At 57.4% G+C, this 69,528-nt stretch overlaps 1 protein-coding gene across 1 annotated transcript; it reads right to left on the minus strand.

Annotated features, from left to right (window-relative positions):
• Nucleotides 1-18,922: 18,922 nt before the first annotated feature.
• Nucleotides 18,923-48,728, minus strand: CYTH4 (cytohesin 4). The gene is made up of 13 exons (XM_058568415.1): nucleotides 48,596-48,728; nucleotides 39,871-39,953; nucleotides 37,770-37,834; nucleotides 36,405-36,471; nucleotides 34,777-34,895; nucleotides 33,473-33,553; nucleotides 32,014-32,126; nucleotides 30,406-30,554; nucleotides 24,737-24,848; nucleotides 23,289-23,365; nucleotides 22,873-22,944; nucleotides 22,207-22,361; nucleotides 18,923-20,917 (listed from the first exon to the last, which is right to left on the minus strand). The coding sequence occupies exons 1-13, from the start codon at nucleotides 48,612-48,614 to the stop codon at nucleotides 20,845-20,847; spliced, it is 1,185 nt and encodes a 394-aa protein (XP_058424398.1). The 5' UTR covers nucleotides 48,615-48,728; the 3' UTR covers nucleotides 18,923-20,844.
• Between the last annotated feature and the right edge of the window lie 20,800 nt (nucleotides 48,729-69,528).

The following is a 69,528-nucleotide window of genomic DNA, read 5'->3' on the forward strand; positions in this document are numbered from 1 at the left end:
GTGTGCAGCTATGGTCCTCGCAATGCTGTGACAGATGTGTGTGTGCGCTGGGGGTGTACGTCTTGGAAGGGGGTGTACAGGGGCTCAGTGGTCCACTGGGGGCCGCACCAGCTGTGTGTACTATCCCCTCTCACCCTGTCATCACCCATCAGAGGTTAAATGGGGACCGTGCAAGCTCCCAGAGGGGAGATCCCCGTATTGGGCAGGGAATCTCCTGCTAAGTGGCATCCTGGCGAGAGGCGCAGTCTCTTTCCCGTTCCACTGTGCCCTGCTCCACTCTCGCTATCCTCGATACCCTGGGAGGAGACAGGCTGGGCAGGGGCGGCAGGGTGCTTCAGCACAGGGTGGGGCTGTGGGGAGGGGGAGGGGAGGGGAGGGAGAGAAGGGGAGGGAGAGGAGAAGGTGGGGGAGAAATGGGGGACAGAAGCCGAGAGCAGGCTGGGAGAGCTGGCCAGGGCAAGTGACAGTCCGAGCGGCCGGTTGCCTGAAACTTCCCTGTCTGTCTGCTTCACACGGGTTGTCCCCCTTCATCCTCACAACACCTCCTGGTACTAGTATTATTTCTAAAGTTGGGTTTTGTAAATATTTGTGTTTTGCTTAATCTATTCGTTGGAATTGCTAATGCATTTATATATTTCAATGTTTAAAGATAAGTCTCCTCGTCCCTTCCCCCAGGGACCAGACTCCCCTCTCTGGAGGCAGCCAGCTTCACCTGGGACTTCGCTTCCTTTCTAGGGTGTCTGCGCAGAGACAAGCAAACAGATGCAGAGGGAAGCAAATATATACACACACATTGCCCCCTTTTTAACCCATTAAAGGTTGGCATTCCATCACCCGGTCTTCTGATTTTTTTCCCCGCTTAAATCTGTTTTATACCGGAAGCCACTACTAAGGCTCAGAGAGGTTAATACACTCGTCTAGGGTCGCACAGCAGGGATGGAGAGGCGGGCAGCGACGGCGGTAGACCAGTGGGGCTGGATGGGGGCGGAGGGAGAGGCTCAGTTTCGGGAAAGAGAGGCGGGAGGAGGAGAGGAGCTCTCCGGGAGGCGGGAGGCGGGAGGCGAGCGGAGGTTCGAGGCGGGGGAAGGGGGACAGCAGAGCGCAGAGGCGCGAGCCGGGGCGGGAGGGGGAAGCGGTGGAGACGCCGGGCGGGCGAGGAGGCTCCGTCTCCTGCCGCCTCCGCTCTGGCGGGTGCTGGCGGTGCGGCGGCACCTTCCTGGATGTCCTCCTCCGCCCCCTTCCAAATTCCCCTCTAGGGGCCGGTCAGGTCCTTGCCCTCCCCCCGCCCCCCCCCCTTCCAGCCTCTCAATCAGGTCTGGAAACCGGGCGGGGAGCCGCTTGGTTCTAGTCCTGCTCCTGCCATCTGACCTCAGACGAACCACCTGTAAAATGGGTCTGTGTGTGTCTGGGGGGCGCAGTAAGGGGACGACGGGAAGGAGACGAGGCGACTAAGGGTTTTTCGCCCTCGGAGGTTCTGGGGCTACTCTCTGTGTTGACACTCCCCCACCCCTATTTGATGTGGTGAACCCCTCCCCGCCCTCGATGTACTAGCGCTCTTTCCCCCGACTCCCCTGGCCTGGAGGAGGGGCGGTCCCCGAGCGTGGGGGCCCCTACTGACCCCCGTCCCTCGCCCCAGCTGGTCGCTGAGGCTGCAGGTCGGTGCCGGGGGCGCTCAGGCGGGGCATGGGCAGCCTCCGTGGGGCTGAGCTAGAAGCAGGCCCCCAAGGCGCCGGCTAGCGAGCTCTGGCCCCGAGTGCCCACCCGCCCGCCGGGATGCTGAGCACTGCCCGGTCCTAGAGCGCTGCGTCCACTGACCGACCGTGGGTTCAAATCCCGGCGAGCCGTTCCTCCCTGGTATCTCCTGCGAGACCCCTCTCTGAGCCTCACTTTGCTCCTCCGTAAGGGGAGCGGGGGAGAAAATAAGAGAACCTCTCTTAGGATGGCTGAGAGGATAGAAAAGAGTAATCCATGCCGACTGCTCAGCTCAGTGCCTGGACTTCGTAAATGCTCAATAAAGTTCTGCCAGGATGATGGGGATGGGGATGGTGATGATGATGGTGATGATGGTGATGGTGATGGTGGTGATGGTGGTGATGATGGTGATGATGATGGTGGTGATGGTGATGGTGGTGATGGTGATGATGGTGATGATAGTGGTGATGGCAATGATGGTGATGATGGCGATGATGATGATTATGATGGTGATGGTGGTGATGGTGGTGATGGTGGTGATGATGGTGATGTTGGTGACGGTGATGATGATGGTGATGATGGTTATGATGGTGACGACGGTGATGACGGTGGTGACGATGGTGATGGTGATGATGATGGTGATGATGGTTATGATGGTGACGACGGTGATGACGGTGGTGACGATGGTGATGGTGATGATGATGATCATGATGGTGACGATGATGATTCCAGCTGGCCTGGCTGGCGCATTCTGCAGCCAGAATGGACCTTGGAGAGACCTCATGCAAATCTTCAGTCCCTTTTTACATTCAAGGATGGAGGAGTAACTGGATCAAGGTCTACAATCAACATTGGGGAGGGAATATGGTTCCCAAGTGGAAATTTGGGGGTTCTTGGCTCTGATCGGCTCAGCAAGCCTTCCTCTCCCCAACAAAGGATGCCACACCTCAGCCCCTCTTCACTCTTTTTGTCTTTACCTGTTCTTTGAAGAGTCTAAACTGGAAGTGCTGTTAGGTCATCTGGCCTAACCCTCTGGCTTGCTGTGTGACCCTGAGCTGGACAGTCACCCTCTCTGGGCCCACATTCACACCTGTCAACTGAGGGGGCTCGGCAAGCCTGGCAGTTCCCAAACTCCAGCCACATATTAGAGTCATTTGTAGAGCTTTTTAAGAAATGTCAGCTCCTGGACCCCTTTCAGGCCCGGTGAACCAGCACCTCCAGGATCTGAGCTGGGGAATCTGCAGACGCTGTGTCCTGGCCCCAGACCTGTGCCTCGAGGCACAGACCAAAGGGCCTTCCAGCTCCTGACTCTGAGCCCCTCCCCAGCCTCCTCTGGGGACAGATCCAGAGAGGGGAGGTCATCTGCCCCCTCCAGTCTCCTCTCTCTCTGGGCCCCCTGCCCAGCCTTCTACCATTCTCTTGGGCTGAGATAAGCATCTAAAGACCAGACTGACCTGGGGGGACTGAGGGGAGCGGGCAGCTGCAACCCTGCCTGTGGCTGACTGTCCTTGTGCCCTTGTTCTCAGCTTCTCACCCCAGCGCTGGGGGCCCTGCCTCACTTTTCTGAGCCCACGGTCATAGGAGTCTCTTGGGTGCTCCTTGAACACTTCAAATGCCCACAGGGTCCCCTCCCCCGGGGTACGTGGGAAAGACAGAGGTGGCGGTGGGGTTCGTGTGTGTTGGGGAGACAGGCATGCAGGAAGTGGGCTCAGCCATCTCTGGCCTTGGGCGGCTTGTGTTCTGGTCCTGGCTCCTCTTGGGAGGGATGGTTTGGGAGAGGAACTGATTGAAAGGTATTTTTCGTTTCGGGAAATTAAAGTCCTCAATTTGAGAGCATGGCGGCTATTAGTGTTTAATCATGGGCGGGCAGAGCCTGGGGAACGTTCCTAGTGCTTGGGCGGGTGGGCTGATTATCAGTCCTCCTTCCTCCTGGGTGGTGGGTGAGGCTCATCCCTCCCCTTCCCCAAGACAGATTAAAGGTGTAATTTGATGAATCAATTTGTTTTCTGGAGGAGGGAAGAAGGAAGCAGAAATATGATAATAGCTAGACTCCAGTCGCTCCATCATGTCCTCCAGGAGCCATTAGGAGGGGGCGGGGAGAAGAGGCAGATCTGGGAGAGGAGGCCCGGCGTCTTCCTTCAGGTATTGCACGGATGCAGTGGCCCTCGAAGTCTCGCAGACCTGAGTTCGAATCCTGGTTCTGACATTTATCAGCTGCGTGACCTTGAGAACTCCACTTAACCTCTCTGTGCCTCCATTTCCTCGTCTCTAAGAGGGGACAGCTCTGCAGGCGGGCTGGACTAACATTTGTAAATGTACCTCATGCAGTGTCTGTGCACAGTGCTCAGTGAAGGTGCTCAGTGAAGGTGACAGGAGAGAGAACACTGGGTTTGGAGTCTGGCTGGCAGGGGGAGAAGGAAGCTGGAGTCAGGCTGGGTGGGGCTGAGACTGTTGACCCCTGCTGAGCTGGGCTTGGGGTGCTGGGCCAGATGGCTCTCTGTGCAGCATCCTTTGGGTGCCAGCAGACAGGCCACGGGAATGGGGGACTTCTAGGAAGAGGGCAAAAGTTCCAACCTTGGGCAGCAGGAGCAGCTGTGTGGTGCCAGGGCCCCAGCCTGAGAAGCGAAAATAACCTCTTCCTTCCTCCCAGAAGCCTCCCCGTCACCTAAACCGGGTCAGGTCCCCCCAGCACATCTCAACATGCCCTTGACTGCCCTTCTGTAGCCCCATGGGCGCCGATGGGGCTGTATGTGGTGGGGGGTGCCTTGTGTGCCAGCAGGTCCTCCGTCAGTGCTGAGCACTGTGCAGGGCTGGGCAGCAGTGGCACAGGGCGACAGGATCTGGCAGCAGCTGGCCTGGCCAGGAGAGGCCGGGCTGCAGCAGAGCAGGCTTAGATGTCGATCAGACAGACCTGCCTTCAAATCTTGCCTCTTCCTTGCTGTGTCTGGGGGCAAGTTGCTGCCTTTCTCTAAATCTCATCTCTAATTTACATTTTCCTGGGCTGGTTATTAATAATAGGAGCATTTTCTTCCTGCCTCTTCCTAGCGAGGGTGCCCTAGAGTAGCCTGAGCTCAGCTCCAAGGGATGGTTTTGGGCACTGAGAGGGGACAACAGGGATGGAGAGAGAGGTCTCTCTCCACTTACTGAGTACGAGCCACAGGCCAGGCCCTGTGCTAAGGTCTCCATGCCCTTCGTTTGACTCCATCACTCCTTATAAGACAGAGATAATTATTCCCATTTTCCAAACAGAGAAACTGAGGCTCAGAGAGGTTACCTGACTTGCTCAGGCTCACCAGCGAGGAGCCACTTGTCGAACTTGGGGCTCTCTGACTCTGAGTCTGGGCTCTGTCCAATCTGGCTGGCACTGCGGGGAGATGGGGAGCCAGGGCTGGAGGGCTGCAGGCTGTAGCAGGGGGTGGGTGGGCAGGCAGGTGGATGGGTAGCCTGTTGATCTTGGCTAATGGTCCCTGGTGGGCCTGGCACTAATGGGCACTGGAAGTGTCAGGCGCAGACGTGGTGGGAAGGTGGGCGCTGGCTGTAGTGGGGCCAAGAGCGCCTCTGCCCCCCCGTTCCTGCTCCCACTCCTCTGGCCAGAAAGGAGGGCGTGGGAGGTGAGGGCTCAGGGAGGGGGTATGTACCCAGCTTCTGCTGGCTCTCCAGCTGGGCCTCAGCTTTTCCTTCTGCCTAATGGGCTAATGATCGCGGCCTCTCAGGTGTGTCCTGAGCACTGAGGGCAGTAATATAAGGGGATAACCTTGTGAAAATCAGGAGGCCAGCTGGAGTGGTTGCTCCCCTCCTCCAAGAAGGTGCTCTCTCTTTGGGGATCCCAGGGTCTTGAGGATGCAGGCAGGTGCCCCCAGATTATGCCAGGGCTCCCCATGTCTCCCCCAGAGCAGTCCTAGGCAAGGAACCTGCACAGCCTGGCCTGAGTGGGTGGGTGTCTAGCAAGCTGGCTCAGCCAGGAAGTGCCTGCCTCCAATTGGAGGGCTGGTTTCCATGGCAACCGATTGATTGCCCGAGCTGCAGAGACTCAAGGGGAATGAGCAATGGGCCTTTCTCCCAAGCTGGGCAGCTCAGACTTGGGCCCGGAGGCCAAGGCAGGGGAGACACCTACACCTCCTCTCAGGGCCGAGGGGCCCACTGGGAACAGGACGGCACCTCAGCTGAGCCCAGGAGCCACTGTGGGGCACCTGCTCTGTGTGCAGCCTGAGCTGCTGATGGGATGGGAGGAGGGGAGGACTTAGCATTTATGAAGTGCCTACTATATGAAAATGAAGCTACTGGGACTCGAACCTGGCCCAGCAGAGTCCCAAGCTCACGATCTTAACCACTAGGCTATGAAGCTTTCCCGTGAAGTTTGTGAGGACCAAGCACATTTGTTGGGGCCCAGCACGCACCCCTGGACCGCCAGAATGTAACGCCGGTAGCCTCAAGCCCTGAGGGTGAGGGAGGGACGGTCATTGCTGAGGGAGGTCGGGGCTGGGTGTCTGAGGGCCCGAAGAGTCGGGGACACGGACTGGGGATGAGACGAGGCCGGGAGGATGACGTGCTTGGCATGAGGAAGTGAAAGCATCCCTGATGGGGGTGTTGGCTTAAGTGAAGGCAGGGAGGTGGGGTGAGCAGGGCGTGTGGCAGGAGTCAGACCCTACCCTGTGCCGTGGGCCTGAATAAGCTGCGAGGATGGCGCTGGTCTCTCTGGTTTGTTAGCCCCAGAAGTCTGTGTGTGCCCCCTGTTTCCCCCCTTCCCACTCCCTGCCTCCTGCCTCCTCTCTGGGTCTGGCGCTGGCTGGCTCCGGCGACTCCTCCTCCCCTTCCCTGGGGCCTGGGTGAGTCCTGGGCCCTCCCTGGCCGCACTGGTCCACCTGCCAAAGGAGGCCGTTGGCACAGGTGGGGCGGCCCGAGGACTCAAGCGTCGGTGGCCTCTCCTCTCCTCTCCCGGCTCACACTCCCCTCTTGAATTCCTTCCTTCTCTCTGACTCCTCAAACTGTGTTCTTCTCTCCCCTGGCCTGGGACGACCCCTACCTTTCTCACAGTCTCTTTTCCTGCCCCCCCTCTTAGGGGGAGATTTTCCCCCGCCCCAGCCCAGCCCCCACCCTGTTTTGCCAGCCCGTGCCCCCTGCTCTGCCCTCTCCTATCCAGCCCCTGCGCCATCTTCATCCAAACTCCTCCCCCGGCCACTGCCCCCTCCCACCCCACCTCAGCCCTGCCTGCCCCTGCCCAGCCCTGCCTTCGTCCTGAGCCCTGCCCCAGCCTCAGGTTCCCGGATGGGCTGCCTTAGTTCCAGGCCTCATTGTCATTCTGTCCACGGCAGCATCAGCATCAGTGGCGGGGTGCAGGCACTGTCAGGGGTGAGGGAGAGAGTGAGAAAGAGAGGTGGGGCTGCAGTGTGGGGGGAGCGCTAGGTCTGCTCCCTGAGCCGCCTCTTTGGGCAGGAAGGCTCCCGCCAGGGCTGGAAATAGCTGCCCTTTATTACGCACATACTGTGTGCCTGAAACTTTAGACAGCGGCATCTCTAACCTCCCAGAGCCCTACGTGGCAGGGGTTATTCTCCATTTTACTCCAAGAGGTGAAGCGATGTGCTCATAGTCAACATTGACAGGATACACCCTGGACCCAGATCCTCCTAGTCAGAGCCCCTGTTCACTGTCTTTTGCTGTGGGATTGGGGGAATGTGGAAGTAGTCGGTCCCCTGGGGTCAGGTGCCCCTGGGTCCCTGAAGCCCTTTGAGGTCTCCACGGATGGTCAGGGCTCTCATAGGCACAAATGGAGGTGAGTGAGGAGGACAGACAGGGAGGGGGAACTGCATGAGCAGATGCTTGGAGGCTGGGACTCTTCAGGGAAGACGGGGTATGCGGTTTGAGACAAGGCTGGGAGGGGGATCAGAGCCACTTCACATAGGGCTTGAAGACTTGAGGGCTGGGTGGCTGGCCTCGATAGAGGAGAGCTGGGGAGCCACTGAAAGTTGTTGAGCAAGGGAGGGACAAGATCCCGTCTGTTTTAATTCCTTCCTTCCTTGATTAATTCATTTATCAGAAATGTACTGAGTGCCTTCTCTGGGCCGTGCCTTTGCTGGAACAGAAATACTGTCACAGTCCTGGCCCCCAAGGGGCTCACGGGCTCACCACGAGAATCTCATGCATCTTCATAATGAAGAGGTCCCGCTGGTGCCAGAATAGCTTTGTATACCTGGGTCGTGGAGGTGGGGAAGAGATCTGGAAAGATTTCGTAGAATTGGGGCCTGAACTGAGTCTTGAGGGAATCGAGTAGAGGATGCCAGGCCCCCGGACTGGAGATAAGGCAGAAGATTGCAGGCAGAGGGAACAGCATGAGCAACCATGTGGACTCAGAGAGGTGCCTGCGGATTGGGTATTTGGTTAGATTGAAGCGGGAGGTAGCTCAGGGCCTTGTCTGCTGCACTGGGGCTGAACGGAGAGGCGGGTGAGGAGCCAGTGGGGGAGGCGAGATGTAGGCAGGTCACCCTGTCTGTACGGTGGAAGATGAAATGGAGAGAGCTCGAGGGGGCAGGGAGACCTGGCAGGAGATGATGAAGGTCAGAGCAGAGGGAACGGAGCAAAGGGAAAGACTGCAATGTGTCCACCCATCCACTTATCTAGAAAATATTTACTGTGTGCCAGGACTGTGCTGGGCGCTGGAGGGGGGACTACCCAGGCTTGGTCACTTACTGGGTGGGGGGCTGGGGGCTCCATTGGTGAGCATGGAATGAGAACAGGCAGGATTAGGGGGTGGGTGATGGATGCTTTGAGTTCGAGTTGCATTCATCTAGGTGGCTGTGACTGGGGCTGGGGGAGGCAGCAAGTGGCAGGGGCTGGGAAAAAATAAAGGTATTTCGATGGGGGAGCAGGAGGGAGCCAACTGTGAAAGATGCTTATTTCATTTAATCCTCATTTAATATTTATTCCAGATGAGGAAACTGAGCCTCAGAGACTTCATCACTTGTCCCATTAATGCAGGAGTGTGAAACTTTTTCTGGAAAGGGCTTGGTAGTAAATATTTTCAGCTTTGCAGGCCATACCTCTGGGTCAAAACTACTCAACCCTGCCACGGTAGCAGAAGAGCAGCCATAGACCACCCAAAATCAGTGGGTGTAGCTGTGTTTTAAGGAAACTATATGTTTGGACATTGAAATGTGAATTTCATGTACTTTTCACATGTCAGGAAATATTATTCTTCTTTTGATGTTAAAACATGTAAAAACCATGCTTAGCCCCCAGCTGCACAAAAACAGTTGGTGGACAGGATTTGGCTCAGGGCTGTTAGTCGACCCGGGGTTGGGAGGTGATAGAGCTGGGGTTCAAACTCGGTTCTCCAGGCCCATGGACTTCCAGACTGGACCAGCCCCAAGTGCTGTGCACACCGGGGCCTCCCTCCTGCAGCCAGGCTCAGCCTGGCTCCTGGTCTGTCCCCCGTGGTCCCCTCATCTCCGGCTGCACACGCGCACCCTGCTCCCAGGCTACCCATCTTGGGGAGGAGAAGCAGGGGTGGCCATGGGCTCTGGATCCGCCAACCCCGAAGGGGGTCCCTGCCCAGCCACTCGCTAGCTGGGGAGACCTGAAACCTCTCCGGGCCTCAGTTTCCCCATCTGTAGAGTGGGGCTTAGCAGAGAACCCACTTTAGGGGTCGCTGTGAGGCCGCAGTGAGAATGTGCCTGGAAACACGCCTTCTCCCTGGGCTGCCTCAGTTTCCCTTCTCCGCTCCTCGCGCCTGAGCCTGGTCTTCCCTTGCGCCGTGGCCTCTCCCCGCCTCCCCGCTCCGCCGCCCCCGGTAATGGCGAAAACGACTGCCTGGATGTCTCCTAGCTGTCTCCGCGCCGACGGCTTCTCTAAAGTTTTTAAAAATGAGGTTCCCTCCGGGGCGGCGGGGGTGGTCGGGAGAGGGGCGCCCGCCGCGGGAGCTTCCTGGGGGGCTGCGGCCGCTCCCTGCCTTTTCGGGAGAGCTGCGGCTGATTGTTATGGAAATCAGGCCCCGGCTGCGAGAGCGGGGCGGTGCGCACGGCGCGTCTGCCGCCGGGGGAGGTAGGGCTGGGTGTCGCACCCCCTCGGCGCTCCCGGCACAAGCGTGGCCTGTTCGAGCCCGGGAGGCGCCGTTCCCGCGCAGGGCTGATGGGCTGAGCTGCAGCTGGAGGTCGGGGGTCACGCTCGCAAGCCTGGACGCACCAGAGCTTTGCGGCGCTGAGGTTCATTTCCGCCGAGACCTGGGGAGTTGAGGCCCGCGGTGCTGGATATTTTGAGTCCAAACAGGAAAAGGCTGTGGGGCTCACGCCCGCGCCCTGGGAACAGCATGGGGCGTAACGACAAGTCCCCGTTTATTCAGCGCGTACTTTGCACCCAGCACTGTGCTAAACGCGCTGTGGCTGTTGATCTATTTAAAATTTTCCGTTGATGTGGATATTATCACTCCCATTTTATAGATGAGAAAATAGAGACTCAGAGAGGCAAAGCTCACAGGGCAAACACTTGAGAGATCAGAACGGAGACCAGCCTGTGACCAGCTCTTACACCCTTGGTCATCCTGTCCCCAGCTGGAGGGTGGACCACTTGACCTTCTGGTGGCCCCATCCAGCCCTGAAGTGCCCCCTATCTCTCTAGGGCAGAGCGGGGGGTGGGGGTGGTGGTGAGGGGTAGTCAGTAGTGCTGAGAGGCCAGTTCCTACAGTGCTTTGTGGCAGAGCAGGGGGCTTGAGGAGATCCAGGAGAGCCCCACCTCCCCTGCCCAACTGTCAGGGTGCAGGAAATCCCATCATTCAAAATCCAATTCCTTTATATTGTTACATTCTGGGGAAAGGAGACAATCTCAGCTTAAAAGTGATAGAGGAAATAAAAATGGGAAAGTCAGATGGATTTGGTGACTCTGTAAGCCAGAAAAATGACTCCAGTAGGAAGGCAAGTGGCAACCTTGGCAAGCCACGACTCATCTACTGGACAGACGGTTGTGCGGTCACTGCGAGTGAGATTGTGAAGAATGTATAACATGGTACAGTGAGGTAAACCACGTGTTCTGCTTTGCCCAGGACGTTCTCAGTTTTAGCTCTGGCAGTCCCGCAATCCACGAAACCCGTTGGTCCTGAAAAATTTTTGGAGCAAACAAGACAGGCCATGGGGTCTGTGATCTTTGCTCTGTAACGAGCAGAGAACCGGCAGGTAAACGGGCAAAGGGCAGGGGCAGACAATTCGCACTACAAAGGAAACACACATGCTCAACAACCACATGGAAAACAGCTCATTCCCGCTCAGAGACATAAAAGGCATGAAACTTTAATAAATCCACTTCTGTTCAAATTAACAAATATTTTAGAACACGAAGTTATTTAATCTACCGCTGAATAACTAAAACTGTCTTTAACCAAACTCTTGTGACACGCCTTGCAGAGCTCTACAAATGTTGGCTGTGCTAATGCTCACAATGGCTCCAATTCACAGATGTGGAAACTGAGGCTGAGAGGTTAATTAGGTAATTGACCCATGGTTACACAGCTGGTGAGCAGCTGAACAGAATCACCTGTCAGATTACAAAGCAGGGGCGTTTAACCAGCAGGCCAGTGGTTCTCAGAGTATGGTCCCAGGCCAGGAGCATCAACATTACCTGGGAACTTGTTAGAAATGCAAACGATTGGGCCTCACCTGAGACCTACTGAATCAGGAACGGGGGATCGGGCCCGACCATCTGTGTTTTCACAGTTCCTCCAGATGATTCTGAGAATTACCGCTCTGGGCTCTGGTGAGTGTTCAGAAGTGGGCACTTGCTGATGCTGTAGAGGGCAAGTTGGGTTGGCCCAAGCCTTTTTTTTTTTTTTTTTTGTGAGGAAGATCAGCCCTGAGCTAACATCCATGCTAATCCTCCTCTTTTTGCTGAGGAAGACCGGCTCTGAGCTAACATCTGTTGCCAATCCTCCTCCTTCTTTTTCTTTTTTTTCTCCCCCCAAAGCCCCAGTAGATAGTTGTATGTCATAGTTGCACAGCCTTCTAGTTGCTGTATGTGGGACGCAGCCTCAGCATGGCCGGAGAAGCGGTGCGTCGGTGTGCGCCCGGGATCCGAACCCGGGCCGCCAGTAGCGGAGCGCGCGCACTTAACCGCTAAGCCATGGGGCTGGCCCGGCCCAAGCCTTTTGACATATGAATGGATAGCAGGTATTCAGAGCCTGAAAAACGGCCAGTAATTGCACTTCTGAGAAGCCACATGGGCAAGGTTTTATTCATGAAGATATTTTAGACGATGTATTTATAAAGGTGTAAAACCGGAAACAATCTAAGTCTCCAACCACAGGGGATTAGGGAGAAAAACCACGACTCGCCTACTAGACGGATGGTTGTGCGGTTATTGAGAGTGAGATTGTGAAGAATATATAACATGGTACAGTGAGGTAAACCATGTGTTCTGATTTGCCCAGGATGTTCTCAGTTTTAGCTCTGACAGTCCTGCATTCAAGAAAACCCATTGGTCCTGACAAGGGGGATTGGTCACCCGAGACATAATCAGCATTAGTGTTGTAGTCTGAGTATTTCTGGTCTCCCTTCTTGATGGGCAGGCGGTAGGATGGTACTTCCATGCCCCCTTGAGTTTAGGTGGCCACATGACTTGCTTTGGCCAATGACATGTGAGTGGAAGTGACACGTCATACCCAGACGTGCTCCTGGCAGCCTGTGTCAGGATGGCACCTCCTCAGCCTGGGTCCTGCTAAGCAAACAGTGTGAGCAGGGCATAAACTCTTGTGCGTGAAGCCACTGAGATCTTGGGGTTAGTTGTTACCACAGCATAACCCAGCCTGTCCTGACTGGTGCACACGGGAAACGGAAATATCAATTCCACGGTGTTCAAGAAGACACATGTTACACACTTGTGTATACGGTAGCATTGCAGAGATGTTACACATAAAGCATACAGGCGTGCTAGAAAGAATATGAAATGTTTATAATATCAGGGAGAGGAATTCTTGATCTAAGTTTTATCTTCCTGATCATTACGTTTTCCAATTATCTACCATGAGCATGTTTTATTATTTTTTTAATAGGGGACATTTTATTCAAACAATAATTTCCTTGGGTCAAAGCTGGATCCTCTCTGGGCTCTTATTTATTAAATGAAAATCCCTGGGAGGAGGGAGGAAGAGAAGAGAGTTAAGCTTTAGCTTCAAAGGATCAAATGGACTAGAAAGGTCACGGAGTTAATCCTCCACTTCTGCTGGAAACTCCTTGCTGCTTCCTGGGTCCTCCTGGCCTCAGCAGCTCCATGGAGACAAGTTGATCAGATGCCACTTCCTGGCCGTGTGGCTCTGGGCAAGTCACCATCTTGTTGAGCCTCCACATCCTCATCTGTTAATGGGAGTAATCCTATCTACCTTGTGGGCTACTGGGAGGATCAGGTACTCTCAGTAGATGTTGGTGTCCTCTGCCTCTGTCTTCCTCATGGAGCCTCTGTGTTGGGTGACCTAGGACATGTCCCTTAACCTCTCTGAGCCTCAGTTTCCTCATGAAGGGGAAGGATGATTTTACAGGCCAGCCATTCCTTCATCAGGCTGGAGGACCCCGTGTAGAAGCAGAGAGAGGGAGAGGAGGAGGGGCTTGTGGGCCTTGCAGTCCAGCAGCAGAACCCAAACTGACCCCCTCCCTTGAGCCTGGCAGCCCTGACCATGAAGCCGGCTCTCCCAAAGCTAAAACTGTAAACACTTAAGATGGGGACAAGAGCCAGTGCTGAGTCTCCTTTGGAGCTTCTGGGCTAGCACACCTGTTTTCTGAAACCTCTGGAATCTTGAAGGAGCCCTGGGGGCTGGGGTGGTCAGGGAGGACTTCCTGCAGGAGGAGGGCTTCAGCTGTCCTGGAAGGATGCGATGGGCAGCCCCTGGCACCTGTGGTGGTTCTATCCAGGGCCCTTGCTCTCAGCAAGGAAGACCCCATCAAAAATATAATAACGGCATCTAACATCCACGGAGGGCATATGGCAGTCCAGAGTCACTGCATTCATGATCAGTCCACACAACACCCCTTTGGGGCAGGACTTGGGGAGACTCATAAAGGGAAAGTGTTCATTGGAATTGGGTGGTGGTGGAGGCCCGGAACCCAGTCTGCTCTGGGTAAAAGAGCTGCCCTTTGCTTCTCTAGGATTAAGCAACCATGGGTCTCATCCTTTTCCACCCACAGGGCCACCTAGGATGTCCCCACTTCCTTGCTGGACTCTTGCAAATATGTCCAGTCTCTAGCATGACCATATATCTTGGGGTGCCTGGGGCCGTCCTGGTCTCCTCCTATTGTCCCGGCATCCCCTCTAATCCAGCACTCTCAGAAGAGTCCCATTTTGGACGATGATTCTGTAGCCACCCTGTATCTATATGGGTCTCAAGTCAGGTGGCCTTAGTTCCATGCTGGCTCCGGCACTTCTAGCTGGGCCATGTGCCGCGTGAGCCTCAGAGCCCTTGTCTGTAAAGTGGGGATAATCGTGCCCCCTCTGGAGAGTGCTGGGAGGCTGGAAGGCAGCCTGTTGGCAGAGGCCCTGACAGTGGTTAGTGCCCCATGATTGGCGCCTTGGCGGTGACATATTGATGCTGGGCGTGGTGGGGGACAGGGCTGTCCTGGTCAAATCCAGAACACTGGGTCTTTGTGGGCTGGTTGTGAGGGTCACTGCTGCTTAGAACTCATAGGAGAATATAAAGAGGGGCCTCCATAAATATTGCCCTTGGGGGCAAAGGTGGCAGAGGCCTCAGCCCCTGCCTTGCACTGTGGGTCGGGGAGAAGCTAGGAGAACTTGGGAGGGGCAGGGACTTCTGTGACCCATAGAAGTTTTCTCCTTCTCTGGGGCAGGCCTGAGGTCCGAGTAGCCCCTTGGGCTTCTGGGGCGAGCAGTCTCTCAGCTGGCGCCGTCCAGCTGGGCCTGGGTCTCATCAGGCCATCCTGGAGACTCTGGGGTCCATGACTGCGGTAGGGAGCCCCCAGCCTCCAGCAGTAGGAGTTGCCACCCACAGCTTCAAGTTGAAGAACCGAGGCCCAGAGATAGTAGGATATCAGGCCCAGAGCCACACAGCTGGGGATGGGGGAGTCGGGATTCGAACCCAGCTCTGCAGGCAGGCCAGGGCCCACGTGCTGGTCAGTACTGACGAGTACTACACCCTCAGCCGGGACTGGATGTCCAGGAAGGTGGCTGAGTCCAGGCTTAGGGCACCAGCAAGGGGGAGAGGGCAGAGGGAGAGGGCAATAGGGCGGGAGGGGAGGGAGGGTCAAGTGGGAAGTGGGGAGAGGGAAGGGGAGGAGCAGACATGGGGGTACAGAAGGGGGAGGTGGGGGCCTTTGTCCTGAGCCGCTGGAGGTCCTATAGGCCCCTCCGACTCAGTGTGACCCCGTTCATCTACCCCTCCCCCAAACGTTCATGCCCACCTGCCCTTCACTGAGCTGTTGGGGGGCTGCCCTCCCCCTCCCACGAGCCTCTGCCCTGGGGGCCCATCAAGCCTCCTCCCTCTTCCTCCCCCTCAGGCCCATCCAGTCCTGTCCCTTACGGGCTTCCTCCCGCCCCCCTGTGCTGCCATGTGCCTCCTTCCCCGCCAGCAGCCGGAGGGACCACTGCAAACAGCCTCCAGCCCCGGCTCTCTCCTGCTGTGAGCTCTTCCCCAGCTCCGGCCAGAGAAAGGCTCACCCTCGGCAGCCAGTCTGGTCTCAGTTTCCGTTCAGCTCCAAGTCCTGCTATTCCGCCGCAGGCCCCCTCGATGCCCACCGGCAGGTCCTCGCTCTCCTGACGTGCCGCACTGCTGTGTCGGGCTCCTGAACTTTGCAGTCCTTCCCATCAGGACTGTCCCCCCACTGCCTGGCAGATGTCCCCCCCACCTCCCACAGCCCCTCCTCCCCTGCTCCTCCCAGGCCCCAGGCCCCCTTCCCACACCCCTACTGCAGCCCCCAGCACTTCGCCCCACACCCCTCCTGTCTGCCCTGCCTCCCGCCTCAGACTCTGATTCATCCCTGTTTCTCCAGAGCCCAGCGCCGCCGGCCTGGACCCCGGTACCGGAAGAGCGTGTTTTCCTCCAATGAGCCCCTGTGGAATCTGGCTTTTCTCCTGGAGGGAAGTTGTTGGATTTTAGGCAGAGGAGGCTGTGCTCACAGCTGTCTAGAAGAAGCGGAATGGGGTGGGAATGACACTGCCAGACAGGGAGGGGGAGAAAGGGCCCTGTCTCGGTGGGGATCCATCCTCCCTGGTGAATATGGGTCCAGAGAGGGTCAGCCACTTGTCCGAGATCACACAGCAGTTTGGGGCAAGGCCAGGACTTGGGGCCCAGATGCGTTTCGTTCCAAGGCTTTACTCTTCAGCCATTCGGGGAGTTCTGACAGGGTCAGAGGGCACGCAGGCTGGTGTGGCTGGGTCTCCGCTGCCCTTCGGAGGCCAGACTCTCAGGACACTGAGGTGGTCCTTCCATCGAGGGGAAGGAGGGGCTCGAGGCTGGCAGAGCCTGGGTGGGAGCAGGCCTGTGTGATTCTCTGATGCTCACACTTGGTGGACCCCTGGGGAACGCCTGAGTCATCGCTGAGCCAGCAAACATATTTAGCTCCTTTCGTCGTCCCTAATAAATCAATTTCTCCAGGTCTCTCACACCTGCTGCTCCACTCCTGGCTGCCCCCCCCCCCGCCCCCTGACATCTGGGTGCAGAGCTCCAGTGCCAGCTCTGGCTTACCAGGCTAGAAGTGCTCCCACTGCCCAGGCATGGGGCAGGGGTCCCTTTGCCTTCTCAGAGCCCCCCTGCCCTCTCCTACTCCACCCCAGAGCGTCCTGTGCCAAGCCTCTCCTCCTTTGTTCTGTGATGGCCTCTGTTCAGCAGCCGTGTTACTGGATCCCAGTCAGAGCTTCACAACAGGGGCACAGTGGCCTCCGAGACGCGAGGGATTACAGCATCGTGCACGCAGCTCAGCCCCTGCCGGGGCCCAGACTCCCTCAACCCTGCATCCTCTCCACCTGCTGGACCTTGTGTGTGGGGCCCAAGGGAGTCCCCGAAATACCTCGTCTTGTCATGCATCTTTGTCTTGGCTCCTCCTGGCCCCACTGGCTGGAAGAGCCAGGCCTCCATTTAGGTTATGTTTCCTGGGCACCTCTTCCGAGAAGCCGTCCCAGATCTTCACCACCACCACCCTCCCACCCCCGCCATGAATCTTTCCTCCTCCAATGGCCCAGTCTGTTTTGTATGTCCATGAAAGCAAGTACACAGTTTGCCTTGTAATAATAATAATAGCAGTTAACATAACCCTGAGTAGGCGCCCAACACTGTTCTAAGTATTTTGCATATATTTAATTATTCCCATTTTATAGATGGGAAATCTGAGGCTCAGAGAGCATAGGAAAATAGCTTAAGACACAGGGTAGAGTTGGGCCTTGAACCCAGGCCCTCTCACCACTGCCCCCTGTGGCCTTTTGCAGTAAGTGGCCTTTGCGGCACCTCATTTGCCGCCCACTCTGGCTGCACACAACAGTCTCAGTTCTTCCCCGGGCAGGGGCGGCGTTGTACCCACGTCCGAGACCTCCTTGCACAGGGAAGTCCCCTTTAAAGGTTTGGTCATGGAACTCGCCTGGCCCAACCTTCAGGGAGGAAGATCACGTCTAGGAGAGTGAGCTACTAGTCCAGGGTCCCACAGCCAGAAAGCGAGAGAGCCGGGGTATTTGACTCCGAGACTGAGCAGGGGCGACTGAGCCCACGTGAGGGGAGAGGGGAGGCCCGTGCTCATCTGTGCCCGGGGGTGTCTGTTGGGCTCCTCGAGCCCGCAGGTCCTAGTCGACCAGGTGCCTCCCCCTCCAGGATGCCCAGGCCCAGGCTCTACTCTGGGCAGAGGCCTCCCCCCTGCCAGGGGCAGCCAGTCGGGTCTCCATTCTGGCTGCATCGTCGAGCCTCTCATCCACGTGTGGTGGGAGCCCCCTGCCGCCCGGAGCGAGGAGTGGCGGAATGGTGGGATGATGGGCAGAGGTCTCTCCGGGAAAGGGCAGGGGGCCGGGGCCAGCAAGTCAGAGCCCACCGCCCACCCTGAGTATTCTGGACCCCGCCCACCTCTTTGGTCACCCCCCCACCCCCTAGCATCACCCACATTCTCACGGTCCCCTCTACCTCCAGGCATTTGCACCTGCTGATGCTGAGGCCAGAGGAGCTTTGCAGTGGAGTTCAGTCTAACCAAGAATCACTGCGCACCTACTGTGTGCCAGGCACGGCCATGACAGTCCGGCTTGCAAGGAGTCCCTAGTGTGTGTGTGTGTGGTGGGGGGAGCAGACACGAGGCAAGCTCATGCAGTATCAAGGTGGTGGCCTTCCCCCCAGCTGGCTGCCAACACCCAAGCACAGCTCCCCTGAGAAGCCTCCGAGATTGCCCCTCTGCCAGCCCAGCCCTCCACTGGCCCCGTGACCCCCTCTATAGCATCGCGGGTTGGCCCGGGCTGTCACTGCTTGTCGGCACGTGCCTCTCCCACCAGACCAGAGCTCCCTTAGAGCGGGAGGGCTTGTCCTGAACATCTTTGGATCACTGGTTCTGTGCAAGGAGCTGGTATACAGTAGGTGCTCAATAAGCGTGGGCTGAAGGAAAGAATGTACGGGGAAGTGGATCAGCTCAGCGCCTTAAGGTCTTCAAGGAGCGACTCCATGGTGGAATTTAAGGCAGGGGGCTTGGTTAGGGTGTAGGGGTCCCCTCAGTGCTCTGCACATCCAGAGGGGGCTGCCTAGAGTCCTGGAATTTAGGACCACCAGGATGTAAGCCCCGTGCAGGCAGGGATTCTGTCTTGTCCCACCAGTGCCTGGAACAGTGTCTGGAACACCGTAGGTACTTAATAAACATCGTGAGAAGCGCAAATAAACGAAGGTTACTGAATGCAAGCCCCTCCGAAACACCCCAAGTGATGGTTGGAGCCAGCCTATGCTTGTATCCCTCCACAGACGAGGAGCTGATTACCTACTTCCCCAGGCAGCAGCTCTTTCTCTCTTGACAGCGCCACCTATTGGGAAGTTCTTTTGTCTTCCCCTGGTCTTGGCAGAACCAGCTCACCCCTGCTCCTGCTCTGAGGGACCCCTGTCACACATCCAGCCTCTGGGGACGTCTGCCCAGTGTGGCAGCCCCAGCGCCCTGAGGATGAAGGTCCAGGGCCTCTGGGTGCCCGCTCTTCCCTGTCTGCCCTCCTGCCCTCAGCTGGGAAAGGGCTGAAGGTGAGGGGCGAGGGTGGGGTCAAGGACTGTGGGTGAGGTCGCCGAGAGGACAGAGCCCCACGCACGAGGTGAATTCTGAGCTTTAGTCTCTCTTCTGAAGGATTCCCAGAATACCCACTCCTGCCCAGAGAATCACTGGTTGCCCCCCTCAATGGGGGAGGAAGCTGAGGGCCAGAGCGGGGAAGAGAGTGCGCTAAGGTCACACAGCCAGCGTATGCCAGTGCAGGAGACGACCTTGGACCCCGTGACCCCCAGCCCAGTGCTCCTTCCGTGACCCCCGGCTGCCCCTTCAGGGGCCACATGAGATGGGAGAGGTGGCATTCGGCTCCCAGGCTGACACGGGGCCTGTGGAAGTCCTCAAACGGCCTGCAAGGCCTCCTGCAGACGCCCATCCCAGACCCTCTTCGGTGCCGTCTCATCACCGGGCACGCGCGCACCTCCAGAGACGGGGCTCTCACCATTCACATGCAAGGCAGCTGCTCTCTCCTGACTCCGTGGGAGGTGTGCACGTGTGTCTGGGGGTGGAGGGGAGCAGAAGTTGCCTCTCTGCCCCTGGGGAATCCACCTTGCCCCGGCTCGCCCACTCAGGCTGGCAGTGGGGCAAAGGTAACCCCATATCCTGTCTTCCTGCCGGGGAACTTCCCTCCGAGGCTCCCCCAGGGCCTGTGCGAGGGGGCGAGGAGTGCTTCTGAGAAGACGCCTGTTGGCGGAATCCTCCTCCAGGTGGGGCCTCCCTGGAGACAGAGCTGCCTGCCTGTGAGCTGGGAAGTCAGCTCCACTCTTGACGGTGCTGCTGCAGAGGGTCTCAGGAAGCTGGGACCACGCTGGGGCAGCCCCTCACCACCAGGGGTCCCCTGGCCACTGGGCTGGCAGGTCTGTTGTGGCTGAGACTCTGCCACGTCACTCATTGGCGTGGCCACTGCCTCCAGGCAGCCCTCCTGGTCACCACAGCTCATAAAGCACTCTTCTTGGCTTCTTGGTTGGACCACAGTCCTGCTTGAGTATGTCTATCTGGGATGCTCTCTGCCATTTTCTTGAGGAGTCCCACCTGGCCCTCCTCCAAAATGAATATCCTTGAGGATGGAGCCCACTCTGCTCTCGGCTCCCCAGCAGCCTTCGGTCCAGACCCCCTCCAGCTCAGTAAGTGCAGACATTTCCAGCCAGAAGCTCCTCAGGGAGACCCAGTGCAACCCTGTCCTACCTGGAGGAAGCAGTCCCAGAGGAGGGAGGCAGCCAGCTCTTGCACTGCCGGGCCGGGACCTGCACTTAGGGCTGTGCCTACTGCTGTCGGTGGGGGCAGGGGCCACAGAGCCCGGGGGGTGGGGGGGGGGAAGGCATTTCTATCCAAACCAGAGACAAGTGTGACTTGGCAGAGGGCACACAGCAAGTTGGAGACGGAGCTGGGACGGAGACTGCGGGGTCTGGGCTCCTAGTCCAGTGCTCCTGGAGTCTCCCAGCGGTCCTGTCCGTGTGTGTCCCTTGGGCGGGGAGGGCCAACCCCCAGCTGAGGCCAAGGAGGGGCTGGCCTAGAAACCCCCTGAGCAGAAGGAGGAGGCGTGGCCATCACCGAAGGCAGGAAGGAACCACGCGGCCCCTCCTACTCTGCAGGCGGCCAGCATCTGAGAGCGCAAGGAGGCATTTACCAGAAGAGGAAACTGAGGCCCAGACAGAGGACAGGGTGCCAGTTCTGGGGCTGGTTTCTCTTCGCCTGGTTGCCTCACCCCTTACTGCGGCGGACTGGGGGCGGGGCCGGGCCTTTCCTGGCAGCGGCTGGGTGCCCAGGGCCAGGGGCCTCACTGCAGGCTCTGAGCCCTCGGTGGTTCTGCCTCCCTCCTGAGCCCTGCCTCCCCTCTCCTGTCAGCTCGAAGTACGGGGGCGGGGAGGATGTCTGCGGGCCAGGAAAGGTGCCCTGTGGGGGGAGGTGGGTCTCCAGGTCCCACAGGTCATGGTGTTCCCAGGACGCTGGCCCCCAGCACCACCTCCCAGGAAGCTCAGTGCTTGCTGGCAATCTTCTTCTTCCGAGCAGAGACCAGGTCGTAGAAGGGGACACGGGTGATGCTGGCTCTGCAAGGAGAGCAGGTGGAAAGGTGTTGGGGATGAGCTGGCCAGCAAGGGGTCTCGTCTCCCAGGCCTTGTAACAGGGGCGTGGGTCTCCGGGGGGGTCGGCCTGCCCCCCTGCAGGGGAAAGGCTGGATGACCCCAACAAGGACCAAGCCAGGGTGAGTCCAGCCTCACTGGCCTAACCCCGAGTCCCAAGGGCAGGGCCAGAGAGGGTGAGACTCACAGCTGAGAGCCTTGGGAACTCGGCTACCCCACGTCTCTGGACCCCTCTGCAGGCTCCCATCAGATTCTCAGAAGGAGGTGGAAAGAGCCCACGTGGAGCCAGCAGACCTGCTTGCAGGCCCCAGCTCTGCCTCTCCCTGGCTGTGTGGCCCTGGGCAAGTCCCTTTCCTCTCTGGGCCTCAGGTCCTCCTCTGTAAAGTGGAGGTGAGAATGGGTTTCGCCAGGCAGCCTCCCAGGGCTGCTGCAAGGCCTGGGGAAAAGACCCCGCAAGTCCCCGGGACAAGCCCCCAGCCCAGCGACCACTCCTGTGTCTTCCTGTGGCCAACAGAACCCGCCCTCGCCCATGTCTCCTCGTTGACTCAGAGGCCAGGTTGTCATCCTGCCCCTACCCTGGCTGCCCTCCACCTGTTCCTCTGCTGCCCTTCTTGGCCCCTCAAAACCAGCCCCAACACCGTGGCCTTTCTCACCTGGCCGTACCTCTTCTCTGTTTACCTGTCTGTGGCTCCCCAGTACCTCCAGGAGAAACAAAAGCTCGTTGCCATGGCAACCAAAGCCTTGCCACCCTCTGCAGCCTCATCTCCCCCTGCTCAGCCCCCACACTGCCTGGTCCCTGCACAGCCTGGCACTGCCCAGCCCCACCCGGGACTCCGGGGTGCTGCCCAGGTAGGCCACACACTGACTCTGCCCGCACCGGGCCTTCCACCTGGAGAGCCCTGCCCTCTGCCTCCACCAGGTCTTTCCAGGCCACTTCGGATCCAGATGCTAACCAGAGCGCGTTCAGGAGCACTTCCCAAGTGCCAGGCGCTGGGCAAAGAGCTCTACCTGCGGCATCCCGCGTGGTCCTCCCACCAGCCCTGTGAAGGTGGGGCCTCACTCCCCTGTGTCCCGGGCCTGGCACTGTGCCGGCACCGAGGGGGGCTCGCGGAGGATGGGGGGAAGGGATTTGCACCCCGGCACCGAGAGGGAGATTCTGGAGTCAGCCCCTTACAGACAAGGAAGCAGGCCTTGAGAGAAGCAGGGAGCTCTGGAAGGTGACAGGAGGCCCACGCCCACCGCGAGGCACCCCTCACCGTATGGCCTGGATCCACTGGTCCCGCTCCTCCGCGCTGGCGGCTGAGATCCGGTACGACTGGTGCTTGCCCTCCACCACCTTGCCGTCGCCGTCCGTCTTGCATGCCTTGATCTTCTGGCCCCGGCAGCTGGGGTTGTAGAGCTCCAGGCAGAACTGCGGGGGGCGGCTGGGTGAGGGCAGGGCAGGGGAGCGAGGGGAGGGCAGCCGGCCTGGGTCCTCCGGGAGGCTCAGAGAGGCCGAGACCCTTGGGCAGGACCGGGCTGGGACAAGCAGCAGGACACACCCCACCCGGGCCTGCTTCCCGTGAGAGGCAAGGGGCAGGAGCTCACGATAGAGAGAAATTGCTGCATACCGGGCTCGCCCTAAGTCCTCGTTCTCACGGACGTCCCCAGACAGATGGGGAAGCCGGGGCTCAGAGAGGGGCAGAGACTCACTCAGGGTCACCCAGCCAGTGTGAACGACAATGAGGCCGTGCCCTTTTGGTGCTATTGACCTGCCCCCAGTGTCCTCGGCCCCGGGAGGGAGACCGAGGCAGCCCTGAGCCCCTAGACGGTGTGATGGGCAGGGCCGAGCCCCTGGAGAGCCCAGCCGGCCGCCCTCTCCTCCCACGCTGTTGTGGAAATTCCTGCAGCCACCAGGCCGCAGGCCCCTCCCCGACACCCACCGGCTTCTTGGGGTCGTCCACCTTCTCCACCGAGAGGTTCTCGAGGGGGATGATTCCCCGGGGCTCCTTGTCCTGCAGGGACGGAGGGAAGAGCAGGGTCAGCAAACCGAGCCTCAAGGCCGAGGGCAGGGAGTGAACTTGTGGGGCTCCCCAAACCGGAAGAGGGGTGCATCCGTCTTCCCTGACTCTGCCCAGCCCTGGAGGGGGAGGGGAGCAGGGTGTCAGAGCCCCGGTGGAGAGCTAGGAGCCCCGACTGGAAGCCCCCGGTCTGCCGTGGACCTTGGCGCAGCCCCTTCTCCTCTTTGTAACTCAGTTTTCCCTGTCTGTAAAATGGGTGTGGGGGTGGATTGAACGATCTGTTAGCAGACTGCTTAGTGGGAGGGCGGAGGGGGTGGGGGCGGGGCGGGGTGGCTCACAGTGGTGAACTCGAAGTAGTAGAGGCAGCTGTCCGTCAGGATGAACCAGCGCCGTTTCCACGTCTTCACGCGGCCCCCTGTGTGAGGCCAACAGTGTGGTCAGTCAGTCCTCCTTGTCCTTGGGCCCCCACTGGAGCCCCCAGATTCATCCCTTCCTCACTCAGAAACCTCGGCGGCTCCCCTCACCCCAGGCTTCCCCTGAGCTGCCTGACCCGGCATTCGAGGCTCCTCCGCGACCAGGCCCTGGGAACAGTGGCTGGCCGTTCCCTGCTCTTTCCCACTGCCCTCACCCCTCGTTCATCCCTTGCCCTGCTCCCTCCCGGCCTGGCACGTGCTAAGCAGGTCACCTTTCATTTGCCAGGCAATGTTCTAGAGGTTTGAAAAAAAATTCACTTATGTATCCCCATAACCATCAACAAGGAGGGGACCATTATTAACCCCATTTACAGATGGGGAGACTGAGGCACAGAGAGGCTGAGTCATCCACCCAGGGTCCTGCTGCAGAGCAGAGATTCAAACCCCAGTGTCCTAGCTCCAGACCCTAGCGCTTGGCCATTTTGCTGCACATTTAACCCTCCTGGTGATTACTGTTCCCATCTCACAACTGGGGAAACTGAGGCTGAGGAGCCTGAGCACTGGCGCTGGGTGGAGGAGCTGGGATCTGTGACTTAGAGCCTCCCTGGGGCTGGGAACAGTCAGCTGGGCAGGAAAGGAGGCTGGGCGGTCTGTAGGGGAAGGATGGACTGAGATGTGGGCATGCAGAGATGGAGCAGGCCAAGGCCCTGCTCCAACACGAGGCGTCTGTCCTCACCCGCCTCGGAAGGCTACTGTCTCTGCTGGGCTTCCCCTGCCGGGGAGGCATCCAGGAGTGTGGGGGGGGCAGGGGCAGGTGGCTGGGCCCGGCGGTTAACCTGCAAGATCCTGCAGCTGCCGCCCCCACCACTGCAGCACCCACTGCAGCTCCTCTCTGCAGGTCCCTGGCCTCCCTGCCCCTAGTCATGCTGAGGGGAGGCTCCCCCAAGCCACATCCTGTCACACTCCCGCCCCCGTCCCTCAGGGACACCCAGCCCGCTGCCCACCAAAACCTTCCACTGGCTGTGTGCCTCAGGCAGGTGCCCTAACCTCGCTGATCCCTGGCTTCCTCAGAAGCCCCCTGGGAAGAGAGACAGAACTGCAGGCGAAGGGTTTGTCTCTGGATCTGTCAGCCTCTCATCCCCCACTTCCTGCTCGTCCTTCCCCTCCCGCATTGTGCCCTTCATTCCCAGGACAGACAAATGGACGAACGGGGCAGGCAGACTGTTGCACTGGGGGTCTGGAGACCTAGGGCCATTGTGACTCCACCCCCGAGGCTGCATGTCAACGTGCGTGCGTGTGTCAGCCGTGTGCCTGAGTGTGCATGCCTGAGTGTGTCAACCGTGTGCCCAAGTGTGCACGAGTGTGTGGCTCACCCAGCTTCAGCAGCCAGCCCTCGCGGTCTGGGTTGAAGAAGGTGTGCGTGAGGTCGTTGCCGTCGTCCTCGGGGATGGAGAAGGGCTCGCTCTTGATGCTATCAAAGAGGTTCTGCCGAAGAGAAGGGAGGGAAGGGCCTGGCTGTGACGTCGCTCCTAGTCCGGGCCTGTGTGGCCCCGGGCAGGTCGCCGTCCCTCTGGGCAAACTCTTTCCCCTCCTGTTAGCTCACTGTTGCTCCCTGGCCTTCTTGGTGACACCCTCCTTGCTCCCCCAGGCCTGCTGGTGCTCCCCCATGTCATGGCCCCTGCGCACCACCCTGTGGTCCTGGAGGGTGGGCGAGCGGGGGGCAGCACCTCAGGGAGACGGTGCCCGGCTGCCTCACCCATGGCCCCCGCACTGTCAGCATTTCGGTAGCAGGTTGCTTACTGGGGCTGACACCCCCAGATAGATGGGGAGCTCCTCCAGGGCAGGCCTGGGTGTCACAACCCCCGGGCCTCCCCCAGGCCTGGCCTAAAGCAGGCTGGCAACTGCTTGCTGATCAAGTGGAGGATGGTTCCCACCCCCACCACCACTGGAATTCCAGCCAATGGCACAAAAACGCGTCACGGGACAGGAGCGCAGGCTTTGGTGTCAGGCCGTCTGGGTTAAAATCCCAGCTCGGTCACTCAATGGCTATGTGACCCTGGGCATGTCCCTCAACCTCTCTGAGCTGCTGTGTCCTCATCCGAAAAATGGAGAGCAACGCTGACTGGCCAGCGCTCCGGGGGAGTAAATGGACTCCATGGGGGTCAGAGCCCCTCCCTGCGTCAAGAGGAAGGTGATGAGCGGGGAGGAGGACAGCCCCCCACCCCGACCACCTGGCATTGCACTGAGGGGTCAGATGAGTGAAACTGAGACCGTCACCTCTGTGTCTGACAGCGTGGAAGACAGCACACTCGGCTGGGACCTGGACACCCCACGCATGTTTACCTGTGCGTGCACGTATGTGTGAGCACACGCACATATACACACACACAGACACACACATACACACTCTGGGGCACAGCAGCCAAGGTCAGGGCCTCCTCCTCCGCTTAGGTGCAGGAGCAGAGACTTCTAGGTGCGCCCCAGGTGGTGGACACAGAGGGGCTTCCGGGGATTGGGATTGGCTGCCCGTGTGGAGCAACCTTGTAGGGTAATGAGTTCCTTGTCGCTGGAGGTATGCAAGCCAGGGTGGAGACCACCCTCTGGGCGAGCTGTGGATGTCGGCGGTGGATCACCCTGCGTGTTCTGAACCCTCTGCCATGGCGCACTGTGTTCCGTGAACAACCTGCCCAGATATCCAAGTATTTGGAAAAACATTCTAAACTGTCTATTTCTGCTTTTAATAACCATACACAGGGCTGGGTCTCCATCTCTAAGAGAATTAAATCATTTCCTTTGGTTGTGTTTGTGTGCACTGCTGTTTGGATGATTTCCTTGAGATCTTAAATGAAAAATTTCACAAGTACTGTTTGATTCCCCCGAAGTTTTGGAAATGGAGTTTGCTGGTTTTTAAAGGTCCTTTCTGACCTGAGCTCAGGGGTTGGGCCAGGTGGGGGCTGGGGTGGCACAGGCCGGAAGCAGGTTTTCCTGGGCCTATGGAGGGCCTCCAGAGTCCCTGGGCTCAGCCTGGCTGTGGTGGGGGGTGTGGGGAGGAGCAGGGACCACTTTCTCCCTTTGGAGCCCCGCATCCCCCAGAGCAGCCGGGAAGCCTGTGCCCCTCCCGCCCGGGCCCCGTCTGGCTCTGGGAATTCCCAGGAGGCGCTGGCTAGTTGAACAAGGGCCTGTGGCAGGAAGGCCTTTGGCAGCAAAGCTGTCAACACAGACAAATATTTGGAAGGCCCAAGGAGGTGGGCAGGGGAGCAGAGGGGGCCCTCGGCCTGCACCACACCCACAGGGAGCCCTGGCAGCTTCTGTGGGTGTCGCATCAGCCTGTGCATTCTGCCCCCACAAAGAAAACAGCTCAATTCACCCACATTTCCTGTATCTCATAAACACCAGCCTCCCTGCCCCCCAAGAAAACACCCCGGCACGTACCACCAGCAAACCACAGGGCCCTGCAGGCTATCTTCTCCTGGCTGGGTGGACGTGATCAGAAAGACAATGGCCACCTTCCAGTGGCTCTGCTGGCTTTGCATCCATCCCTCCCCACCCCTCAGTTTTCCCCTGGGGACCCCCCCCCTTCTATCCAGGTTGCTCAGGGCGGTTGACACCCACTGCCCCTCACCTCAGGCTCCAGGAGGGGGTGCATGGCTCCCATGTGGCTAATCAGAGCACGTCATCCCACTGGCCAGTGACTGGCTCAGGGAGGGCCAGGTGCCCCCAGCCAGCCAATAAGCCTTAATTCTGGGCTTTAGTTTAAACTGTTAAGCAAGTCTGGAGCTGCCGGGCTGTCTCTGCCGCAGCTGGGGGGGCTGTTTAAGGGAGGCTGACACGGAGGAGGGGGTTGCTGAGCCGTGGAGAGACGAGACTGAGCCCTGACCTCGCTGGATCTAGCTGAGCCTGAAGCCAACAGAGCTGAAGCCAAATCGATCCCTGATGTTTTCCCATACTTGAGTTGAAATTCCTCTAGCCGGGAGCAACTGACAGCTGGGAAACACAGCCAAGTTCTCCGTCCCTAGATCGCGCCTTCTGGTCTCTGCAGAGGGGAGGGCTCTGGAGTCAGACAGATGTGAGTTCGAATCTGCACTCCTCACAAACGACGAGACCCCTGGCCAGCTCCCTCTCTTGGAGCTCGGTTTCCTTCGCTGTAAACTGGGGGGCACCTGCTGCGGAAGGCTGTCTGGGGGACTGAATGAGCACACAAAGCACCCGGCGTGCGGCCAGTTCTGACGGAGACGCTGGACGAGGACCCGGGGGTCCGGGCTGGCCACAGCAGAAGACGGCCTGAACTGGGAGACCGTTCCCCTGCCCGGCCTCAGTTTCTCCGGAGGGTGGAGAGCCCTCTTCTTGCCTCTTCCCTTTTCCCCTCTTCCCCCCAGCTCCCTCTGCAGGCAGCTCTCAAGGTGAGCGGTTCCTCTCAGCATCTCTCGGGTACCTGCCAGGTGCCAGGTACTTGTCTCTTGCTCAGGAGAGCAAGGTGAGATCAGTGTCGTCAGCCCACTTCAAAGACAAGACAACTGAGCTCCCACTCAAGGTCACACAGCCGTAAGGGCAGAGCTGGGATTTGATCTCCTGTCCTCTGGGTCCACACCCCGTACCTTCGTCCTGAGCATCTCAGGCCCTGCCCCGCCCCATCAGGATGGCCAGGGCAAGCCCGCTCAACCCACCTGTCCCCCGACTTCTGCTGGGCAACTGGCAAAGCCTGTCCCAGCCTCACACCCCTGTGGTCTGTGTGCCCTCGGGTGGCCTCTCTCCAGGTAAATATCTGTGTCAATTTAATTTCATGAATCAGGCCACTTCAAAGCCTTGTGTGTTCTTGGCAGGGCCCAATCTGAAGGAGCTTTATGGAGAATCCTTCCACAAAGTGGCAAACTTTGAATGTCTGAAGGTGCTTAAAGCCGAGTCCTTGCTTTATGTATGGGGAAGATGAGGCCCAGAGAGAATTCCAGAAGACCCCCCCCCCCTCCACAGCAGCTACCCGTGAAACCCTTGAACAGCAAGCACCAGGCCTGTGTGTTCCCTTTGATGGTGCCCTGGGAAGCTTCTGGATTAATTAGCCACTCCAATTACACCAGGCAATTTGCTAAACACCTTACATTTCTACACTAATCCTGTGAGCTTCGGGCTCGGAGGGCTCAAGCCACTTATCTAATACCACACAGCCAGCCGGTGGGGGAGCCAGGATGTGGCTGTGGCTCCAAGGCTCTGTTCTTTTCCCCGCTCACTCGCTCTCTCGAGTGCCTGCCTCTTTTGGCTGCCAAGGAGGATAATAAACCCTTCGCAGACCTCCCAGGCAGTTTGAAGCTAAATTGAGATAATAGACCCGAAAGCCCTATGAGAAGAAAGTTACAAGCTCTATACAAATCCTGCGCATTGTTATTAACAAAAGGCTGGAATTGGGAAAAGTGCCCAAGGAGGGAGATGCTGAAGAGGGCTCCCTGGGGGCTGAAGCAATAACGCGGCACCTGGGCCAGCCGGTGGGGTGGGTGCTGGCACGGCATTAACGCATTCCCTGCCAGACAAGGTGTGCCCGCAAAGGTCCAGTTCTCAAAGTCCTTTTCCGTTTCAGGCATTTTACTCAGTGCTGGGGTTTTTTAATTGTTATTAATTACTCTGAATAGTGACATAAACCGCCATTTAGAGCTTGTACTACGTACCTGGCATAAGCTTTGACCTTTACATTTTTCAAAATTGCTCCTCAGAGCAGGGCTGTGACGCAGGCATCATCATCCCCGTGCTCCTGGTCCAGAGAATGGTGCCGTGGGGAGGGTGAGTCATTGCCAAGGTCACCCACAGGCTAACGATGATCTGAGCTCTAACCCACTCAAGCTCTCGTTCTATGTCGTGCCCCCTCCCTGGGATGAGCTTTCTCTCTGGGGACAAGGGAGGGTCGTGGGGTAAGGGCACGGCGCTTCTCAAACACTGAGGGGCTCCAGAATCATTCCAGACCCGGGCTCCCTCCGACTCCACAGGGTGCTGAGCTGGGAGGGTGGTGTTCATACCCTCTCCTCCTGCCGGGTCTGGCTGGGAGAGAACTGAAGCTCCACTGAGCTAGAAACGAGCTGTCAATTCGTTTTTGCTGAGCCAGGCTCTGAAGCTCTCACTCCTATGTCTACAAAACTGCTCCTAGTTCTGTGTTGCTCATAGAAAACAGGCAAACTCCCGAGTCTGGCGTTTGAAGCCCTGGACATTCTGGCCCCACCTTAGTGCATGTCGCTGTCCATTCACACCCCCCCCCAAGCCAGCCATGCCCCCCCCCCTTTCCCAACTGGGCCAGGCCTGGGTTCTGGCTGCTTCCTCTTTCTGAAATGCCCTGTCCTTACTTCTCCTCTGGGAAAACGCCTATTCAACCTTCAAGGCCCAGTTCAAAAGTCACCTCCTCTGCGGAGGCTTCCAAGATTGCACTCTCCCTGTGCCCCCAGGAAAGTAATAGTAGTGTCTCCTTAGCTATGTTCCCATGGTCAGCGTGGCATGAATCACGCGTGGCTGTGATTGATGTGTGTATCATCTTCCCCCCAGACCCTGCACTTGGTCTGGGCAGGGCCTGTGGTTGATCAGTCCTGGGTCCCCAGCTGGGCACAGGGCATGTGCAGTGTGGCAGGGGTGGGCCTGGGCTCTACTTGGCTCTCAAGCTGACAGGAAACCTTGGGGACGACCTCAATTTCGTCCTCTCTGAAGGGGGGAGGGGTCTGAGCACAGAGTCTGGGAATTCTCAGCTCTCACACACGGAGTCTAAGAACCTGGGATTCCAAGAAATAGACCTGGGCCACGTGAGGCATCCTTTCTGGAAGGGGTGAGTGGTGGGCGCCCAGAGTTCCCCAGAGGTTGAAGTCTGGGAGGACTCCCAGGTGGTGTCTCTCTGGACATCCTTCTCAAGATGGGGGCCACTTGGGAAGGCGCGTCTCAGGACCAGCCTCTTGTGGTGGTCCATCTCAGCAGAGCCCCGTCCTGGAGTGGTCTATCTCAGAGGAGCCCCTCGTTGGCTGTCCGCCTAAGGATGGCCCCTCCAGGCCCCTGGGGACCGGGCTGGGCGGCGCCCCCTTACCCGCAGCTGCTCCTCGGGCAGGTCGCTGCCGTCATTGATGCCGCGGTTCATGGACACGAAGCGCTCGAAGGGCGGCCTGTCCCGCACGTTGGGGTTGTGCAGGCTGGTGTTGAGCATGATGATGGAGAAGGACAGGACGTAGCAGGTGTCTGCGGGGTGGGACAGCGCGTCACGGGCCTGGCCCTGGTCACCCTCCCCTCCTCTGCCGCACCCCTTCTAGGGCCCAAGGATCATCGTCTCAAGGCCCCAGAGGTCCACCCTGATCTCCTGGTGTGGCGTTCGAGGCCTGGCCTCACCTCCACTCTTCCCGGCCCCCCTCCTCCAAACAAACGTCAGTGCTCACGTCCCCGAGCCTGCGGAGGCTTCCCACCCCGCGCTCGGCTCCCGCTGGGCCCCCGCCAGGCGCGTCCTCCCCTTCTCTTTTCACCCCTCAAACCCTCCTCCTCTCTCGGCTCCCGCTCCAGCGTCTCCCGCAGAGCCCCGCCAGCCCCCTGCCCACTCTGTTCTCTGCCTCCTCGGGGCGTGGAGAACACTCATTGTTGGCAAGACCGTGCAGGCTCAGTCACGGGCCACGAGGTGCTCTTGCCGGCCGAGCCCCCACTCCATTGTTCAGACTCGAAGGAGCTCGGGAGCGAGGCTGCGCAGAGCCTCGGGAGGGAGGTGATTGCTACTCTGGGGCTTTTCTGGTGTTTTAGGATCCAGAGCTGGGGAAGTCCTGCTGTGTCTCCAGCTCTCTGACCTTGGGAAAGTACCTGACCTCTCTGAGCCTCAGTTTCCCCAACTGTGACATCAGGAGGTTTGAAGTAGCTTCATGTTCTAGAACATCGACGATTCCACCTCTGATCACAGTGGCGCCTAACGTTGTTGTCATGACAACCCTATGAGGCAGATACTGTACCACCCCATTTGACAGATGGGGAAACTGAGGCACAAGGAGGTTAAGTTACACGCCCAAGGTTACAAAATTAAGAAGTAGTTGCACTGTGATTCAAATCTGGTGCTTTAAAATTCCTTCCTTCCTATGAATTTTTATTGAGGACCTACTAAAGGCTATGGGCTGTGGGTTCATGGGTGAATAAATCTGATCTGGTCCCCACCTTTGTGAGATGTTTAGACTTGTGGAGCTGACAGAGAATAAACAAGCACACCTCCAATTTATATATAACTACAAGGTGGGACAGTGCTCTGTGGGACTTGTCCATGGACACACAGCCAAAGAGTGTGGCCCTTTCTCCCCTTGACTTCCTGGCGAACTCCTATTCATCCTTCAAAACCCCATTCAGACCCCACTGCCTCGGGGAAGTCATCCTGGACATGCTGACTCCCCCATCCCTGCTTCAGACAGGGTGGTGGTGCCTTAGCACCCTGTGCCGTCATTTCCTGCCTTCTCTCCCAAGGATCACGCCCTGAGGCCCAACAAGCACCCAGCAGAGGACCTGGCATGGAGCTGGGGCCCAGCAAGGGCTTGTGAAGGGATCTTGGCTCCCAGGGTCTAGTGCTTGGGGGAAGCCCAAGGGGGTGGGGTGGCCGTGGTGCCCCGGGAGTCAGATCTGCGCCTGGCAATGCTGAAGGGGTCCCGGAGGCCCTGGCCCCGCCCCGCACCGTCACCTGTGGACTGGAAGACTCCAGGGTTGCAGAGGCAGTATCGTGTGGCAAAGGTCTCCATCATCCGGTCAATCTTCTGGGCCTCACCCGGCAGCCGGAAGCTCCATAGGAACTGTCTGGGGGAGGAACAGGGTGAGGGCAGTGGGGAGGGTGGGGGCTCGCAGGGGGACCCCGGATCTGCGCCTGTTGTCTGGGAGCATGGGGAGGGGTGAGTGGGGTCTGACCTAGCGCCGAGCAGGCAGGAGGCGCCTAGAGATGCCTTTCCCTTCAGCGTACGGGAGCTGGGCGTGCGCCCCTCTGCCCACCGGGGCCCAGCCCCACTCGGCCTGTCTGCTCAGTCCACGAGGGGCCTCTGCCCGCCCCGGGTCTGCAGCTCCCCTGCCTGGCCACAGGGCCCTGCTGTCTGACTGAGGACCCTGGCGAGTGCCTGCCCTGGCTGGGCCTCCCTTCCTGGGAACCTCAGCTTCAGCTCTGGAAGCCAGTGATTTCCCCGGCTTCAAACTAAGTTCCTTGAGGGTGAGGGCCGTGCCTACTCCTCTCATGTCTCCTGCTGGGCCTTGCACAGGCTTGGCGCCCAGGAATTGCTCCGTAAATGCTTGGTGGATGAGTGAATGAACAAAGGAACGAACAAGTGAATCCTGGAGACTCTCTCTCTCCCTTAAAGAGCATGGGAGTTGGAGGGCAGGCTGCACTGCCTGGATGGTGGTGGCTTCTTTCTTCTCTGCCTTGAAAACTCCTAATCATCCTTCAAAGCCCAGATCAAATGCCCCCTCTTGGGAGCCAATTTTCCAGGCATTAAGCAGCAGCACTTCCTATGGGGTAATTCAAGCACTGTCTCATTTAGTTCTCACGACCCTATGAGGGGGGTACTATTATTATCCCCATTTTACAGATGAAGAAACTGAGGCACAGAGAGGTTTCTGTGATTTGCCCAAGGTCACACAGGGGTGCAGGGCAGAGCTGGGATACGAACTGGGCAGTCTGGCTCAGAATTTGTGCTCCTAACCCATATACTATAATGTCTCCGGTGGTTGTAAAAACAAAAGTAGCAATGATAATATCCTAATTAGAAAATAAAGAGTAATAATAAATGCAATACATGCTAAGCTGTATCAATAAAACATATAAAACAAAAAGTAAAAAAGTAAGGGAATGGCAGTAATAATAGTAATAATGATTACAATGATAAATAGCGTTATAACAGCATGGCCGTGCAGGAACCCCAGCAGGGGCGGAGGTGATGAGCCCGGCACTGTTCCAGGCAGTCCCCATCCCTTATCCCCCGATCCTGGGCTCTAGGAGGTGGGGCCTGTCAGTAGTTAACTTTGGCTCCTTGCTTCCTCCTCTTTGCTCTGACGCTTTGTTTGTGCTGTTGGTCGTGTGGATTACGATGCCCCCCGCCCCCCACCCCGCCCCGGCTGTGACACCCTCGAGGGCCGGGCCCGCCCCCTGGCCCGCTCACCTGAGGGCCTGGACCAGGTTGAGGTTGGCGAACTCGTGGCAGTCCACGAAGGCCTGGAGCACCTGCAGGCTGATGGGGTCCCTGGGGAGGGGCAGAGGGAGGGCGGGAGGCACTTGGAACCTGCCGGCCCCTCCTCCTGGAGCGGGTTGGGGGAGGGAGAGGAGGGGAGAGACGCCTCCCTCCGGGTCCAGCCACCATCTGGTCTGCGCGCATCTGCCTGACACCCCCCCCCCCAACACACACCCACGTGCCCACGTGTGTCCTCACGCTCACCAGCAGACCCCCAGAGCCCCCCAGTGCTGTTCTCACCCAGGAGGGGAGGCCTGGCTTTGGAGCGGCCTGCCCTGAGTCAAATCCTTCCTCTTCTCTGCCTGCCTGGGTGACCCGCTCAAGCCACTTGACCTCCCCAGCCCCGGTGTCCTCGTCTGTGAAACGGAGAGGGCCACGCCTACCCCGTTTCCTCCTCTTCCCAGCTCTTCAATCAGGAAGCGCTGTCCTGCTTGCCCCCTGCATCCCTTGCTCACTCAGAAGGAATGGGTCCTCTGGGGAGCCTGGGAGAAGGCTTGCTGGCTTGCCGGCTCAGCTCCACCCTTGTCCGTTACAGTCCACCCCTGACCCAGCAGCCAGAGGGGGCCTCTCAGACCACTCCTCTGCCCAGAACCCTCCCATGGACCCCACCTTATCACCTACTGCTTCCTCCCTCCCTCACTCCCTTCCAGTATCACCAGCCTGCTGTTCCTTCAGCATGCTTCTGCCCCAGGGCCTTTGCACATGCTGTTCCCTCTGCCAGAATGCTCTCCCCCCAGATATCTACACGGCTCACGTCCTTTAAGATTCAGTGAAGCATCACCTTCTCCACGGGACCCTTCCTGTCTACACTGTTTAAAGTCACAGCCCTTGACCCATGGTTCTCAGCATGTCTCACTTCCCTTCCCTGCTTTATTTGTATTCCAAAACACTTATAATTTTCTAACATATTCTACATATTTTGGGGTCTGTCTTTCTTACTAGAATGTACCTCCCTGGGGTCAGGAGTTTTGTCTGTCTGGTTCACTGGTGTAAATCCAGGCCTTAGAACAGAGCCTGGCACACAGTAGACACCAAAAAATGTCTATTTGTGGAATAAATGAGGGTAGGCAGGCTTTGGTTTGGAATCTGGAGGGGAGTGATCATCAGCCCCTCAAGCCCCAGGAGTCATGACTTTCCTAACGTAGTTCACTCCCTCACTTACCAGCACACACACACACTCACCTGCGCACACCGGCACACCCTCATTCCCTCCTCTCCAGGCCCCGCCCCCTCACCTCTCTCCCAGGTAGGTGCCGATGGCTGTCTTGTTGAGGCCCTCGCCCTTGTACAGGAACTGGGCGATGTCCTGGACGTCGGGGGCCAGCAGCTTGTGCTCAGTAAGGTACTGGATGCCCTGCAGGGGGTACACGGAGCCCGTGAGCGGCCCCCTCACAGCAGCGGGTGGGGGGAGGGAGGGAGGGAGGGAGCCCCCGGGGCCCGAGCGCTGGGGCCCGGCATTCTGACACTGGCACCTCCTGTTCTGGGAGTTGTGTCCCTCCTCAATAGAAGTCGCCTTTGTAAGGTGGTGAGTTCCCCATCACCAGAGGCAAGCAAAGAGAGAGGGGGTTCCTGCAACGAACCGGGTTCAAGCCAGGTGCTCCCCAGGCTCCCCTTCAGTCTGACACTCTTTGATTATATGCCTCAATGATTCTATGAATTTATTATTTTAAGATTCAATGATTCAGCCATTCCTTTTGTCCCCTTAAAATTCATGCTATTTAAAAATAGCGTTTTATTTTTTCTCACAAGTAATCTATGTCCATTGTATAAAAATTAGAAAAAAACAGCTAAATCAAAAGGAGAGGAGGTCGACAGTTTCCACGGCGGTGACTTTCCTTCCCTTTCTGTATGAAAGTGGGGGCATGCCACGCCCGCCGCGTTGAGACCTGCTTTGCTGATTTGGCGATATACAAACATCTCTCCCTGCAGCCCAGCCGCTCGGGGTCTGTCACTCAAATCTGAGGAGTCTGAGGGGCTGGCTTCTGGTTTTCTGTGATGGTTCCCTCCTATCCCTCTGCCTTTTGGAGAAGAGGCTGCTGGAGGGGCTGGTCGTGGGCTCTGAGTGACAGCAGAAGGTGCTGGGGACCCCTCAGTGGCCCCTCCCAGGTGCTCTGGCAGGAGTGTGAGATTGTGTGTGTGTGTGTGTGCACACAGTCCGTGTGGATGGGGCAGGGGTCCGCCGGTCTGCGGCTGTGGCAGGAGATGGGTGTGTGACACTGTGGGCCTGTGATGGGGATGACAGTCAGCCTTCTCAGCCAGAGCAGTACATTTCCAGGGACCCCAGCTTGGCGCTCCCTGCCGGCTGCCCTGACCCCGTCTCCGTGTGTCAGCTTGTGGCTTCCTCCTGTCTCTGTTCCCGCAGGAAAGGGAGCCAGCTGCCGCCTAGCTGGGCGAGGGGTGGGGGCTGGGGTTCTCTGAGGCCAGTGGGCTGAGCTGGGGGTGCGAGGGGGAGAGCAGTAGCTGAGCCCCGAGCCCCCAGTGCTCTGTGCCAGCGCCCCAGGACCGGATCCTCAGCCGAGTGGCTGGAATACACTTCTGGAGAATCTACGGCCCCCCGTTCAAGGCCCTGCTCACAGAGGAGGAAACAGAGGTCCAGAGCCAGGACCCCAAGTCTATGGACGTCATAGACTCCGCCCCGTCCCCCTGGCTCCCACCTCACGCCCCGGGGCTGCTGTGCTGTGGGGTGACAGAGCCCCAGCCGTGACAGGCCGTGGGGCACGGGACAAGACGCTCAGCCCTGCTGGGCCTCGGTTTCCTCACCTGTAAGGTGGGTAATCGTGTCGGCTGAGGGGAATAAGAGGACACTGTGAAGGTGCCCAGCAGGCAGCTCCCACCGCACGCCCCGAGCCCCACGCCTGCCTACCTTCACGGGGTCCATGTTGAACTTCTTGCGGCCGATGCAGAGCTCCTTCTCCTTCTGGGCCAGCCGGCTGCGGACACGAGGATGTCAGCCTGGACTGCCCAGGCCCCAGGGCACCCCTCCAACCCGCAAGGACCCTCAGGGACCTTGAGGACCCCCTCAGCTGGAGCCAATGCTCTCTAGGGGCCTCCAAGTGGGGTCCCCAGGCTCTGCGTCGGACTCAGCTGGGAGAGCATGAGCAATGGGGGGTTGGGGCCCCTCCCAGAGCCACCACAGCAGACTCTTCCCGTGGGCCCAGCGCCAGCACTTTAACCAGCTCCGGAGCCGTGGCCCCGGCACCCCAGAGCTGCTCCGGTGGAGACTTAGAGGGGCCCTGTGCTTGGAGTGGGGGCAAGACGGCGGGGCGGCAGGGGTGAGGGCACGGGCTCTGGAGCTGGACGCCTGGTGCGAATCCCGCTCCACCGCTCGCTGGCTGAGCACTGAGGGCGAGTCACCTCCTTTCTCTGGGACTCGGTTTCCTCATCTGTAAAATGGGGGCGACACCGCCTGCCTCCCAGCATCGTTGGGGGTTAAAGCGCTGAAAACGGCTGGTGGTAGGCGCTCTGTAAATACTACGTTGTCCTTATTGTTGGGGCCGCAACAAAATCTGGAGACGCAGGGCCACGCACGTGTGCACGTGAGCACCTGTGTGCACTGGCGTGTGGGGGTGGAAAGGTGGAGATCAGGGGCATCCAGGAGCTAAGGGGGAGCAGGGGCAGTGTGGGGGTTTCCTGGGACACCGTATATGGGAGTCAGTGCTCTGGGGCCCTAGGGGATTATATAGGAAGCAACCTTCTCATCGCACAAGTGGGGAAACTGAGGCCCAGAGAGGGGAGGAGACCAGCCCCAGGCCACAGAGCCAGTGGAGTCTTCCCACAGCAGGGGCGGAATGGATGGCACCCTCTGGGTGGGGTGAGGGGGACCAGCCTCGGCCTTGTCACGGGTGGGCTCCTGTCCCCATGAGGCCCTTGGCTTCCTCATCCTTGTCCTCGGGGCTGAACTTCCTTCTCCCCACCCGTCCCAGGATGCTCCTGGGCGGTGACTCATCAGGCGCTGGGTCAGGCCGGGTCATGAGAGACTCCGGGTGGAGCAGGTGGGAGGATGGGGCTGTCTCTCAAGAGAGGGGGCTGCCTGGCAGCAAGGACCAGAGCAGACCACGGGACGGAGTCTCGGGCCGCCCTGTTCCTGTCTCGCCACCGCTGCCTCCTCCTCCGGGGGCCAATCCCTGACTCCACCAGGGCCCCGGTGTGGCCCTTGCTCATTCATGGGGTGACAACCTTGGGAAGCCACTGTCGCAGCTTCCTGGGGTCTCCTGGCCAGGCCCCTCACCTCTCCTCCGCCGTCTCGAAGCAGTCAATTTGGGCAAACACATCTGCGATCTCGTCCTTCAGCTTCTGTGGGGGGCAGAGGCACAACGGGGAGGGAGGGTCAGGGGTGGAGGCCGGGCAGAAAGGGTTTCACGACCCTCCCCCTCCACACCACCACTCCCACCCGGGCTGTGACTCCCCAACCTCTCTGTCCTGAGCCCTCCCCCTGACAGGTCCCTCCCCAGATGTCTCACATCCTCAAGATCCCAAGACAAACTTATTGCCTCTGTCTGCGCCCCTCCTTCCACCAGCTCCTGTCTTGGGGGAGCTAGTCCCCAAGTCTCCCCCCTTGCCCCACTCTGTTTCCGGCTTTCCCGTCTCTCCCCTCTGCAGCTGTAAAGTCTCCTGCCCTGTAGCCAAGGCCACCGGCAAGCCCTCCTCCAGCAGCTGCCATCTTTCTGAAGCACAGCTCGACACCTGCCCTTCCCCTGCTCCAACTCCCCCCACGGCTCCATACTGCCTCCTCAGGCTGGAGGCACAAACTCCCACTCTATGGTCAGGCCCCGTCTCCTCCCTGAGTTCCCTCCATCCGTCCATTTAGTCTGTCACTCCGCTTGGCTCCGTGCCCGCTGTGTGCCGGTACACAGGGTACAAGACAGTGTAGACCCTTCTCTCAGGGACTTTGCAATTCCAGTGGAATTTACAAAAGAGGACACGGAGGCACAGAGAGGTGAAGTGACATGCCCAGGGTCACTCCAAGCCTGTGCTTTCCCCGAGTCCCTGCAGCCTGTTTCATCTTGACCCTGCAGGAGGTACCCAGGAGCAGAGGAGACCCCCCATCTCCGCCAACAACCACCACTGGGCCGACGGGAAGAGGTGGCAGCTCATCCAGCGTCCCCCTGCAGGGCGGCAGCAGGAGCACCTGGCCAGAGCCCCCAAAGACACCCCAGCCCTTTCTCCTCCCCTGAGGTCTGTGGGGTGGGGTGGTCGTGGAGGCTTGTCCTGGGACATGGGGCCAGCATGGGGCCTGGAGCCTGCATCTGAGCCCAGCCAGTCAGCTCCCGTCCATGCGATCTCGGCCAAGTCACCGAGCGGCTTCCCCACAAATAAAATGGGGGCTCACTCGCAAGTATTAACTGAGCACCTACTGTGGTCCGACTGCTGGGCTGCGGATATGGTGGTGGGCAGGACAGACCCGGCTCCACTCATGCAGAGCTCAGAGTCTGGTGGGTTGCGATCATGGTGGTCACAGGGCAAATGAAATGACCACGCAGCAAATTATCAGAGTAATGGCGTAGAAAAAGCCTGGCATGTGCTGAGTGCTCAGTAAATTACTTGCTGAGTGAGTGACTTTGTGTCTTCCTCCTCCCCTGGAATCTCAGGTGTACGTGTGTCGGAGTGGGCACGGGGGTCCCAGCAACTGTAGCAGGGTGGTCACGGCAGCCTCTAGGAGGAGGCGGCGTTTGAGCTGAGAATGAAATGATGGTGAGGAGGAGCCAGGAGGAGAGCTTGGGAGAGTCCCAGGCAGAGGGAACTGCACGTGCAAAGGCCCAGGGGCAGGATGGAGCACAGCACATTCCAGGAACAGAACCAGGGCCTGTCTCTGAAGGGTCCTGAGAATCAGATGAGCAAACGTCTGAGAAACTGATGAATTGGCAAGTCGGGGCACATATTTGTGTTGTCTTGACCAAATGGTCTAAATTTTCAGGGGGAAGCCGAGGCCCAGCGTGGGGACGAGACCTTACTGAGGCCACGCAGGTGGGAGCAGAACCTGCCACGGGATAAGGTGTCTAGAGTGCAGGCGGGACCCGGCGCATAGTAGGTGCTTCATCCATTGCTCCCCTTCCCTCCCTGCTCTCCTGGCTCTCTCTGGGTCCTGGTGGCTGAGCCCGGGAGTGGGGACTCCCCTGGGAATGCTGCTCCCCTCACTCCTGGGCGCTGGGGCTGAGGCCAGGGATGGGCTAGAATTGGCCCTGCTCTCTGAGCAAGCTGGGGTCGGGAGTGAGTGGGAGGTGTGCGAGTGCGCGTGTGTTTGCTCATGGGTGGGCGTGGTTTCTCAGCATGAACGTGTGTAAGCGTGTCCAGACATGAGCACGTGTATATCAGTGTGAGTGTGCACACACCTGGATGTCCTCCAGCAGCTGCTTCCGGTGCCATTTGATCCGCTGCAGCTCCTCGGTCTCCCCGCTGCTCAGCTCCGTGGGGTCTGGGGAGGGAGGAACCAGGGGTCAGTGGCGCATTGTCCGCCCTCCCCTCCATCGCTCGGCTCCGGCCACACCGGTGGGCTCTCACCTCCCAGGGCCCTCTTCCCTCCAGAACCCCAGGACTCGCTTGCCCTCTTCACTCGGGCTCAGCTCAGAGGTCACCTCCTCCGAGAGGCCTTCCTTGACCACTCTGTCTAAAGCAATCCCTCCCCCACCCTCCCCTCCTACCCAGCTTTATGTTCCTTCTTCCCTCTGGGTCCAGACTCCCTGAAATTCTGTTGTTTGCTCATCATTTCTGTTGCTCCCCTTACTCTCTCTGCTCCTGGAAAGCAGGCACTTGAGATATTTCACTCGCTGCTGCGTCCCCAGCACCTAGAAAGAGCCTGATACCCGGCAGGTGCTCAGTGAAATGCTTGCTGGAGGCCTCCTTCCTGCCCCGGAACTTTAATTTCCTCCTTCACTGGATCACATGTCGAGCATTCATTCCCTTATTTATTTGCACAACAGGAAGTGGCGTATCATTTTGCCTCACACCCCATTGGCCAGATGTAGTCACATGGCCACACCTAGCTGCAAGGGAGGCTGGGAAATGAGCCTGTAACAGGGTGGTCCTGATATCCTTGCTATGTCAGATGTAGAGGCTGGATTTGGGGGAATATTTTACAGTTTCTGCCCCAGACACTGAAGCTCAGAGAGGTGGGTGACCTGGCCAGGGTCCCACAGGGACGAGTTGCTGAGCCAGGGTGGGACCTTGGATTGGACTGATGACAAAGCCTGTGCTCTCTCCTCTTCACCTGGAGACACGTGTGTGCAGGTATTCCGTGCAAGGTGCCGTGACGATTCCCACGCCCGGGTCAGTGGGCCCGCCTCTCCTCGCCATTGTGCTTCCTGTTCCTTCCACCACACTCTCCTTGGACTCTCTATTACTTAAAGGGAAAAGTCCTCATCCTGGTCCTGGGGCCTCCACAGTCTCCCCGGCCCCTCAGCCAGCCTTTCCCCACCATTCTCTACAAAAGCCTCCAGTCCAGCCTGCCAGCTCCTCACTGCCCCCGAATCGTCTAACTCTCCGTCTTACTTCCTCACTTTGCCTGTGCGGTTCCTCCCTCCTGGTGTGCCTTCTCCTGTCTGCCTCTCCAAACCCTCCCTGACGCTCAGGTCCTAGCTTTGGGAAGTGCCTGGTCATGTTTCTTAAAGGTTTTACAAAGACAGATGTTATCTCTCCCAAAAAGCAGAGAGAAAATCAAGCTCCCCCTCCCTCCTCTCCCTCCTGTTGGCTGAGCAGCCGTCTTGGACTGTGAGATGGGAGCTGGGAATGAGGTGGCAGGGCGCCAAGCCAGAAGGAACCTGGGTCCCTGGGCAACCGTGTGGAGAAGAGTCATCGTATTCCCCTCAACACTACCCACTTGGACTTTCAATGAGAGAGAAATAAGTTTTGAGAATGCCTCAGACCTTGTTATTCTGAGTTTTTGTTACAGTGGCCAAATCTGAAGGACAATATAATGTCCTTTTCCGTGAAACATGGACCATAATTCTTACCTAGAGGGTGGTTATCAGGATTAAAAGAGTTGATTTTTGTCAAACACCCAGCAAGTATCTGACATACAGTAAGGGCCCAACATGTGTATAATGGATGCTGTGTTGTGCCATCCAGCTCACCCCTTCAGGACCAGGGCACGCATTCTCACAGCTGCTGGTGGGATAGGGATAGTTGGCTGATGATTCACAGCTGAGTCCCTTCCCAAGAAATTACTTCAGCCTAACGGAGCTGCCTCACCCAAGGATATGCCCCTCCTAACCCTTGGCATAAAAAGCCAAGACCCTTTGCCTAGTTTCTGGACCTGAGACAGTTTTCAGACCCAGAACCTATTGGCTGAAGGAGAGGCTGGGGTCCCAGAAGGAAGGGTCCTGCAGCACTGTGGCAAGTGTATATGGTACTGATTCCCTTGGGTCACGCAGCCAAGATGGGTCTGTCTGACCCAGCAGTCATCAAGTCAAGAGAGCCCAACAGCATCCTTCCTAAGTGGTTTACCCAGGAACAGGCAGAAGGCTCTAGTGTGCCCCATGGACAGGTGGCCCAGATCCCCATGTCATGCATTGCTGATGCACCAGGTCCCTCAGCTCACACCCTGTCTGCGTGGGCGGGTCCCTTGTGACCTTCTGACAAAGGAGGAAAATGTCTACACTTGGTTCCAGGATGGGCCGCTCAGTGTTTGGGTACAAGTGAAAACTGGACAGCTATTGGACTACAGCCCTGCTCGAAGGTGTCCCTCAATGACAGTGGCAAGAAGTCCTCCCAATGGGTAGAGCTTTGCGCAGGCCACCTGGTCACCCATTTCACGTGGAAAGAGAAGTGGCACGACGCAATGGCATACCTGCATGTGGGCAGTGGAGAATGGCTTGACTTCTTGGTCAGAAGCTGGAAAGAAGGAAGATTGGGAACAGAGAGGTCTGGGGAAGAGGCAAGCCATGGCCCCATGGGAGTGGCCCCATACAGAGTGTGAAGATTTTTGTAAAGCACACTAACGTTCCCCAGCAAGCACCATGGCTGGAGGGGCGCTGGACCACCAGCCAGACGGGATGACTTGGCCAGTTGACATCAGCCAGCTTTGACTGGCCAGCCCAGTGCTGGCACAACGGTGCATGAATGAAGCAGCCACGGGGCCTGGATGGACACTAGACATGGACCCACTCGCCAGGTTCCCCAAGCTACTGCCGCTTCCGAATGTCTGACCTGCCAGCAACAGAGAAGACCATTGTTTCTGGAGAAGACCAACCAGCAACTTGGGGGCAAACTGATTACACTGGACTCTTTCTCTTTCGCAAAGGCCAGTGATTCATCTTGCCTGGAATCCACACATGCTCTGAATGTGTGGTTTCCTTTTCTGCCCGCAGAGCCTCGACAGCACCACTGTCTAAGGGCTTCCAGACACAGAACACTGCATAACGTCGCATTAGACCAAGGCTCCCTCTCAGTAAGGGAGGTGTGGGAGGAGCACGTGGCCGTGGGACCCCCGGTCCTCTCGCACATGTCACCATCAGAAGATGCCGGCCTGATGGAGCAAGGGAGCAGCCTCCTGAAGGCGCCACTGAGGTGTCAGCTTGGAGATGATACCCTGCTTGGATGGGGCCCGCCCTCCAGGATGCACTGTGCACCCAAAATCACACCGTTAGACGGGGCTCAGTCCCACTAGGTAATCCACACGGATCCGGGAACAAGGAGTGGGAGAGGCTCCGGGCACCATCCTCCTAGTGACCCACTTGGGAGTTTTCCTCTCTCTCCCTGCAACTCTGAGCTCTGCGGGTCCAGAGATGCTGGTTTCTGGGGGGGATGGGGAGGTGGGGGGAGCTGGCACTTATACCTGGGGCAAAGCAAGTCTCACTAAACTTTAAGCTCAAAAACACCTGCTCCATGCCAGCAGCTCTGTATAAATTACGGTGTTTAATCCTCACAACTCTTAAAAGTGGGTCTTTTTCAGCTTAAGACTCTGAGGCTCAGAGAGGCGAAGTGACTTGTCCAGAGTCACACAGCTGGCAAGTGGCAGTGCTGGGATCAGAACCCTGGTTTGCCGACACCCAGGTCTCTGCCCCAGGAGAGGCGGATTCTGCAGGCCATTGGCAACATGCAGGGACGGAAGGAAGTTGTGTGGGGCCATCCACGTGGAGACACGAGCAGGGACATGGCAAGGGGGCGGCACGAGAGGCTGGGACCCGGATCTGCTGTCAGGAGTGGGAGGGAGGCTGAGTTCCTTGGTGGAAAAACCCAATCACCTTTAGTTGGCTTTGGGGTGAACGCTCAGCCTTTTTTGTTTGTTTGCTTTCCGTTGTTTTCCTGTTGGCTGGGGCTCGTGGCTCCTGTGTCCTGCAGGCCTGTTTCTGGCCCGGGGTCACGCCTGCCAGTGGAGGCTCCGGGTGTCCCAGCGGGCTGCTTGTGGGAGAGAAGCCAGGGTGGGACTCAGTGTTTATGGATAACCCACAATGCGGAAGGCCAGAGGTGAGCCACGGGGCTCCCGTGGCCCGTCCTAGGCCGACTTCTCTCCCTGTGAGGTCTCTTAGCTCCTGGCGCCCTCTCCACTCATGGGCCAAGGAATCGCATTCACGTCCTCAGCTCCAGCCCCTACCTGAGCTTCAAACCCTTCTATTCCCCTGCGTTCTGGCCCTCATCTCGCTTGACATTGCGACCAGAATGGAACTCCCAGAACTTCCCCTCAAGCTGGCTGCCTTCCTGAGTTCCCGAGCCTTGGGAATGGCCCCCTAGACACCCCAGTCAGAACCCCAGGGGGCACCTTGACCTGCACCTCTCTCTCACCCCTCGTCTCTCCTCCATCACCAAGCCCTGTCCATCCTTCTGTTTCCAGGGCCCCCACCTCCCCCAGACCACTGGCTCCTCTCCGGATTGACGGCAGGGCCGTCCGCTGTCTCCCTGCCTCCACTCTGCCCCTCCAATCTGGTCTCCCGTGGCATCCCAGTATCCTGGGGATGAAGACCCCGAGTCTTACCGGGCCCACCAGTCCTGCTGGTGTGCCCCCATCCTCATCTCACGTGGTGCCAGCCCCCTGCCCCAGGCTTGAGGCCTCCTGGCCGCCCTTCATGCACTCCCACGCGCTCTCTCCCTCCGCAGGCCTTTGCACATGCTGTTCCCGTGTCTGGAATGCCCTTCCTTCTCCTCTCTGCCCAGTAGCTCCTCCTCATCTTGTCGATCTCCTCTCAGGTGCCCTCCTGTGCTCCGTCTGGGCACCGTCCTCTCCTTTGCCTCCCTCCCATTCCCTGCAGCAGTTCTGGGAGCTGTGTGGCTCAATACACAAGCCAGGCCACCGGATAGGGACAGGCCTGCTGGCCAAGTACCTACTATGTGCCAGGCTCTGTGTGCCCCAGGCTCTTCTGTCCACGATCTCATTTGATGCGGACAACAGCTCCGGAAGGAAGGTAATGCTAATCTCATTCTGTAGATGAGGCATCTGAGGCTCAGAGAGGCTAAGTGACCTGCCCAAGGTGACACAGCTGGAAGGTGGCGGAGCGGCATTCACACCCAGGCCCATCTGGAACTCCGAGACTACAACCTTGACTTTGATCTTCTGAAGCTAGACGTCTCCACACAAATCATCAAAACCCCACCAGACGCTCACCCTGGGTGCTCTGACAGAAGTGCCGGCCACGGCTACATGTCTGAGAATGGAGACGAGGCAGAAGGAGGCCTGCCATCTGAGCCCCTTTCTCTGTTTGGGTAAGAAGCACAACAAAGCCCACAGCACAGAGCTGGGGAAACTGAGGCACAGGTGTGGCTGGAACAGCCTTCCCAGGAGAGGGGACAGATGGGGCAGTGACGGGACTGTTTGCATTTTTTCTTCCTACATCTCCTTTCGTGGTTGGACAGAGTCTTCATGAAGCCCCTCAGTCCCCCGTCCCCTTCTGTCGGGGTTCTGACCCCAACACCTGGCAAATGGCCAAGCGCATCTGAACCCCCCCCCAGGGCAGGGCTGACGGCCCTGGGCTGCCACATCCGTGACGGTGCCCGCGGTGGAAGGTGGGCCCTCCGCCCTCTCACCTATTTGTTAAAAAGTGGGGGTTTCTCCTCATTTCAGAGCTGAGGACACTGAGGTTCAGGGAGGGGGCCAAGGACACAGCCTGAGAGTGGCACTTCACTGGTGTGGCCCATGGGAGGTGGATTTTTTTTTTTTTTTTTGCCGAGGAAGACTGGCCCTGGGCTAACATCCGTGCCCATCTTCCTCCACTTTATATATGGGACGCCGCCACAGCATGGCCTGACAAGCTGTGCGTTCGTGCGCGCCCGGGATCCGAACCCACGAACCTCGGGCCACCGAAGCGGAGCGCGCGCACTTTGCTACGCCACCGGGCCGGCCCTTTGGAGATGGATTTTTAATAATAATAATAATAATAATAATAATAGTAAAACACACAAAAATAATAAAATGATGAAAACCTCCACCACCACGAGCTCTGTTCACTGCCGCTTGGCTCCGTGCTTTTCACACCTCAGGGAGGCCGCCTTCGAATCACCAGCCCCGGCCCCGCCGCGGGCCGCGCTGCCCTCCGCCCCGTGTGCCCGCCGCGCCGTCTGCCCGGCTCCACTTCCCCTTCGTCCTTCCTCTTTCCCATCGTATTTTTAGACGTCTTTCTGCTTGCAGCCCCCTTCCAGGGCAGCTGCCCGTGCTTCCCCTTTCCAGGGCCGGAGGAGGGCGCTATCCCGGAGCCCTGCGGGCGGAGGCCCCTGGAAGTCTGGGTGTGAGGGGCAGGGGGGCGTCCCGTGGAGCCGCTCCCCGCCCCGCCCCCAGGCCCTGCGGGCGCCTCGTGCGGCTTCCTCCGCCCAGCTGAGCTGCCTCTATTTTTAACTGTGCTCATCTTCATGCAGCAGCCCCGTGCTGTCTCTGGTCACGTCCGTCGGGGCTTGGCTGCCTGGACCTCTCACTTTCCTTGCATGTCCAGGGGGAGGGGGCCGGACCTGCTTCCGGACGTCACACACGCCCACGGCTGGACGAGGGGAGCCCGCCCTGGGGGGACCTTTGCTACCATCCCGTCTGTTGTACAGGTGGAGAAACTGAGGCCCACAGAAAGAAGAGACCCATCGTGACCACCGCACGTTGGTGCAGAGCTGGGACCTGAGCCAGGTCTGGCTGACTCCAACCCCCAATTCTTTCCCCACTTCCCCAGCTCAGGTTCAATGGCAGTGCCCGCTCAGATGACGAATAGGAGCTCAGAGAGGGGAATGTCACAGGCCGTGAGGAGCTTGATTAAGACCCAGTTTGGGTAACAGAGGAATGACCTTCCCTCTTTCCTTCCCTCCCTCTGCCTCCTCCAGGAATTCTTCCCAGATCTCCCCTGCCTGGGTGGAAAGAGTCGCTTCCTCTCACGCTCTAGGTCTGTGCCCATTAGCACACCTGCCCGGGGTCATTGTTCTGCAGAATCTGTCTCCCCCTCCCTCACATCCTGGACTAGCAGCTCCCCCAGGGCTGGGCCCATGGCTGGGTCACCACTGTCCCCAGCATCGCACAGCATAGGACTTGCACACCAGAGGACTGTTTGTAGAATGAATGAACGAACGAATGAATGAATGAAGAACCAATCCATGGAGACCTCAAATCTCCCAATGGACTGTCTGTGTTGACCCCATTGAATCTATTTCCCCCAGGGCCAGCCTAAGCAAAGCAGAGACTTGCCTTCTGGCTCCCCCGGACCCCCTCCCCTCTGCTTTCCTACTGCCGGGCTAACCTGGGGCTCTCTCTCCTCTCAGCTGCTTGTCCCTATGCTGCCATTTACTGCTCCAGCTCACCTCTGTGAGCCTCGGTGTGCTCATCTGCATCCTGGGGACTACGATCCCTGATCCTAAGGGCCTCCTCATGTGAAGACCCCACAGAACGAGGTCCTAGCGGTGGAAAGACCAGCAGTGCGGGGGGTTACTTCTCGCTGTCTCATCTCACCCTCCATCTCGAGGGTGGCACTGCTCCTCCCTGGGTCTCTTGCCTTGTAGCTGTCACCTAGGACATGTTCACTGAGCCCTTGCAGTCTGTGAGCCTCCTGCCCCCAAAAGCCCACCGGAGAAGCGGGGGGTTGGGAGAGAGCACTGGACAGGGAGTCAGGAGGTGGGGACGGTCCTGGATGGCTTCCCTCTCCCGGCCTCCTTTGTTCACCTGTCAATGGGGCTGTTGAAAGGGATTGGTGGTTTTCTAACTGTGTTCCCCAGAACCCGTGGGGCGAGGGGAGGCCCAGTGAGTGGGGTCAGACTGTTCCCGGTAGGTTTTGTTTGCAGAAAGGGCTCTGTTGCTAACAGGGTTGACGTCATCTGGACCTGGGGAACTGGACAGCTCCTGGCAGCCCTTGTCTTCCAGAATTCCAGGCAATGCCAGAACATTCTGAGACACAGGGCACAGAGACTGCCCCGTCGTCTTCTGTCTGCCTCACAGAAACGACGCCGCCCTGCTCTCTCCCGTACCAACTGCGCAGCCTCCTTCCCTCTTCCCTCCAGACCCATCGGCCTGCTTCCCAGGGAAGGTCTCAGCCACGGTCCTCTGATGCTCGTTTCTGGCCCCTCCACTGGCTCTAGGACGTGTCCTCAGCCTCCCCAAAGGACACCCTCACCCCTCAAAAGCCAAACAGAGGCTTCAGGGTCCTTGTACCACCTGATAGACATCATTGTCACCGACATCGTCATCTTCAACACAAGCAACCTTTCTCAGGCCCTCCTCAGGGCCTTTGCACTGGCTGTTCCTTCTGCCTGGAATAGTCTTTCCCCAGAAACCCACATAGATCACGCCCTGCCCTCCTTCAGGTTTCTGCTCAAGTGGTGTCCCCTCTTGAGGCCTCGAGCCCCCTCTCCCATCCTCCTGTTGTAATTTATTGTTCCTCATCCTGCTGTGACCAGCTGACATGACACACAGTATATTTACGGTCTGTCTCCCCTCTGGAGAGTAAGCTCGTGAGGGCGGGGACGGTGCCTTCTCTGTTCACTGTCCACCCAGCACCCGGAACGCAGCATGGCTCCTAGCCCGAGCTCATGAGCATTGCTGCATGCTTCTGCATTTCCCACCTGTGTTACGTCGATTCCGCCCAGGGCCCTGTGGGACAGCCACTATCATCCCCATCCTACACAAGAGGAAATGGAGGCCTGGAGAGGCGGACCCCAGGTGCTTACCTGGGTGGCACAAGTCCATCCTGGAGCCCCTGGGAAGGTGGCCCGCAGTCCCGTTGCCCGCTGACCCAGCTGCTGCTCGGGGGGCCAGGCAGGGATGCGTCACCTCGGCTACACAGGCCCCTTCCTGCTCGCCCCGCCCAGCCCCTGCGGGGAGGAAGTCCTGTCTGTCGCCTGGGTCTGTGCGCAGGCTCTTGACACAGCAGCACTTCCTAAAAGCTGGCTGAGTTTCCAGTAGTGCGGACTCTGCATTTTGGGTGTGAGCAGGGAGAGACAGAGGCAAAAGAGACAAGCAGAAGGAGGGGCAGGGGATAGAAAGGGAGTGACAGTGGGACAGAGGGGAAACACACACGCGCACACACAGAGGAGGATGGTCACCGGAGCACAGAACCTTCTCTGGGGGACAACAGGCATTTACTCAGCAACCTCCCCACATATAAGCTGAAGGGTCACTCAACTTGGACGGTCCAGGCTGGGCCCATAGAGTCCACCCCACAAGCTCTCTGTCATCAACTCTCCCTTGAGAAAAGAAAAATTGACTCAGTTCTAGGAAGGGCTTTGCTTCCCCTCATGAAACGTCTGGCTTTTTCCTGTCTAGTGACTAATCGGACAATATGTTCAGTTTCCCTTTTCCCCCAGGCTGCTAGGAAGCTCATAGTCAAATCTGAAGCTCCTTTACAGCTGTTGTCTTATAGCCTAGGGACTTTGGGGCCAGACTCAGCTGTGTGGCTCTCAGCCCTGCTACTTAGGACTTATGTGAACTTGGGCAAGTCATTTATCTGCAGTAAGCCTCAGTTTGCTTGTCTATAAAAAGGGCATAATAATACTTACCTCAGGGCTACAGAAAAGATGGAAGGAGATAATGTGCAAGATGTTTGGGACATAGTAGGTGTTCAACGAACGCTATCTTCTTTCCCCTTTGGGTTTTAATTTTCTTGTTTGGTTAAAATTCACAATTTTATTGCCTGTGCCTTTTGTGGCAGGTTGATTCAAATCCTTTGTGGAAAAAAAAGTATAGTGTCATGAAATACCTATAAAATAAATGCTCATTCCTTGTTACTTTGCAGCACATACTGGTTTATTCATCTGTTTCCCCACCAGTCTGGAGGCCCCATGAGGATAAGGTCACCTCTGTGTCCCCGTGTCTGGTAAACGGGGGGGCCATAGAGAGTGTTCAAGTGTGGAATGAATGAATGAATGAAAGGAACAGAGGGGAGATGGTGTGGCTGATGTAAAAGTTGCCTACAATTTCCACCCTCCCTGCAGCCACACCTCTGCACTGCGACACAGCCGCCCCTCCCATGGAGAGGTGGAGTCTGTTTCTCCTCCCCTTGAATCTGGACTGGGCTGTGTCTTTCTCTGACCACTAGAACGTGGCAGAAGTGGCTTTACATGACTTCTGAGGGTAGGCCTTAAGAAACCTGTGGTTCCCCCTCTTGCCCTTGGACCCCTCCCAGCTGCCAGGAGACGCAGCCCGGGCTGGCCTGCTGGAGGAGGGGAGACCACACGGAGACAGGCCAGCTGTGGCTGCGGCCTCGTGAGTGAGCCGGGCAACATTAGAAGAAGAACCACTAAGCTGAGCCCAACCCAAACCGCTGTCCCATAGAACTGTGAGGAATCATGAACATCTGTCGTTTGAAGCCACGAACTTTTTTTTTTTTGTGAGGAAGATCGGCCCTGAGCTAACATCTGCCAATCCTCCTCTTTTTTGCTGAGGAAGACTGGCGCTGGGCTAACATCCGTGCCCATCCTCCTCCACTTTATATGGGACGCCGCCACAGCATGGCTGGACAAGCGGTGCGGTCGGTGCGCACCCGGGATCCGAACCGGCGAACCCTGGGCTGCCGCAGCGGAGCGTGCGCACTTAACCGCTTGCACCACCGGCCGGGCCTTTAAGCTCCCCCCCCCCGCCCCGCCACGTTTGGGTTGGTTTGTCACACAGCAGAAGCTCAGTGATGGGATGAAATCTGTGCCTTCATTCATTGAAGAGAAACTGAGGCTCGTCTCCGGGACGCGCTTGACCACGTTGGAACTTGAGTTGGCGGCCAGCTCGGGCCCGGAAGCCGGGCCTCCCACCTGCCGGTCTCGCGCCTCAGGACTCTGAGCCTGCCCCGATCCTCGGTTCTTGCATAACTCAAGGTTATTTTCTAGCACACTTATTGAAATGATCTCCGTGGTAAACTAGATTTTCCTCAACAAATCTGGGCCCGAGGCACACAAATCCATTTCCTGGGTCACTTCAAAGAGAGAAGCGGGAAGAAAGGTGTAATTCCCTGTGCAAAAAAGCGTGAACACAGCGGGGCTGAGACTGCCACCCATGAGAAGGCCGGCTTGCGAGTCTGGCCCTGGGCTGGCGTCTGGGAACCTGGGTTTCTGGAAGGTTCCTGCTGTGCCCTGATAAGAGCGGCTCACCGGGCCTGCACTATTTGTGTGAACCAGGTGGCTTGTGTGGAAGCCCTGCTGTCCTTCTGGGGGTCTGGAATTTGGTATATGCCAGGCAGAGGTGCCTGTGTGACCAGCCCCCAATAAAACCCTTGGGCATTGAGTCTCTAATGAGCATCCCCGGTGGACAACACTTCACCTGTGTTTTCACAATTCGTTGCTGGAGGAATCAAGTGCCTGTCGTGTGACCCCACAGGGAGAGGACTCCTGGATGCTCGCACCTGCCCCCTCCGGACGCCCCTCCGGGAGCTTTGCTGATCTGCTCTGGAGCCTTTGCTGTAATATAGCTGGAGGTACGACTGTGTGCTGAGTTCTGTGAACCCTCCTGGTGAATCACTGAACCTGGGGATGGTCTGGGGACCCTTGACCCATGCCCTCAGGCTGTAGCCAGGCCCCATGGATGGACCTTGCCGGGACCCCAGTCTGGCATCTGGGACTTCCCTTTTGGTCTGAAGAGCTGGTCGAATGGTTCAGTTATTATTACTATCTCAGGCTCTAAGACAACTCAAACACCACCTCCTCTGTGAAGCCTTCTGTGATTATACCTCCCTTCCCTCTGCCCTACAGCCCTGGTCATCTCTAACAGCTTGTATGCAGGTAGCCTGGGAGGGAGGGATCCTGTTGTTGTGGGTGGCAAAGTGTTTGATAGAATTAACAGTAGGGGAGCCGTAGAGACCTAGATTCATATCCCGGCTCAGCACTTGCTGGTTGTGTGAACTTCTCCCCTCTGAGCCTTGTTTTTTGTTATCTGCAAAATGGGGACAGATAAGATTAGGTTTGCTTACATGAAACAGAAAACCCAAATAACAATGGTTTAAATAAATTAGAGGAGTGTTTATCTCTTATGAGAAAGAAGCCTGAGGTAGGTAATACAGGACTGCCCTCGTAGAAGCCTGGTAATCAGGGATCCAGGCTTCTTCTAACTTTCTGCTTCTATCCTCAAGGTGTCCTCATTGTCCAAAGTGGCTGCCTGATCTCCAGCCATTGTGCCTGAATTTCGGGTAGGAAGAAGGATGAAGATGGAAAAGGGTCCCCTTTAAGGGCTCTTCTGAAGCTCTTTCTGGCCTGAGGTCAGCCCTTCTCCCCGAAATGGGGCTCTGATTCCTCCATGTGCACTAGGTGGTGGTCCATATTTGGTTATGGGATAACACACAGCAGTCCCCAAACATGGGGTCTGGGAGGCCCCCAAATGACCACCACTACCATTTATGGAGTGCTCGCTACGTACCAGGTGCCGCCCTAAGTGCTTGTACATTATCTCGTTTAATCCTTTCCACAACCCAACAAATTATATTGCAATCCTTGTTTTATAGATGTGGAAACTGAGTTCAGAGAGGTTAAGTCACTTGCCCAGGGTCACACAACCAGGAAGAGGCAAAGTTCAGATTCAAGCCCTGCGTTATCTGACTTCATTCTCACTCTGAACTTGTGCAAGCATCACTTCAAACAGTTAGAAAGAAGTCCAGTAGCCTGCCCACCCCGGGGCGGGGGAGATGGGAAAGGTCCAGCACTTGAATCGAATTGTAGCAGAGCCACATGGGTGATGCTTTCTGTTTGCCCAAAAGCTCAGAATTCCTGGACACAGCTGGCTAGAGGGCAAGAGAGCTAGAAGGAGTTTGGAGGTGGTCTAATTCAATGACCTGGTTTTACACATGGGGTAACTGAGACCTGGAGAGGGAGGGGTCTTAACAGAGTGAGTAAGGGGCAGGAACTGCCCTTGAATCCATCTGGGCTGCACGGTTACAGTACTCCACCCATCCATTCATCCACCCACCCACCCACCCATCCACCCATCCACCTGTCCACCCATCCATTCATCCATCCATCCACCCATCCATCTACCCATCCATCCATCCATTCACCCATTCACCCACCCATCCATCCGTCCATCCGTCTGTCCATCCGTCCATCCGTCCATCCATCCTCCATCCGTCCGTCCGTCCGTCCATCCATCTTCCATCCATCCGTCTGTCCGTCCATCCATCATCCATCCATCCAGTCGATGTTTATTGAAGCCCTACTATGTGTCATATGCTGTTCTTGGCATTGGCACAAGACAAACAAAAATCCTGGCCTCATGGGGCACATGATTGAGTCAGCTGGGCTGGGTGGGAGGTGGCAGTTGGTGGGCAGGGCGTATGTCTGGGATGAATCACCTCTGAGGTGCCTCCTCTTCATAATTTTCTGTGATTTCTCATTTTTTCTCGTGACTCAGAACTGGAGACAGCCTCTGTCTGGCAGACGGAACATCCCTCCTTCTTGGGACTGCTGAGGATCTGGCCTGCGAGACCTGAGTTACAAGTGGGGCTTCAGAAGCCCGGGGGCTCTCCAAAGGTGCCCGATTTCCCCTAGACCTGTCACTCTTCGTCTGAGTTTGGCCACAAGACTTACTGGGAGCCTGTAGCACAGAGGGACAGAAGGAAGCTGGACCCAGGGGAGGGTCCGTGACTCAGTAAGCCAAAGGCAGGGATGGGGGTCAAGGGCAGCAGAGCACACTTGATGTTCAAATTCATGTCTAGAAATTGCTCCTAATGAGATAGCGGCACATGCGTGGGGAGGGGTGAGCACACGGGGGCTCCTCCCAGCGTCACTGATACCCAGGGAATTTGGGAAGTGACAAACGCCCAACAGGGGCTGAATGGTTAATAAATTACGCTGCGTCCAGACAAGGGGCCAGTGCGAGTCATTGAAGAGAAAAATGGTGATGTAGAATTCCAGCCTCTTTTGGTTTGAAGTAAACGTAACTCAGTCTGGCTTAAACTGGAATTTACTGGCTCAGTCCCTGGAGCGTCAGAGATGGGGTTGGCCTTGGGGATATAGAGACCAGAGATGCAAAACGTCCTTGTCCTCTCAGTCTCTCAGTCTCTCGGGCTGTCTTAGCTGTTTCTCTCTCTGGCTTCAGAAGAGTTTCCTCCGTAGGGCAGCCGACCTGGCCACAGGCCGCTCCAGGCTCATGTCAAATCACCTTCGACTTCAGAAGGAGGGCCCACCAAGACAAATTCTCAGGGAAAGACTCTGATTGGCTAGGCCTGGGTCATGTGCCCATCTCTGGACCAATCACTGCCACAGCATGGGAGGAACACCGTGATTGGTCAGACCTGGGTCACACGCCCAGCCCAGTGGTCAGAAGGGAGGTGAGAGGGGATGGGCAGCCCCCCCCCAGAACCACCGGGAGAAGGGCAGTTCCTTACAGGAAGGAAAACTGGAAGGATAAAAACAACAGATGTCCAGTCTTGCTATTTTCTGGTGAGTTTTTGTCTCTTTAGTTTCTCTTGTTTTTATTATATGGAAAATTATCCTCCACATAGAGCTGGGTGTATGTGTGTTTACGTATAGCATAGGGTCAGAAGCAGACTCTGGAGTCAGACCACCTGGGTTCAAATCCCAACTTCGCCACTTTCTCACTGTGGTCTTGGGCAATGGACATAACCTCCTTGAGCCTCAGTTTCCTCATCTATAAAATGGGCATACTAATAGTGCCTACCTCATATCACTGCTGTGAGAATTAAACAAGATAACTCCTATCAAAGATGGCTGAATGGTGGTGGGCACATTAACTATTGTGGATGCCTAGAGCAGAGCTTGTCCACCTGAATGCCCACAGGGGTCAGACAGGTAAGTAAAAGAGGGAAATGGACCTACTTGGGGATGCAATAGGGAATGGTGGGGACTGTGGCAAAACGGAGAGGCTTGTCCCCTATGAAGTGGGCAGCTGGTCCTCAACTCTAGCCATCTGTTGCCATGAAGAGACAGGAGCCCAGAATGACCAGATCTCTGCTTTCCAAGGATAGCTGCATTTATAAATTTTTGTGCGATATTCATAATCAATTAGTTTAAAAAAAATTGCAAAATGCTGAGCTAGAGAACAAGGTGAAAGCCAACAAAATGGGTGGATCGGGCTCCTGGCTTACACATTTGATGCCTTGGATGTAAAGATGTGATGGACGAATGTTCACGAAAATGTTAACAGACATCATCTCTGTGCTGTGGGATTTGAGGTGATTTGAATTTCTTTGTATTTTCTGTGTATTTACATGTTTTATTTAATAACACTGACAACAGAAGAGACGGCAGGAGCTGCAGGGAACCGAGTGGTGGGCACGTGGGAGAGAGGCAGAGAGGAGACAGCCAGGTGTGTGTGCAGTCAGTCTCTGCCCGGCCTTGACCCTGAGCGGGCCTGAGCAGGGCGGGGCCGAGGCTGCATTCTCAACATCAATGGGCCAAGCCCGTGAACCCCTCTCTTGCCTGAGGAGCCCTGGGCTTGGGCTCAAGTCCCAGCTCTACCCCTGTGGCCTGGGGCAGATGACTTTACCCGTGAGTCGTGAGTCGGCTTCCTGATCTGCAAAGGGAAGATAAGAGCGGCTGCTTCTTTCCCTTGTGGACAGGAGGCTGCAAGACCCTCCATATAAACACATGAAGGCCGTGGCCGGGTCCTCAGGCTCACAGGGGGGCGGCTTGGCTCGCACGGCTGAGGACACGGCCCCTCTGTGCTGTCCGGATCCCCCGGCGCTTCAGCCCGAGCCTGGGACTCGCGTGCTGGGATTTCGAGGGGAGAGGAGACTCTCGGTGAGAACCATCATCTCGCCAGGAGCTCCTGAGTGCAGACTTTGCGCCAAGCTGAGTGCGAGGTGCTGGGGACATAACCTAAACAGCCACCAACCACACTCAGCGGCGGAGGAGCTCTTAACCCCTCACGAGGGCTCCACGGAGCAGGGCTGCCTGTCTGGGGTCTTGACGTCTGTACAAGGCAGGAAAGAATCCTGTGGAAGGTCAAGCAGGAGTTTGTGCTTCTTCAGAGAAGATCAGCGGGCGGTGTTCCAGGTTGAGGGAACAGCAGGAGCAAAGGCTGGGAGGCTTGAGCTGGGCCCTGGAGGAATCCAGGCCTGGATCTAGCTCTGCCTCGGGTCTCTCCCCTCCGCCTCCTCCCAGGGCTCCCCCCACTCAGCGGCTCCCTGACTCCCACTTCCCCTTTGCAACCTCGCGGCAGTAGCTTCTGCAGGGGACAGGAATGCACACTTGCACATCACGTGCACACAGGAGGTGGCCTGGGCTCTCCCTTCCTCCCAGGCTCCCCGCAGTAGGGCCTGGAGGAAGCAGAATGTCTCCAGGTGCCCAGGGGGCTGTGTCTCGGAGTTGAACGGGGCTGAGGCCTGAGACAAGCCAGAGGCGATGTCTCCCTGTGTCACGCCTCCCTCTGGTCACCAGATGGCTGGGGCAGTTCCAGGCATCTCATAGCTCCTTGACCACGCCCACCAGGGATCCGCCCGTCCTGTTTGGCCAGGGCGGGTCCATGCTCACACCTGGATGCAAGGGATCCTGGGAAACGGAGCACCTGGTGTTTGCAGCATCTTGGTGGGAGGTGGACTCCCTCGGCCAGGGAGGTGGGATGGAGAGGGCGGCTAGTAGGAACCAAACCACAGATCTGTGGGGCCCTGGAGGGAGGTGCCACTAGGGCGATGGAGGAGGAGCCGACGGAGAGGCAGCAGGAAACCCAGGCGTGGTCAGAGACCCCGAGATGAGGGCCTTTTAAGAAGTGGTCAGCAGTGTCCCTGGTGGTGGGGGGAGGTGCATTTGTTAGCAGCTGGGTGGCTGGGCGTGGGAGGTGGTGAGGCAGGGGCAATGGGCAGGGGGAGCTGAGGAAGTGGAGGCAGTGAGTGGGGTGGGGAGAAGAGAGCCAGAGGCGGGGTCTGCCAGGCGGGGCGGGGGGGCGCTGAGCAGGGTGCTTCTGAGAAGTGAGTCACTTTCCTTGAGTCAAGCCACCAGAGACCCAGGGCGTTTGTGGCTGGAAAGGGTCTCTGGCAGGAGGATAGGAGGGCCCAGAGTGGAGGGGCAGCCCAAAGGGAAAGGCCAGAGGGCTCCCCACAGCCCGAGGTCATCTCAGCCCCCCACTTTACAGACCAGGCGACCGGGGCCCAGAGGCCTGCACCAGGGTGCCCATGGCTGCTGCCAACAGGCGGGATTCCGGCCTGGGGTTTGCTTCTGCCTTTTGCTTTTTTGTGGTTAAGGTTGAGTCATTTTTCTAGGACATCAGTTCTAGTTATTTTGCAGGCCCCTCCTCTAGAGTTTTGCACAGTCCTTCAAAAGAAATCCGATACTTGAGCATTTAAACTTGTGTTAAGTTCGTCTACCACGGAGTCTCATTTTTTGCTCAACAGTGTAATTACAGAGCTTTAATAAAATGATGCATTCATGCATGTCCTTGTGAGTTCCCCTTTTCTGCCGTTTCGGTGTGATCTGCTTGGTGCCCGTGTCCATGTTCATGGGCACTGTGGCCGGGGGGGACGGCCAGAGTTACCCAGCTGCGCGTCCTGGGTTCCAGTCCTGGCCCGTGGGGCTGCCACCCTATCTAGACTCACCCCCGCCCCAGGGCAGCGCCTGGCTCCCCGGGACCTCCTGCTCTGAAAATCACCCGCTCAGAACCATTGCTGTGGCTCAGAGGGCGGGGCTGGGTGTTTAAAAACGGTACGTGGGGTTTTGGTTTTATTCAGATGCGGTGAGGCCAACAGAACAGGAGACGACTGCCATTGAGAAGATGGTTTGTTACTCTCAGTGCCCAAGAGGAGGGTGCGTGACTGGCCACGCAGGGCCACGCGGGGCAGCACCAGGGTGGGTCAGGGGGCAGAAGAATGAGGGAAAAGCCCAGACAAGAGCCTTCATTGTGGTTTTCCAGGAAGGAATGGGTGAGGCAGGATGGGCAGCCGAGCAGGCTTTGGATTGGCTAGTTGGAATAATTTGGGCGGGCTCTGGGCTGTCGGGGTGGTTCCTGGTTGTCTGGTACGTGGCCCTGGGATGAGGGCAGAGGACCATGGCCTCCTGGGGTGTAAAGCCAGACAGAGGAGGCGAGTCGAGGTTTGGACTCAGGATGGCTGGTTTGCATGAAAGGTGTGCTGACTGGCCAGTCACTCACCATCTCTAGAAACTAGCTGACCCCAGGAGGGGCAGGGCCCCCCATGAGGGAGGCCCCAGATGCCAGAGCGTCAAGAAAATAAGGAAATGTGGTTAGTTGATAGTTCATACACTGGGTTGGCTTGTGAAGATTAGTGGGCGTGGGGGTTAGCTGTCTGGCCTGGAGGGGGCCTCGGTGGGGGCAGCATTGAGTCCCTTATCTGTCCCTACACTGCTTGTCTGGTTTTCAAAGTGCTCCAGGGCCCTGGTGGACGACGGGGCCTTGCTTTATTGTCTGTTTTCTCGAGATTTAGGAAAGGTGGTCTTAGGCAGGGGACCCTAAACCTGAATGTGCACCCATATCCCCTGGGGATCCTGTTAAGAGACAAATTCCCAGGCCACCGACTCCTGAGTCCATCCTTTGGGAGAGGGGCCTGAAATTATTTTTAACATATTTTCAGATGCTTGTGACCCCAGGGAGGGAGATGTGGTCCTCTCCTCTCTGTAAAGGTGTCACAATACACCCTGGGCCTCAGAGCTCTGGGGTCAGCCTGTAGCAAAGAAGTTATTACAAGAAACAAAGAAACCACTTCTGTGTTTGCTGTTGAAGGCATGACGTCACTGGTGCCCATTACGTCAAGAACGTTCTTCCAGCGTGGTGCTAGGGAAGTCTAACTCACCAAGGAACTGGCATGTTTCTCCTTTTCTAGTAAGGAGAACTGAGTAATTTGCCCTGTTTCCCTTTTCACCCCAGGTTCCAGGGAGCTCAGGCAGATATGAGGCACAACTGCAGCCACCCATCTTCGGCATATTCGTCCTCTTTTCTCCTTGGTCCTGATTTTCACTTTCGTATTCCTAGTTTTTTGTATATATGGGTGATGGTTTGGGAGATAAACATAAAGAAAACAGAGGAAGAGAGGGAGGGAGGAATGAAGGAAAAAAATCTCAGGCAAAATGTGAGTGCAGTGATCAGGGGAGACCAGACTTGAAGTTTCTGCCACCAGCCTGCTGTGTGCCTTTGGGCCACTCACTCACACTCTCTGATTCCCTCCGAGCTCCCGATCACTTCTCAGTTTCCTCTGCAGGTTCCCCTCCTCTGTCTGTCCAAAATGTTTGTTCCTTTACTCATTCAACACATATTTATGAAGTGCCCACCTGTTCTGCTGTGTAACAAATGACCCCGAATGTCTTAGCGGATCTAACCGTTTTGTTTGCTCACGAATCTGCTCATGAATCTGACTCAGGGCTCAGTGGCGACAGCGTCTCTGCTCCGCTCGGTGTCAGCTGGGGTGGCTCAAGGCTGGGCCTGGAATATCTGAAGGCCCCCTCACGTGTGTGGTGGCCGGTCTGGGAAGATCTAACAGCTGGAGCTGGAACATCTGGGGTCCTCAGGCGTCTCTCTCGCTCTCTGTGTGGCCTCTCCCAGTGGTCCCTCCAGCACAGCGGCTCCAGGGTAGCCGGTAGCCTTAGAAGCCAAGGCAGGAACTGTGTCACCGTTTATGACTTGGCCTCAGAAGTCACACGGTGTCACTTCCGCTGTAGTCAGAGGGTCACAGTGTAAGAAGAGCGTGTCGGGTGGGAGACGTCGGTGCCGCCATCTTTGGAAAATACCGCCTGCCACTCTGCCTCACGCCGAGCAACGCGCCAGGCCCTGGGGACGGGCGCACAGTGGCCTGTAGGATGTCGGGGTTCCCTCAGGGCCCGTCACGGACCTCTTCCTTCATCATTCAGGGCCCCTGTCCCCACATCGACACCCCCAAGTCCTTGCCTCCTGCTCAGCGCTCTCCTCTGACTCCTGACCTGCGTTTCCGGTTTCCTACTGGAAGCTTCTGGAAGCTCAGTGGCCCTCAGCTGGTGGGCCCCAGACTGCCTGTCGTTTCTCTTCTGGCTGCTTCAGCTCGGCAGACGCAGCACTGTCCCCCCGCCGCCCAGGCGGGGTCCTGGGAACCGGTTTAGCCTCCCCTTCTCCCTCTTCCCTGCCTGGACAGTCCATGCCACCAGAGTCTGAAGTTCCAAACGACTCACAAAGCCAGGGACTCCCCAGGCACCCTACTGCCACCTCCCTATCTGGCCCCCATCGTCCTTCCTCTTGTGACAGCCCCTGTTGGTCCTTTGACCTCCAGCCTGGTCCCACAGTAGCTATTTCCCCTCATAGTATCCAGACTAATTTTTCTAGGACATGAATCTGATCACGTTACTCTTCTGCTTAAAAATCTTCAGTGCCTCCTCGCTGCCTTCAGGGTGGCATTGAGACTCCATAACATGACCCATGAGACCCTCCGGAACCTGGCTGCTGCCTGCCACTCTGCCCTCTTGTCCCTCCCACTCTCTGCTACAGCTCTACGGGCCATCTTTCTTTATCTTGATTAGACTATGTTCTCTCGTGCCCCAGGGCCTTTGCACATGCTGCTCCTTCCACCTGATGTGCTCTTTCTCCTTCCCATCTCTGGCCAACTCCTATTCAGCCTTCAGGTCCTGGCTTAATGTTTTCCCTGGATAGTTTTTCCTAACACAAGTGCTCCAGGCTCCTGGCACACCCTACCAGAATCCTAGGACCTGAAGCCTGAGTAGCAACCATTATTGCTTGCTAATATTTGTTTTCATCGCTGGATCATAAACTCTATGAGGGGTGGGGCTGGGTCTGTCTGGTTAGCCTGGGGCACATTTGGTGCAAAGTAAGTATTTGATGAATGAATAAATGTGGCTGGAGTGGGGGACAGGGTTTGACCTAATCAGCTCTCAGGGCCTTTTGATCTCTGACTGTCCAGGCCCTACAACAGTAAAGTCAGGTCTGACCAGAAGGCAGATGACCAGCAGGTTCAGAAGTTGGTGTCTATTCCCCGCCCTGTTTTGGAGGTGGTGACACTTAGTCCCAACGTGGCCCTAGGATTATGTGACAGCTGAGTCCATCAGCCATTCCCACCCGTTTCCAGTGTCCAGCTCAGGTTCCTCACCCTGCCTCTGAGGTTGACTGTCCCCATCGAGCATGGCAGCTCCATTAACCAGAACCTTCAGTTATCCGGAAGCCGGGTCCCCTGGCAGGGCTGGGCTGTGGAGTCACGTCCAGGGCTGGTGAGAGAGACCAATGAGCTTGCAATCCCTGAATCTTGGAATGTTCTGCTGGAAGGGTCGTTAGGGTGTCTGAGACCTCTCCCCTTATGGTTACAGAAGAAGAAACCATGTCGGGCTGGGGGTTGGGGGCGAGTCCCAAGCGCCTTGAGTCCTGGTTTTCATTCTCTTTTCCTACCGTCCTTTCTGTCCCCTCGGCTGCCCCTTGGGCTCTGCCACGCTGCCCACACCAGGCTGTCAGCGTGCTGCGGAGGAGCCCACGTCTGGTTTCTCCGCGTGACCCCAGCGCACAGGGTCCCGAGACAGCCCTGGCGCAGCCGGGGCATGCAGCGAGCACCACGGGGGAGGGACAAAGGACTCCGGGCTCCCACCCGCCAGAGCCTTCTACCTGGGTCCGACTGAGTCCGCAGGCCGTGGGGCCTCACAGGTGGGATCACACAGGGAGGGGCGAGGGCCCAGGATGGTCCCGAAAGCAGGGGCTGGTGCTCCCGCAGACCCACGCTTCCCCGCTGGCGCTGTCCCTCCCAGCTGTGTGAGGGGCCAAGGCGCTCACCCGCCGAGCCCTGGGCTCCAACTCTGCAGAATGGGCCTGTTGGCTGGGTATCCCTGAGCCCCGCCCAGAATGCGCCCTGGAGGCGCGGGGGCGCGGAGACGGACACGGGGGCATCCAGGGAGCGGTTAGGCCAGGGCCCCTTCCCCCCCAGCTGCCGCCCGCAGGGATTTCCCCTCTCTGGGCCTCAGTTTCCTTTTCTGTAACAGCAAGGTGACGACCGTACCTCCCACAGGGGAGGGCGTGAGGGACTGCAGCTACCACAGAGCCGCCACGGTCAGGGCTCGGAGCCCCCTCGGGCTGGGTGAGTGGGAGGGACCCGTCCGGGTCTGTGAGCAAGGAGGAGCCACCAGGAGAAGCCAGGCCGGGAGACGCAGGCGAGTCTGGTCCCCGCCCTCAGCCCCTCCTCCTCGCTGTCCTTGGAGACCAAAACCGGCCCGCGGGCTCCCCCCTGTGGTGGCCGCGGGGATGCCACTCAGAGAAGCCGCGGCCTGAGACTCCCCTGTCCGCGGGTGACCTCTGAGGGCCCTTCCCCCGGCACCCAGGGGTCTGTGGGGCAGTGACTGTAGCCAGGGCCAGGGCAGGGCGCCGGGAAGAGTGTGACAGCCCCATATGTGTCTTCCTCTCGCTCTCCATCGCGTGCCTCCCCCACTCTCCATCGCTGGCCTCCGGGTGGGCATGGCGGTGGGGGCTGTGGCTAGGGGGTAGGGAGGTGCTGGGTGGTAGGTAGGACCTGGACCAGGTGAGGCGGATGAGGTCATGCAAGTGCTGGGTCTTTATTTAAATTTAAATAAATACATTTAACTTTACTTTTGATATTCTGCTCATCATGAGTTTTTGCATAGATTTTTGGTTTATAAAGACGTCACATAAAGTCTTATTTATCTTGACTAGTGAATTTTTGGCTTCCCCTTAGTTCCTGCGCCCGAGGTGAGGCCCCCCCTTGCCTCACCCCAGCCCACCCCTGTTGCGGGGGTAGGGGGGTGGCTGGGCTGCAGCCGGAGGATGGGGACAGCCTCACCAGGAACCCTCCAGACTGCATCCAGTGACTGCTCATTAGTCCACCCCCCATCCTCCCTCCATCTCCCAGCGTCCACCCTTCCATCCACCCCTTCATCACCCGTTCATCGGTCTACATGCCATAGTGGTTAAGAACTTGCCTTCCGCATACACGGCCTGAGTGTGCGTCCTGGCTGCCCATCTTGGGTGACCTCTGACGTCCATTCAACACCCACACTTCCCATTTGATAGTTTTACACTTAAAAATTATTCATGTAATACTTGACACATTGTTTAAAAAGCATCTATTGATTTCTAATCTTCACAAACATTTGGGGATATAGATATGATTGCCCCCATTTTACAGATGAGGAACTGAGGCCCAGAGGGTCAAGTGTCTTGTCCAGGGTCCCACGGTCTGTGAGTGACAGCAATGTGAGCCCCGACGAGTCTAGGTCACAAATCCGGCCGCGTCCATCTCTCCACGTCACTGCCTCTCCTCAGGTGGAGTGAGGTCCAGCCGTGCCCTGGGGAGCCCGTCGGACGGGGCAGACAATCCACAGGTGGTTCTACCGGTGTGTGGTGAGTTCCGGGAACAGGTATGGACAGGTAATGATGGATTCTAGTTCTAGGTGGGGAACCAGTGAAGGGGTCGCGGAGGAGGCAGTTACGCAAGTTGGCTTGGAAGAGAGAAGGCGGAAGAAGGAAGAGCATCCGGCGGGGGAACAGCGTGTGCACACTGCAGAGGCGGAGACGGAGCGCGTGGCCTCTAGGCACGTCCTGGGCTGAGCACACGCTGTCAGGCGAGCGAGTCTGCATGTGCGGCTGTGGTGGGGCGGGGGATGAGCCTCAAAAGAGAGACAGGACCAGGCCGTGGGAGGTCTGGGATGCCAGAACACAGCCTCCATTTCTTATCTTATCTGACTGTAACAGGAACCGAAAGGAACCATCCTTGGGAAATTCCTCTTGTGCCAGACGCCACAGAGGGGCATTCACATCCTTTGTCTCAAGGGCTGCTCATTCCAGATGGCTGTTGTGATCCTGTTTCCGCGCCAGAGAGGCTCGGTAACTCCCCCTGGGTCACACAGCCAGACGGCGGTGAGCTGGGAGCCAACTCTAGCTCTGATGTGCGGTTTAGAAAGGTTGCTCTGACTGTTGATAAGACAGATTAAAGGCAGAGAGACCCAACTGATTCTTGACAAGGATGCCAAGACCATTCAAGGGGGAAAGGACGGTCTTTTCAACAAACGGTGCTGGGAAAAGCGGGTGTCCACATGCAAAAGGATGCAGTGGGTCTCCTACCTCGCGCCATATATAAAAATTCTCTCAAAATGGATCAATGTGAGACCTAAAACAATAAAACTCTTAGAAGAAAACATAGGACAAAAGCTTCACGATGCTGGATTTGGAAATGATTTCTTAGATAAGACACCAAAGGGACAGGTAACAAAAGAAAAAATAGACAAATTGGACTTAATGAAAATTAAAAAATTTTATGCATTAAAAACTACTATCAACAGAATGGGAGAAAATATTTACAAACCATATATCTGATAAGGGATTAATATCCAGAACATATAGAGAACGCCTAAAACTCAACAACAAAAAACCAAACAACCCGATTCAAAAATGGGCAAATGACTCGAATAGACATTTTTCCAAAGACGACATACAAATGGCCAATAGGCACGTGAAAAGGTGCTCAACATCGCTAATCATTAGGGGAATGCAAATCAAAACCACAGTGAGACACCACCTCACACCCATTAGGATGGCCATTATTTAAAAAGCAAACAAACAGAAAATAACAAGTGTTGGTGAGGACGTGGAGAAATTGGAAGCCTTGTGCACTGTGGATGGGAATGTAAAATGGTGCAGCTGCTGCGGAAAATTGTATGGTGGTTCCTCAAAAAATTAAAAATAGAACTACCATATGACTCAGCAATTCTACTTCTGGGTATACACCCAAAAGAATTGAAAACAGACGAAGAGATATTTGCACACCCGTGTTTATAGCAGTATTAGTCACAAGAGCTAAAATGTGGAAGCAACCCAAGTGTCCATTGACAGACGAATGGATAACACAATGTGGCACATACATACAATGGCATATTATTCAGCCTTAAAAACGAAGGAAATTCTGACACATGCTACAACGTGGATGAACCCTGGGGACGTTATGCTAAGCAAAGTAAACCACAAAAGGCCAAAAACTGTCTGATTTCCCTTATATGAGGTCCCTAGAGTAGTCACACTCATAGAGACAGACAGCAGGATGGTGGTTGCCAGGGGCTGGGGGAGGGGGAATGGGGAATTGGTGTTTAATGGGTGCAGAGTTGTAGTTCTACAAGATGAAAAGAGCTGTGGGTGGTGGTGTTGGTTGCACGTTACGATTGTATTTAACACAACTGAACTGCACACTTAAAAATGGTTAAGATAGTAAATTTGATGTTACGTGTCGTATTGCATATTGTGTATGTATTATGCGTGGTGGATTTACAGATCTGGCGCTCCACAGCGAGATCTAGTTTGAAGAAACGTATCTGGGCGGCATCGACATGTGGGTGACCACAAGGTCATGGGACTGCGTAAGCTCGTTCATGGAGGCTTTGGGGTGAGAAAAGATTGAGTGCAGATCCCTGTGCAGCCCAGTGTTGTGGGGTCCAAGCTGGAAGAAGGGCCCAGAGATGAGGATAAGATCAGAGAGGCAGAAGGACGGGAGGAGGTTGCCAGGGAAGGCGAGGGAGAGGTCTAGAAGGATCTGCTCTCCCTTATCCATAGAGTGTCTTTACTCCCTTTTGGGACCAGCACACCTCCACTTTCAGCCTATGTGGTTGATGAGGCTGACCCATCCCTGGCTCCAGGAAGGGGGTGGAGAAGGCGTGGCCTAGGTTCTGCTAATAATATTTCATCTCCTGGCAATGGTGATTGGTTCAAGAGTGGCCCTGTGACCAAAGTAGGGCCAATGAGATTCAGTCCTGGGACTTCTGCTGGAACAGCTAGGAAAACAAAACTTTTAGGTGAGTTCTCGCTGTGAGGATGATGCTGATCTGGAGCTGCTGGTGCCACATAAGGAGCCTGAGAATTAAGCCAAAGCAGAGGAAAGTGAGTGGGGAGATGGATTGAGTGAGCAAGAGGGATTGAGTATGGATGATATCACATGAGCTCCTGGATCCATCCATGCCTGAAGCCCAGACAACTTGGTCACATGAGCCAACGAATTCCCTCTATGGCTGTGGCAAATATTAAAAATAGGCTAACTCCACACCAATTGCCCATCCCTCTCCCGCCTTCCTTCCTCTACTGTAGAGTCGGAACAGCTAAATCACTATTTCTCAGCCTCCTTTGCAGCCAAGGGTGGCCACGTGACACTTTCTGGCCAGTGAGGAAGTCCCTGGGGAGGGTGCCCCTTCCTGAAGAAAAGGAAATTCTCACTAGGAGAATGCAGCTTTTGTCCCTCTTTGGAATGTTGATGTGAGGGAGGGAGCTGCGGCCACCACCTTGCAGCTACAAGGCAACAAGCACAAGATACAGGACAAGCGCTAAGGATGATGGGACTAAAAACCAGAACGAGCCCAGGTTCCCAATGGCCTCACGGGGCTGCGGCTCCAGGCCCGGGTGGCCCCGTCCTGACATCCGGAAAGAGGCAAGAGCCCCCGCTGCTGGGTCTCTGTTGCCCGCAGTGGTGTGGCATCGCTGACACACGGAGCCAGGCGAAGGAGCCCGACCAACACAAGGCGGGGGCTTGAAAAGTACTCAAAAGGGGAGAGCGGCCACCAGCCACACGATGCAGAGAGGCTGGGAGAACGGGGCCTGGGATGGAGCAGGGGGCGGCTCACTCGCCTTCTGTCTTACCCTCCCTCCACTGTGCTTCCCGGAACTGCGTGCGGAGCCTCGAAAGCTAGAAACACCGTTTCTCCGGATCCCTTGCAGCTGTGGCTCTGGCTGTGAATCTGACTCTGCCAGTCAGATGTGCTCGTGGGATGTGGAAGGCGGCTGTCTTCCTGCTGCTCTTGGCGGTGGTGGGTGTCGAGGAGCAGGTGTAGCAGAGGAGGCAGTGGCTGGCCTCTGTGTCACAGTGTCCTCTGTGTCACAGTGTCCAGGCACCAGCTTCCTGAGGGGCGAGGGAGGGGCAGCGGTGGCGGTAGCTTCCTCAGCCCTGGCGGCAGCCACAGTGGTGTGTCTGGGGTGGCCTCAGACCCCTCACCTTCCTGCTTGCGGCCTTGGCAGCAGCCCCCTCGATCAGTTCTGGGAGTTGTTCCTGGAGCCCACCCACTTAGAGAGTATGCCCTCTGATTTTGTAAGCCCTCAATTCCCCATGTTCAATCCTTTTCTGCTTAAGGTGCCTAGAACCGTTTCTAGTTCCTGCACCAAAACATGATTGATACAGGATCAAGAAGTGGCCTTTGGGTTTAAGAATCTGGAAGTCACAGGCGACCTCTGAGAGAGTGGTTTTGGTGGAGTGGTGGCCAGTGCAATCAACTTCAGAGCCCTACCGGTGCCCTCTAAGAACACGGCCTAATCCATAGAGATGGGCTGAGCCCCAGGAGGACAGTACTGTAGAGGAAACTGAGTATGTAGATTTGATTCCCACGTGTGTCCTCGGCTCACCAGGGTCCCTGGTCCCCAGCCCTTCTTGGCCCCGTCCCTGGACCCCTCATATTAGTGTATTAATGTCTGGGTCTGGTTTCGCTCCAGCAGGGCCAGGAAGGAAACCAGATTGCAGTGGGTGAGGGGCTTCCTGGGAGGTGTGGGCAGGGACATGGCACGGGCTGGGAGGGAAGGAGGGGTGGGTGGCAGCTGTGAGGACGAGGAGACCAGGCCCCGGGGCTGTTTCTTTGTCAGGTGAGAGAGACTCGATGTGGGAAGGAGTGAATGGAGAAAGGAGTTGAAGATAGCGGAGAAAGGGCGGCACAGCCTCCTAGAGGAGGGGGAGGGCTAGAAGAGGAAAAGGGAAAAGCCGGCCCCGCGGCCCCAGTGACCCCGACACTTCTCAAGTGTCTGCGGCTCACCGGTCCTTCTAGGTGTCTTACACACGTCACCTCCACTCGGGGCTCTCGGTGGGGGCGGAGCCGCTTGCTGAGGCCACACGCCAGCGAGGGGACGAGGCGGGGCGTGAGCGGGAGAGGAAGGAACCTGGAGGGGGACATGGGCCATCTCTAGACGGGTGTGGCGGGAGTGGAAGCTGACGTCATGCATCTCACGGAGGAGGGGGTTGCTGGTTCCTCAATGGGGATGTTAGGGGCGAGTGTGGTGAAAGAGCGCCCTCTAGGGGTCAGCGAGGGATGGCCGAGAGCGCCGGGGCCTGGCTGAGGCTGAGGGTGGAACTCACAGGGGTGGACCGGTGGGTCTGGGGGTCGCGGTCCCTGGGTGGGGAATGGCCCATGTGCGGTTGGGAGGATAAAGGAGGAAGAATTAAAGGTGCTTTGGGTAACTTGTGCAGGAATAGGGATCTGAGAATGGGCTGCTGGCTGGGGATGCAGAGGGAGGGAGGGAGGGGAAGGGGGTCCGGGTAGGCGGCCAAAGCCAGCGCAATGAAGGGGTGGGGCGGGGCTGAGGGCAGGGCCGGGAAAGCCTGGAGGGGGACACAGATCTGGCCCCAGAAGGGGTTTTCCTGCCTCCTAGCCCTCTCCCAGCCCCTTGGGTCTGGTATGGGGAGGCTGGCAATGGAAGGGAGCCTCTGGTCAAGCAGCTCAAGGCAGAGGAGGAGGCGGCTGTGTGCAGACTGCAGGGCCCGGGCCGGTCCTACCTATCTTGAGCGGCACTCCTTCCCGGGTGACCTCCTGCCGCTGTAAATACCGTCCACCTCTGCACAACTCCACGCCATGTCTCTAGTCCAGATCCTGCCCCTTGCTCCAGACTCATCCTTCAGCCGGGCACTTGACCTCTCCCTGTCCAACAGGCTTCTCAACCGAAATGTCCGGAGTGGAAGCCTCGATTCTCGTCCCTGCAAACCCTCTCCTCCCGCGGTCAGCCCCCTCCTGGTTAAAGGGCACTCCCATCTGCCAACTTGCTAAGAATCAAACTGGCACCTTCCTTGACTCCTTCAGCAAATCCTGCAGTCTAGATAAAATAAATCCTGGGCCCGGCCACTTCCCGTATCCTCCACCATCACCTCCCTGGTCCAAGCCTCCGTCCCCTGGCGCCTGGACACCGCAGTGGCCCCGCAGGGTCTCCGGCTTCAGCCCTTGTCCCGCTGTGGTCTATTTCTCACACCGCCACCAGAGGGCGCCCTCAGATGCGGATCTCGGGTTCCCTGGTCACAGCACGAGTGTAAGGTCGTTAGCGGCGCCTCCAGGTCCTCCAGGACCCTCTGCCCTGGGCGCTTCGTTGGAGAAGGACGCCTCCGGCCTTCTCGCTGTCCCTGAAAACACCCCGAGCTCCTCCCACTTTGCCCGTGGCAGGCCCCTCCCCTGCAGCTCTCTTCCCCCATCTTTCAGAGCCCGTCTGGCCTTCCCCATCCTCTCTCTGTAGTTCTCTTCTCCTCACTCTCCTTTGTTGTTTTTCACGCACTTTTACCACTGCATTAGTGTTATATTTATTTCCTTGTTTATTGTCTGTGTCCCTACAGGGATGTGAGCCTTCTGGGGGCAGGGACGTTGCTCTGTCCACTGTCGCTTCCCCAGGGCGAGTTGAATGGTGACTAGTGCCTGTCAGCCCAGCTCTGCACAGGGGACTTGCAGGCAGGAGGCCATCCTGCCTCCCCCGGGGCCAGCCCCCACTGATGGTGTCTTCCCCTCCCTGCTCAGCATCAGAAGCCCCGGCCCACCCAACATCAGAGCTGGCAGAGCCAGAGGACTGACACCCAGGGCCAGGGCACAGGAGACATGCAGGAGCGAAGGGGGTCCATGGAGGAGGGAGGGAGGTTGAGAGTCGAAACCCAAGATGGCCCACTAGAAGAGATGGGGGAGGCACTGGATGGGGTGGAAAGCTGGCCCAGACTCCTGGCCTCTGTCGCTAGAGCAAAGGTGTGTCCATATCTTGGCTTGTT

Source organism: Diceros bicornis, chromosome 25 (genome assembly GCF_020826845.1).
Source record: "Diceros bicornis minor isolate mBicDic1 chromosome 25, mDicBic1.mat.cur, whole genome shotgun sequence".
NCBI lineage: Eukaryota > Metazoa > Chordata > Mammalia > Perissodactyla > Rhinocerotidae > Diceros > Diceros bicornis.

Bases quoted from the DNA above. Each gene is read 5' to 3' on its own strand.
- CYTH4 (XM_058568415.1), bottom strand. The intron at 36,472-37,769 runs GTGAGGGGCCTG...TCGTGTCCGCAG, and splicing joins TTCGAGACGGCGGAGGAGAG to CCGGCTGGCCCAGAAGGAGA. The intron at 22,362-22,872 runs GTGGGTGTCGGG...CGCCCCCCGCAG, and splicing joins TGGACGACCCCAAGAAGCCG to TTCTGCCTGGAGCTCTACAA.